The following is a 72,089-nucleotide window of genomic DNA, read 5'->3' on the forward strand; positions in this document are numbered from 1 at the left end:
TCCTAGAGAACTGTCCTGACTAATGACAGCATTTCAACTGAAATTTCTGCCATCCAAAACCCTCAAGACATTAAGATAAAGCTGACTGAACTCTAGCATAGGCCATTCCTACAACTTCTAGTCATGAAGTGCTCTGTTCTCATCAAGAACCCAAGAAGGTTCCCTTTATTTTCCTACTCTCTTTTTTCCCCACCTTATTTTTATCTATTCACTTTATGTACCATTCACTGCCTCTCCTCCCAGTCACCCCCTCCAACAATCCTTCCTCCTCTCCACTTCTCCTCTGAGAGGGCAGAGACTCCCTGGTATCCCCGGACCGAGGCACATCAAGCCTCTGCTGGGCTAGGCCCATCCTCTCCCACCGAAGTCAGATAAGACAGCCCAGCTACAAGAACATATCCCAAGGACAGGCAACAGTTTTGGGGATAGTCCCTGCTCCAGTTGTTTGGAACCCACATGATGACCAAGCTGCACATCTGTGTGGGGGAGGGGGAGGATGGGGTGTGGGGAGAAAACCGAAGTCCAGGTTATGTTTGCTCCTTGGTTGATGGTTCAGATGAGTGACTCTGCTGGTCTTCTTGTGAAGTTCCTATCTCTTCTGGGGCCTGCAATCCTTCCTCCAACTGTTCCATGAGAGTCCCCAAACTCCATCCACTGTTTGGCTCTAGGTATTTGTGTTCCTCTGAGTCTGGGTGTAGCTTCTCATAGGACAGCCATGCTCGTCTCTTGTCTGCAATCATAAGAGTATTATTAATAGTGTTAGGGATTGGTGCTTGCCATGGGATGGGGAGGAGAACTGGGGTAGTGGTCAGGATCAGGGGTGAGAAGGTACAGGAGAGATGGCCAGACAGCCATGAGAATAAATGTAAATCTGCAACTGACAGGGGTGAAGAGGTGGGGGGAGGGGAGCACCTAGAGGATGTGACAGAGACCTGGGATGGGGGAGGCACCCAAGGATAAATGGGAGTGACCTTACCAGTGGCTCATAGCAGTCACCAGAAAGAAGCCACCAGGAGTAGCCAGGCAGGAACGCCAGCGGGAGCGATAGGGACACCAACCCAAGTACAAAACTTTCAATCCCTTTCAAAACTTACCCTGTCTACAAGAAATTCAGGGACAGAGGGTGGAGCAGAGACTGAGGGAATGGCCAACCAGGAAGGCTCAACTCGAGACCCATTCCCACTCTCACTGAAGTCAGTCAGGCTGTGTGAGCCAGGGCCAAGGCAACTCTCCATTTAATGAGGAATTACTGCCATCTTGTGGCTGTCATGATGGAAGGCATCTATCCCTAAAGCACCATGGAAGAGAAAGAAAAAAAATAAAATAAAATAAAATAAAAACAATTGGTTTGTTTTAGGCTTCGTCTTTCATTCTATAATTCCACATTATTAAGAAGGACCATAACCACATTATTTTGGTGACAGGGTCGTGTCGATACCATAAGACTCAAGAAGATGATCACTGCTCTATGCCTCATTAAAATGAAGTCGATAAGGTAAAATATTAACATAAATGAATTAGTCTAAAATAGAACTTGTAGTCTACAAAAGACAGACGATTAATCAAATTAGTGAAGACACTAAAAAAAAATTTCAACTGTCCATTCCCACTTCAGCAATACGCTCTCCTCATCTTTACTGTTAAGAATTTGCAGCACATCATTAGCTCCTTGGGTTCAGAGATTTCTAGCTCTGAGGTGATACGTTTGCCACTCATCTCCACAGCCCATGTCAGCACCGGAAATTGGCCAAGACCCACTAATAACCAGAAACAGATTCTGAGTGAACACTTCTCAAAGATCTGTGTGGCACATGTTCTCTTCAATATTCTTTCCCTTGACATGGGACAAACTTGCAAATTCTGCATTTTTTTTACGATTCAGATGGCTGGCTCGGCAAGTGAACAGTGGTGAGTATAGACAATAAACACATGTAGGAGCAGTGTTCTCTGATCTCTAAAGCAAAAACATCACTCTGTTTCTCTGTCAAGATGTGCGAGATGCCATTTGAAGCATAAATTCGCCTTTTGACCAGGAGCTTCAGGGACGAATGAGCTGTCCGTTTTGGATTGAGAAAGGCAGCGTTCTAAAACACCAATGACTTAAATAACCAGAGATACCAAGAGGACGTTTTCTCCCCCACGTGACATATTTCCATTTTAAATGCTAAGTAGAGGACACTCCACCTGGTGGTAGAAGAAAGGGACAAAGGACCCTCAGGAGGAAAAGATGGAGGGAATTGCAGACCACTCAGGGCGGCTAGAGTTATAGACCAAGATACTCCCATGCTCCACTGCGGTTGGCAAGCATCTTTAAAGCAAAATCCAGACAGAATCTGCCTCTCCATAAATCTTTCCACCCCTTTCCATTACTAGTTAGGTATTGTTGGCTCTAAGCCATCTGATTTTACTCTGATTTATTAACTGCTATGCATTATATATGAGATTCAGGTTTGCTGGGGAGTTACCCTCATGGTCATTGTTGCATACAAATCAGCTACTGTTAGAGACGTTTCATGCTGCTGGCACTTCTGTGAGGTGGTGGTATAATGTGTAACTGGAAAAGAAAGCCTTCCTGTTCTATTTTCCCACAAATGCTACTAGCACACACAGTGCAGGCTAAGAACAATGGTCCTTTGTTCTAGTCTAAAATGGAGAAAAAAAAAGAAGTACTCGGAACAATGGGGAGAAAGCAAAACCTGTTGTCTCAATCAAGGCATTGGTATTCTCCAAATCATAGCTACCACTCTGAGCCTTTTTCTCTGGTGAGACCAACGGAAACGTGAGAAAGAGCGCTAATGTTTGAGACCACTTATTCCCAAATGCCGGCAACCTGGTTGCTGAGGGGTTCTAAGCTGCTCTGTCCCTGAGACAACAGAACAGCGTTTCACCCTCTGGCTTTTTGCATTGAGACATTTGATCAATTAAGCAATTCAACTCCAATCTCTCACCCAGCTCTCAGTATATTGATCTCCAGTCTCCCCCTTAGTACCTACCTTTCGGGAACTTTTGTGCGAACGCAGTGGTCCTCGACCTTCCTAATGCTGTGTCCCGTTAATACAGCTCTTCATGTTGTGCTGACCCCAACCATAAAATTGCCTCTGCTGCTACTTATGACTACTTTTATGAATTGTAATGTAAATCTTTTTGAGATAGAGGATTGCCAAAAGGGATTGCAACCCACAGGGTGGGAACTACTGCCCAAAGCTGACATAGATACACACATTCATACATGCATACATACATACATACATACATACATACATACATACATACATGCATGCATGCATACATACAAACTTTGAAGATGATAGTCACAAAGATCTGGGAGTGTGTGTGTGTGTGTGTGTGTGTGTGTGTGTGTGTGTGTGTGTGTGTATGTATGTATGTGTGTGTGAAATGAACTTGGCTTACTTGTGACCAACAGAGTTGACGCTGACTTACATGTTCCACAGAAAGGAAAATGTGTGTCTGTCTGATCACATTACCTTTTAAAGGGGGAAGCTATACTTCGCTTCCTTTGAGATAACATCTTATTCCATGCACTGAAGCCCATGTTGGTGTGGCAGATTACTGAGTGTTAGTTAACACCATTGTGTGCATGCAAAGTGAGTCCAATATTCTGTATTCCTAGATTCAGTAAGACTGCCCTAGGTGTACTGAAACCACGTTGACTGAGACTTTTGTAAAACAATTTTAGAATCTAACATATGAATATATGGTCTTATATTATGTATAGCATATATACATATATACACGTACACATATACATATATGCACATATACACATATACACACATATATATGTATACTTTTGTGTTTGAATCATCCATGAATGCATTTCCTAAATTTTTGAGGTATTAACAATTATTTGTATATTCAGTTGCTTTAGAAACTTTCATTTGTCATTGGTATAAAGGCCATTTACTAGACATCCTTCATGTACTACTCATAACCTCTAAGCATAACAGAGATGGAGGGATTGTTAGTTAAAAATAGAGATTGCTAATCTCTTTAAGCTTCTGGTTTCTACAGAGGTGTTCAGTATAGAATGAGTTCTTCCTCCAAGGCACCTTGAACTTTGAAGGTGACAGTCACAAAGATCTGGGAGAGTAAGCTGTCTTCCTGAATGGTAACTTTGAAAGTGATTAATAATGGGTCACGCTAAATAAGACATCTGTTTTCTGAGATGACATCAATGCACTGACAGTCTTATGACTTTCCCAGTTTCCAAAACAGTGGCTCAAGAAACACATAAATACAGGTGTGCAGTCTTGCTTCATAATCTAACCTTGGTCTCCCACAAAGAGGAAGTATTGTTTGCCTTCCCCCAAAGAATTCCACTGAGAAACGTAGAAGATTCATCTCTGGGAAACAACGTCCTGATCACCCATGGGACCATTGAGGTGTTGTCATCGCGCTTTGCCTTCCTCTGTGAGGATCAAAGGAAAATAAATGAACCTAAAAGAAATGTGCTGCCTGTTTCTAAAAGGCCTTCAACTGACTAATTGAAAGATCTCAGGAACCTACATAAGCAATTGCCTCCATGTGGGCCAAGTGTATTTTAATATCGTTTTTGTAGAGAGTCAATATGTGGTCCCTATTATCAAGGTGATAGGAAAAAACGTTTTCAAATGAACTGCATAATCGGAGAGGAAAGGCTCACACACACGATGTTTAATCCACCTTTCTTTCTCCCAGTGACCCTGTTTAGACTGATAACCATCACCGAGCCTTGACAACCTAGACCCTCAGGTCTGTGAGCAAACTCTAATCAAGGTAAGTGGTACCTCTTCTGAGGACAGCTGCTACCGACAGTCTCAAGTACCCATGGCAAAGTATAATATTTCAGTTTCCAGAAACATAATTAATACTGAGGGTTTTTCTTCCAAAAGTGCAATTAAGAATCGAGATATTGTTTTCAGAGCCTTTGAATAACAAAACTTCCGTCCAAGCTCCACCGTTCTCCTTTTAGTTCTCTGGTTCTTTAAATGCTTCAACTCTACAGGCTCGATAATAAAACTCCCTGCCCCCAACGGTCAGGGAGGAAAACATTATAGGACTGAGCTTCACAAGGAATCCAAGAGGTTTTCCCTCTTTGGTAAGGAGGTGGCTTCAACTTCCATCCATTTTTTTTTCAATGTTCCACACACTTCCTCTAAAATGGTGTCTCCACAAAGCGAAAGGAAGGGAAGGGTTTTCCAGCCAATTTGTTTGATGGGCACAACTCAAGTGTGCATATGTTCTATCGATGCAGAGATGGGAGGCGGGAGCAGGAGCCCTTCGCATTATTGACAAGTGGCCTACCCTCTAATCTTCAGAAAGCTCATCTGCAAACTGACATAAGGCTCCTGGGCTTGCACAGACCTCCTACTCTGACAAGGCAAGCTCAGTGCATGTGCTTAATGTGAGTCAAAGTAAGATGGACATACATGACCCATACATGACCGGTGGGACAACGTCATCACCATCAGAAACTGTTGCCATAGTCTTTGCACTGAGCTTGTTAGCATTCCAAATGGAATGGCCGGGCATGTTTATAAATATAAACAATACATAAGTGATTTTATAATTTATATTTATGAACACGATAAAGAGGTTGCTCTAATATGCTTTATTTTTACATTTGCACACTAGCATGTATTTACTAGTATCTAGCACAATCTGAGTGGTTTAATCCTGCTTTCTGATAATAAAGTTTGTAGAAAACCATGTTTAAAGTGCCTATTTGGGTAAGAGTAAATTAGGGTCTGTATTAAACAGCTCAAGCACACTTCACCCAGCCATGGTAAACTTAGGCAAAAGTTGTGCATTTATCTGATGCTGCCCACATCCAGTCAAAAGTTTCAACAGAATACAGGATCTAAATGGTACAGAGGAGGACAGGTATTTTTTTTTAAATCATTGTGGGGAGAGTAACTCAGCAAGTCTTTAAATTTTTATGGCCACATTTGACCTCTCGTGCTTTGCAGAAGTAGCCAGCTTTAACTTATGCAGATGTGGCTCTCGAGCTGTGCTTCAGCGGTTGGAATTGGGAGTCACCTGGCCCTGCTACAGAGCATAACTCAATTTAATGCGACTCATATATGACACGCTCCATTATGATGCCGCTTATCCATATTCAAAACAATTGCCGGGCTAAAGCCTTGTTGCATCCTGCATTACGTAGAGTCGCTTTAAATCCTGAAAAGCACACAGAGAGAAATCTAAGGCAGGCAGAAGGTAGAGACAGTTTTAATGTGATTATATTGGCATCTGATATCATGGCGCTTTGGACCACATTGACATGAGTGAGGCTTCGAGGTAGCAACTGTTCAATAGCGTCCGTTGGACTTCTCCAATAGACCACTTAACTATCTCAGCTTTTCCAGTGATCATCTCATTTATCTAGGATTATTGCACTGAATTTACTGTTTGGTTTTCTTCCAGAACTGAAATGTCAAGTCCAGTGTCATGTATGCAGTAGCTTTGTGCCGTGAGAGCTTCGCAGATCCCCCAAAAGCTGCTAGCAGTTGATCTTAGGATAGAGCTAGAAATAAATAAATCCTCTTTAGCAGATCAATATTCATCCCATTTAATGCTTGATGTGAAACTTGTGGATTTGGGGGTGGTAATGCTGATGTACAGCTAATCGTTGAAAATGGGCATCAGGGTTTTTATAGCATGGCGGCATATTGTCAGGCAGGAAGGAAAGACGTTGAGAGCACAGCCCGGAAGAGAATATGGTAAGTGTGTATAAATAAGCTTCACATTTGGAAATCACATGGGCTATTTCACTATGCATGCTGCGAAATAAAATGGGGGAAACTCACGGTCTGCTCCACCAGAGAAATACCCTCGGCTTTCTCTTGATTTACCATCCTGTGGGACTACAGACATAAACGAAGTATCTTACTCCATTGGGGAATGTAGTATCAAACACACTGTTGTCAAGATGCCGATTATACACACCAGAAATTCATTCTCAAGCTCAATAAATAAGAGTGTCCCAAAGAATGGAGTGCAAGTCTCTCTCCTGAACAATTAATTTGAACTCACACGAAGAAAGGAAAAGAAACAATGCTTGTAGCGAAGTGAGATTTTAAAATAGTTAGGGCCAGTAGTGAAGGGGTCTTTTCCAGTCAATGGTGAGAGCTATGAATCAGACTTAGCTTAGACAGCAAGGGTTAAGCTTATTCCTTTGGATTGAACAATTTTATTTTTTGCAGCAGATGTGTGGTAATTCACTGTCAGGATGTTGGGAAAACTAGTCGAGGCTGAACATTCTTTATATGCAATAGCTGTCAGCCCAACCACATAAGTTGGAAGGCAGACTTCTGTGGTCATCAACGCTCAACATATTTTCAGCCAGATCTCTTGATTATTAGTTTCATGCAGTGTGAGTAAAGTGTGCACATGATCTCTGTGTGAAAGCTCTGCTTTCACAATGTCCTTACAGAGTCGGGCTGCCCCAGACTGAATTTTAGTGAGCATTGAAACGTATTTGTTAAAGCATGAGAAATGCGCCTTTCTGTAGTGGATTGAAACTAGAGAACGGGTGTTATTTGTTTTCCCTGGACAAGCCATATTCTTTCTGAAATAATGGCTTTTCACTTAAGTTCTCTGAGAAATGAAACATTATAATCTTGGCACGGCGGGGGACATCATTAAGCTTAAACAGCAAGTGACAACATCTGCTGGCTCCAGAGATCCAGCGGACTGCTTTACAAGTGTCAGTTTCCCTTCTGCGAGGTCTCAACTTTGCCACTGATAAATGATATTTCGCCCTCAGCGAGGGATTTGTAAGTCACCAGCTCTCAGGCTGGCAAACGCAGGCAGGATGAAAGAAAGCGCAAGTCATGGTCACAGGGTAATGTTTGTCAGGTGAGGAGTAAATCAGTAAACAGGGGAGGAAAGGTATGTTTATGCTTGAGGCCCTGAATTGGGAAAGGATAATGTAGAAGACTGAGGATGACAACTGGGGAGATGTGTGGGTGTGAACGTGGAAAGCCAGAGCCTGGGAGTTCATACACACACAGGCAGAAATGCATTGGGCCAACCTGGAAATGAAAAGAGGTGTGTGTGGCATATGGATATAAACATTCAGACACACGGTATCTGCATTCTGCTATTTGTGTCCGCCATGAGGGCACATATATAAATTAGCTATCTTGGCATAATCTATACCTTGAAAAACAAACATTTATAGAGGCTATTTCTTAAAAATGAAAACCTTAGTTATGCAACTTTATTAATAGTCATTACATCCCAAAGACTGGTCGCACAAACAATTGAGTTCTCTTTCTTATGTCTTTAAGTGTTGAAGTTGGTATCCAGGAGAATAAACAGTGCTCTTTCTTCACTGGGGACCTGTGGCTAAAGAATGCATGCTGTTCGACTTATTGTGAGCATGCTTACTGACATCTACAGGGGCACAGAAGTAAGGAACTCTGAGTGGTTTTACAGTCCAGCATTTAAACATTTTTCAAAAGTCTAGACACTGATAGTGAATAACTTTGGAGTTTAGCCTAGTAATCGGCATTTGGGGTCCCTAGAAATGTAGCTTTTAAAATGCATGGGTTTTTTTATTCTCACTTTAATTACAATTTCTCACCTGAGTTCCAAAACCTCCCTAAGCAAGGGTAGAAGAAATGACCTCACAGTCCTTTGGGTAACATTCAGCACCTCTCTCAGCAGAGAAATAAACAAAAAGGTTGTGAGAGAAATCCAAAGCAAATTTCACTATGTTAACCACTCTGTGTGTGCTGCTAACCTGAAACTAAGAAACATGCAATGGGTATGGCAAGACATTCATAAACTTTCTTATTTATTCATTTCTTAAGCATTTATTTATTGAGCAATGTTTTTATGCTAGGCCAAGCCATGATGGTTTATCCACAGGGTATCATGACACAGAGTAGGTATTCTATGTATGCTATGCAGATGCTCAACAGGTGTATGGATATATAGAGATTCAGTGAGAGTATAAAGAGTCCTGTGATTCTAGTTAGGCTCACAAGGATACAAGCTACGCCAATTGCTACAGATCAAAACCTACCATCTGAGCATCAAACTTATGCTCTCCTATGACAAACAAAAACCAAACTTCTGTAGGTACCACTTCCTACCAGAGAAAAGTAATACTTCACTCTCTGTTAGGTACAGGTGATTGTCGACTAGCTACATGTGAGCGTAGTAGAAAAGTTAAAGGAAACTTTGTAACGTTTAAGGTCTTTTGAGAGGTGTTCTCTCAGAGAAACGAAATAGAGAATTAAGTATCACAGAGCTGGAGACGTGGCTCGGCAGTTACAAGCACTGGCTGCTATTGCAGAAGAAAGGAGTTTTGTTCCCAGAACACACACTAGGCAGCTTAAAACTACCCTATATATTTGACTCTAGGAGATCTCATGCTCTCTAGAGGCATGTGCATTTGTGAACTTGCACACACACACACACACACACACAGAGGTATTTGATATTTTTTTTAATTCAATCATTAAATACATGCATATAACATGCATTTCTTTTCTTCAAAATATGGTTATCTATTACAGTACCAAAAGTCATGTGCAGTAGGAACATATGCATTCTAGCTGCAGGAAGGCTAAGCTTCAAGCCTGGTGTGACATCATGAGGAAATATTAATGCTCTGTACAGTTTGGACTCACAAAATGTTGTAGCCTTGTCATCCTTGGGCAGTGTTTACTTCAATGTTCTGAAACTTCTAATCACCCATAGAGTGTAAACATGTTAGTCTAGGGGTCACTAAGAACTATAGCAGTTAGACCACAAACACCTGTCTCCTTTTTCTGCTAAGAAGTGTCTTCCATGGGATGAAAATGTCCACAAGAGAGACTGGGACACACACACGAGTCCTAGAAGATGACATTCTATCAGTTCATTCCCTCTGTGCAAATATTCTGTGATCGTTTAACTGAAATGGGCCAGAAAAAGAATTATTTAAATGTGGGGGGTTACTACTTTGCCTCATTCCCGCTAATCCCTGTTAAAATATTGTAAATAGCTCAGAGCTTAGAGTTGCGAAACAGAAACCTAACAAGACTTAACCGAAAATCTTTTGTAAAAGATTCAACTAAACCTTACAACAGATAGCTAAACCAATCCACTTTGATCCGTGAAAATTATCTATAGCCTTTATCCCTCATATCTTTAAAAACTGAACAATTGCTCCTACGTAAAGCAGATCATTTTATAAGAGTTTTGCTAAAACAAAATGCCTTTCGAGATTTTAAGATGTTTCTATCAGTTGTTCTGAAGGAGGACAATTTCAGTTTGCTTCCCCAGACCCGCAGAGCCTCCCATTGCTGCTGACATGTTCCCTGGGAGAAAGTCCTGTGCTCCCTTCTCATCCAGAGATGGATGGACAGGCTTTGCAGGCAAATGATAATGAAGTCCTGCAGAGATCAAAGCACTGATGGAAAATTTAGGCATTCACCCCCCGAAAAAAATAATGCAATAATATTTGTCGATTTTTGAATTCTGTTTTTGCTGTGTCTTCAGATAGTGGGTTCAGGCAAGAATCCCGGCCAGGAACACTCAGCTAGATCTGCAGACATTACCTACAGTAAGGAGGATGCTGGTGAAACTGAAATCAGTTTTTATTTAGTTTCAGTTACGGTTTCTCTAAAGGAACATTTCACATGTACATAAACATGATAAATCATTCTTTTCACAAAATCTCCTCCTGAACTATCATTCAGAACTAACTGGAATTGTGTCAGTATAAAAGCATTGGCATAAAAATGCCTTTAGGACAATGCTTTATTGAGATCTAGGTAAAGTCTTATTTTGAGTAAAATATGATGGGGGAGAAGGGAGATGGTCTATTAGGTAAAATGAATGCTGTGCGAGCATTAGACTCTATATTCAGATCCCCAGAAGGCATATAAGGGCTGAGAGTAACCCTAAGGGAGGAAATCGAGAGGGCTGTGTTGGGGGTGGGGGTGGGGGTTCCAGAAATGTTTGACCAGCCATTGAATTTGAACAGCAAGTCCAATGGGGGGGGACGTCTGGCCCCCATGTGTTCATGCACAGAGAGTACACTTCACACAGATAATACACACAAACTCACTGTGATTTGTAGCATAATATTAAATAAACTGTCTTGCTTTGTTTGAACCCCGTGTGCCTCTTCTGCGTGGCCTCTTTTTGCTTGTAGAGAAAAGCACTTGGTGGGATAGGAGTTTGAAATTCGCTGTTACCACCAATTGTAACTATGGTAAAGATATTAAACAGGAGATTGTGACCTACATGTTCCACAACGACAGATCACATGAAATTGTCATAATGGAGTCCATTATCTTGTGCTCATTTGAAAGAAACATAAGATACAGTCAAATGTGTTCCATGCTGGAGAAATAAAGTCCATTCCTTGCTATGTACACATGTGAAGATCCGCTCTAAGCCACCAGTGAGAACTTTTCCTTCTTTACTCCCCCCTTCAAAAGCTAACTAGAACTTAGCTGTTTTCTTTCGCACTTCTACCAGCCCCCACATGAGAGCGAACAGGAGGAAACAAACAGATCCCCTCTCCTAACATGTTACCTTCTGGAATAGTTTCTGCATTTCCCTCCAGACTGTGGAAGTGTTCTTTGTGAAGTAAGAAGCAGTAATACAGTATACACTATAGACACGAAACAGAGCATTTCCGTGATAAGAAAATCATCCTAACAGTTTTCTATTCTTCCCTAAATGTGAGTCCCAGAACCATTTTACAAGTACACCAGAGTTGGCGGCACAAAGAATACATATATTTAATATAAAAGCTGCACTCAACCAGAGAAATTGGTTGGTGTGTGTGCGCACACACTTATTCAAAGGTCGTGTGTGTTTTTCTGAAGATTGCAACTAGGATCTTGTGGTTGCTGGTGTGTGCTTCACAACAAGTCACATATCCAGCTGCCAGAGCACATCTGGACTCTAGAACTCTATTAACCTAAACTCTATCAGCTAAACGTGATTTTAAAAGAGGAAGAAGTTGGTCTTCTCGCTTAAGGACCACATGACTGGTGAGCTTGAAGTTGAGCATCAGATCTGAAGATCTATTTCCTATGCTGCAAATACGGCAGCTGAATTCCATCTCGGCATATGTAGCCAGCATAGGCTGTTACTGCTGCTCGGGTTGGGGTGGGGGGTGCCAACAATTATGAAGTTCGCTTCACAGATCTTTAGAACCAGCTTAAAAAGGCCAGTAGGTTTTACCGTTCTTACAATTTCCCCAATTTTGTTTGAATCCATGACTTGTCTTTGGCTTGAAGGTACAAAGGCAAAAGAAATTTCATTAACCTTTAAGGTAACCTTTAAGGCTTTAAGGTAAATCTAAGTAAGAGTGAAATGTAATACTGATTTGAAATTAAAACGAAGGTTAATTCATTAAAGGCTAATTGTTTTGTTACAGATATTGGACATTATTCAGTTTGTAGTAAGCACACAGCAAGCATAGGAATGTGTTTATGCCGAACACACACACACACACACACACACACACACACACACACACACACACACACCACGCATACGTATGCATATACACATACATCACGCACCTCACACATAAACACACAAACCCACACATATACATACACATGCACACACATACATATACACACCACACCGACATACACACCACACACACACACACGTATACTTTTAATATACGAGTGTGTGTGTTCATGTATCTTGATGTTTTAATTGATCACAGTTGTTTCCAGTTCCCATTTCCACGCTGTTTTTCCCTCTGATGTGTAGTGTGAAGGTATCATTTCTTGTTCTCTTTTAGCCAACTGAATTTTCTTAGAAGAAATACCATGTCAGGATATATTTACAGAACCATGGGCCAAAGCTTCAGTCAGTTTGCATGTTAATTTTTCAGACTTGAGTGCTGAAGTCGGTTGATCTGGAACTGCTTTATGCTGGAGTCTTAAGACTGAGTCTGGTTGCAGTTTTGAGAATCAGGGGTGCACGCCCGATGTATTTGTCTTGTGGTCTAAAAGGACAGCAGAGGGAGCCCCTGCATGAGTTAAGATGAAACGCAGGCAGAACAAAGACTCTTCAGGGTACAGAGACCTGCACAGTGCCCTCTACTGGTCCATTCAGATTTCAACATGAAATTGTGAGCACTGACCCAAACCTGTTTTCAGCAGCCTTGACTAGTTTAATAGTTATGGCAAGTTAGCGGTACTTGCAAAATAAAGTTAGCCTTACATCCAGTTAAAAGTAAATATCTATGTTTTAAAAAACATCAATTTTGTGGTTAATAAGTCAAACGAATTTTCTGTGGAAACCTCACTCATTGTAAAAACTGGTTTTTTTCATCACTATATAAATAATTTATTACAAAATCCAAAAATATGATACATAATATACGTCCTCCATATCCTCATTACCTAAGTACATGAATTCCAAGTAAAATAGTCTTGCTCTTGTAATATAGGAACAGAGTCTACTTTAAGGTTTGAGTCTGGATTTATACTGACTGAATGTCATATTTAATGTATATAATTTCCTTGCAATGGGCCAAACTTAAAGCCAGTTTAATCAACCCATTTCACCTTCTGCTAGCTTCTTAATTCTTTTTGAAGGCTAATGTATAGGAAGAGACTTCCTTTTACTTCCTAGTGTCTGGTAAAGCTGGTAATTTTATTTTAAATATGCAAATATTCATTGTAAGAAATTTGTAATTGTATTTCACTGTAAATCAGCAAATTTATAGCCACTATAAGTGGCTTTTGGCCAATGTATAATCATTTTAAAATGATTTCATTGGTGCCCATCATTTTTTCAGTAAATCCTAACCTTATAACATATAAGAAAGCATTATAGCATTTAATTATCCCTATAATATTATAAATGCAAAGATTTTTACTTCCCTAATATTTTATTATGACTTTACCACTACTGCAAACATGTGAATGTGTTGTGACAAAGAATATACTTGATATTTTATTTACATGTTTGACTAATTGAAATTTTCTTTTCAGTGTTTTTTGGGAGAAGGTTTACTTTTATGACACTGCTTTCAAATTTATACCTTTAATACTAAATATGGTAGATTTTTATATATGTTGGCTGTGTGTATATATCATTAATTTACAAACTACATTTTACTGTTTTGTTTTCCAACAAGACTATTGAAAATATAGTCTAGGCTGACCTTGAACCCACGGCCTTCTTACTTCAGCTGTAATTACAGATATGAACCACCATGCTTGGCTAGAAAAATAATATTCTTTTACTTCAAAAATCTCAAAAGAGAGAAACTACCCTCAACCTAATCTATGAGAATAAGCAATCTCTGTCTTTCTCAGTGGCCTACCAACAAGAACATTTTCAATGTCTATGCCAGGTAAACTAAATGAACTTCCTTAACTCTGCCTCGTTTGACCTGAAAAACCATAAGGGAATTATAACCACTACCTCTGACAATACACAGTGACAATCTACCATGTTTGTTTAAGCATGCTCCAAAACTCCAGCCCGATCATCCAAACAAGTGAGAAGCACATTAGATCATCTGTTTTAATTGATGCGTTTTATGGAATAAATCTTTAATGAGAAAAGGCACAAAGAATTTAAATATTGAAAAATGTGAGTTTGGTAAATTTAGTTATGGGTTATGTGCTTGCTTTTAAATGTATTTTGCACCACAAGCCAATGAGATAAATACTATTTTAATATTGTCTTACAGGTGAAAAGAAAATTTAGGTTTACAGAAACAAACACTGATTGAGTAACGGAGCTTATGTGAGAAGCATGGCTCCTGGCCACAACTAGTCTTAGTTTGGCTACGCTGCCTGCTCTTTAGAACTACAACATTCCATCAAAAGAAATGGTAGAAGCTTAGTATTGAGGGGAAATGTGCAGAGGCTGTCAAAATGCTCATTTTCCTTTTGTAGAAACTCTGGGCATCTTGAAAACTTAAGACATGAGGTTATAGATGTGGCCTACTATGTTCATCCATTTAATAGAAACTACTTACAGATTTTCCCCCCCTCAGGGACAAAAGAATTTAGAGAGCTATGTATGTATCTGCCTGGTGCATGTGACTGTCTTTATGAAGACGTGATTTTAAAAGCCTGTGTCTTCTAAATTCTCAATTGTCAGGGTTCTTATTATGGTAAAAATTAAAGGACAGAAATTTCACTACTCCAGCTATTGCCATCACTCTAATGGTTAAACTACCCTCTGACCACAGAGATAGATAAAGATAAGATATACATATACATATCCATCATATACAACAGCAACTAGAAAGTAAGCAAAGGTACATATAAGGAACTTGAGTTTGATAATTAGAGCTAAGTATCTTGGCTACAGAGAAGTCAATTTTGAGCATGCAAGGACAACGCTGGATTCTTCCCAGCAAGGGTTATCTTTCTAAGCCTTTCTATTGAAACACTTGTTGAATGGAGTGAAGATTTTTAGAGAAATCGCCATTAAGGATAACTGCTAAGAAACTCTACATTTGATCCCATAGGCATTCCCACTCTTCAAATGCAAAGTGTCTCCTAAATGCCTAATCTGAATACTGTATCTACAGTAAGCAGGACTATGTTTAAAGTTGTGAAGCCCTTAAGGAGACAAGGTCTGGTGGGCAGAAGCAGATCACTTTTCCATGGTCTCGGAAGGTTATCGCAGACCCTGGTTCTCACCTGCCCTTTCTGTTTCCCGCGCTGGGACACAGGAGCCCCTGCCAAGCTCAGTCCAGACACCCCTGATGTAGTCAATTCAAGCACCAAGCTTCTCCATCACGATGGACTGAAATTCCCTAAAAGCAATGAACCAAAACCAAACTCCTTTTCGCTTTCATTTTTTTTTCTGTCATGTATTTTGCCTCGGAGATGCAAAATAAATTATTAATACACTGCTTTTGAGAAAAGTTCCACCCACGATCATTCGTGGATGAAATTGGTATTTAGTATAAAGTTTATGCTCCCATAACAATGTAGAGCAGAATTTACAAGATAATGGAAAGAAAAACAGCAACAACTTCATCTTCATGATTTCTGAAGGCTGTATAGAAAACCAAAGACTTTCATTAAAAAGTTCGATTTATGATCTAACACGATCACTATTTCCGGCATAACTCAGCAGTTTCGAATATTTCACTTGTATTAATTTATTCATCTTCCCTTCACACTTTTAAATGCTATCAGCCTGTTCTTTCCAGACACGGAAACTGAAGGACAACTTCTTCAAACCTGTCCCAGGTATAACCGGCCCCTCTAGCCAGACTCCAAAGCCGCTGAGCCACGCATATGGATTCACATCACGCTTACAATTGAGAAGCACCTATCATTACGTTTCATCTCAAAGGTTCTTCCTGGCTGTAAACCATGGTAAAGAAGATTTAGGAAGAGCCCCAGCGGTGCTCCGGTGTCCCGCATACATCACACGTATGCAAAAGGGCTGTGGCTGTAAGTCAAACAGTTTTCTACCTGACAACATCACAGACTCCGTCTGGAATCTGAACACGACGCTGCATCTCCTTCTCTTGCGCTGTCATCGTTTGTCATAGAGAGCTTTCTTTTTTGTTTTCTTAGCCCCCAGGACAGTGTGGGGAATTCCACAGGGTAGTAGGAAGACGCCATCTCATTAAGTGAAAGACCTGGATGTCCGCACTGATGTCAACTTCTCCCAAACCTTCTGGTTTGGTGTGGCAGGGGACAGAGGGGATGCTAGTTTGCTTTGGGGTCTTTTCTCGTGCTGTTGCAAGTGGGAATGTGTCTCTCTAGTACTAGGTGGATGGTTTCCTCTATTGCTTTCACACCCAGCTTCTGCCCACCTCCTTTACCTCAGAGCTTGGATTCTGTCTATCCTCTTACCTATCACTGTGTGCCTTAAGAAAGGAATTAATTTCTCCTTACAACAGGTTTCTTATCTAAGGAGTATAGGTTTTAAAAAAAAAAAAGAAAGGAACATACCTGACAAGATTGTCATAATAACCATCGAAAGCAAAATAGATTCCTAGAGTAGAAGCAGCATTTAGCAAGTGGTTCCTCAATATAATTAATTAATTAATTAATTAAAGATTATATATGTATTTAAGTTGGAAAAATCAAGTTTAGAAGATTAAACACACCCTGTTTAATCAATTTCTGGATCTAAGGCAGAGGTAGAATCATGTTTTCATTCCATTATTCTGTTGAAGACACTGAGGTTTGAAGTAGTCACCGGGGAATAAAATGTGGCTTATATTTAAGATTTATTTATTTACTTTGTGTACACGAACGAGCATTGGTTTACATGTATGTGCGTGTTTCTGGTACCCTCAGATGGTCAGAAGAGGACGTCAGATCTCTTGATCTGGAATTATGACGGTTGCGAGCCACCATGTGGGTGCCAGGAGTCAAACCTGGGTCCTCTGGAGAAGCGACATGTAAATCACTAAACCCTCTCTCCAGCCCTGGGTCGTTCGTGTTAAATATCTTGTCAGTGCATTAATGTCTTATAGGGCAGGACAGGTTTATAAAGCGGGATAGCTCTGGGCCAGAACATTAAAGGCTCCACCATGGCCTCTTCTTTTAAAAGTCTTTTTTCTCGTCAGTCCACTGTGATATAAGGAACCCCCTCCATGCTTCTGCCTCTGTGGGCTCCGCTGTGGTTTCCCATTACAATGGCCTGGGAGCTTCAGAATCCATGATTCGGAGTAGACGTTTCCTCCTATCATTGGTTTTTGTCAGTTATTTTGTCAAAAAACAAGTAGCTAATATTGCGGAATATACTGCTTTGGACTCTGAGACCTGTCAATTTCTACTGTGGCTGACCAGTCTGTGCTGTTCTGCTTCCTCTAATGATAAATGAGTGTCATTTGATCTTGGGGGGGGTCTATATTTTGAAGACCTTGATGTTTATGATCATTTCATAGACATTGTTCCCCTTCTTCAAAAGAGAAGTTTTGGGACAACAAATGTAAACCCTAACTTTATGAATATCATCTGCCTATAAAAGAGAACGTTCATAGAGTCATAGGATGTATTAAAGGGCTATTATTTCAGTTCGCCTGATAAAAAAGCATAGTCTTTTTCTTTCAGGTGTTTCTGTAAGTTCTCTGACCGTCTGAGATAGCCATGCCCTGTAGACAGCTCCAGTCATAAAACTGTTTGAGTTGGGGTTCAAACCTTGAACTCCTCAGCTCCTGGCTAGTCATGTATCTTTGGGGAAATTATTTAATGCTCTTGAACTACAAATTCCTTGTTAACCGTCTATACCCCATATGGACATTAAATCTGAACAAGGCTCCAAGACACTTCCCTAGAACCAGCGGGAGGTAGCTGTTGGAATTGAGGTTGGTTTAAGCAGGTGGAAATAGGAGTGCCATAAACATCCTAAACTCTAGATAGTCTGACGCCAAAAAGTCACTGAACACAGACACAGAATGCTCTCTTTCAGTTCACAATGTAGTCCTAGTCGATATAATCCAAGTTCTCTGCCCTGTGTATATAGGCTCCAGCTGTGGTCAGTCAGTCCTGAGAACTAACCTAATACTTTCCGCTGAGCAAGCTGATGACGTTATCCCAAATAGTGTATTTCCCAAATACTGTGTCCATTGGCCCTTTGAATTTGTCTCTGCTGTTAACGTCATGTAAAACATTCATACCTGCTTCACCACTTAGCTGACTCTTGACAGGTGGACCAAAAGGAACAAGTATATTTTTATGCTAAAATCACATCTTTCACGTAATAGACTTTGCCTAAGCACTTTTAGATGACATGCGAAATGTCAATAATGGTTTAGCATACTCTTTCTGATGAATGTATGTTGTACCCAGCGTAGGAGGAAGAAAGGAGCACTTCAGGGGTAGGTGTGACCCTTGAGAGACTTCTTGTAATTTTAAAAACACACAATAGCCAATATATTCAAATCCCTCTGCTCAGTGCAATCAGACTGGGACACAGAACATGCTGGTCTGTCGGGACAAAATTCAGTTATTTCTGCCTACTTGTTTTCTCTAGGACTTAATTATTTTAAATTTGAACTTCAAAGGAAAAGGTGTAAGAAACGAATTTGCTATGCAAGAGAACAGTTGGACGTCAGTTGTCAATTTCTTACAGAATTGCTTTCTGATCATGTCGACCGCTTGATCGTGTATGGCTTTCATTGCGGAATGTCACTCAGGAGAGGAAAGGGGGTCGCCCTTAGTTCTAGTGCTGAAAGATTAGCATTAAGGTAATTGCCTATCCACCCCTCCCCGGCTTGGTTTTAAAGAGTATTAATTCTCAGCTGTGTCAATTTTAAACTTCCCATCTCCACAACTCTCCTAAATACAGTGGGAAACTTAGGGAGGGAAAGAAAGGAGAAAGGAAGGAGGGGGCTGGAAGGAGAGTCAATGGTCCTGGGTCAGACGTCTTAAAATTCACTGAATTGTTTCAGGTTTCCTAATCTTAAAACATTTCTTTATATTTACATATTCCCATTGCGAAGCCTAATTTATTCACGCCAAGGATCAGAGGTAAGGCTATCATTCTCTCCTACTCAGAACTTATTCTTTTGTTTGCTCTTCATTCTTTCCTCTTGTCTTCCAAGCTGGCCATGTGCATAGAGGTCTGAATACAGAAGCTAGCCTTCAGAAAATGAATCCAGGCCGAGATTCTCCAGAATCTTCCATGGAAATGGCGGGCTGTTGCTGTGCCATACTCATAAACTATATTTACTTCTTTGAAAATACGGCTTAATAGAATTAATGCTGTCTTTGCACAAGGACAGACTCTTGTGAGATGATCAACCTCGAACTTCTTTTATAACTTTGAACAATCTTATACACTCGGGGCAGTATTTAGGAAAAGATCTCCCCCACACAGTGCACCAATTAGACCGGCAAAGGTCTTCACTTTCCTGATTTTCATTTAAATTCTTAACATTTGCATCAACTGAGGCTCCAGTTAAAACCCAGCTCTTCTGGAAAATATCACAGGACTTTTTTTTTTAAATATATATATATATATATATATATATATATATATATATATATATATGTGGCTACAAAGAACAAGAGAAGATTTGTGTCTCAAGAGAAAGATCTGCAGACTGAACATTGCAGAGAAAACCACTTACTCACTTTGTAAAGATGAAAAGGTAGAAAGGCCCTAATGGGTAATAAAACATCTGTTGACAGGGGACTCTGGGGGCTGTCATGTCAGACCGCGTAGTTGGGAAAGTACCTACAATCTAAAAGAGAATGCTAAGTATTTTTCAAGGAACGTGTTTAAATATATCTTAGAAAGACATTGGCTTTTTATAATTACTATTTTTTATGTTCAGAGAAAGTACCCATCTACACCATTTTACTAAAGAGAAACCCATTCAAAATTAAATAAATACATTTATATATATGTATATATGTGCATATATATGATATATATCAGACTTTGTTACTATAACCTTATAACTTACCTTAAAAGCTGATTACAATGTAACTATAATGTACTGAAATAATGAAGTAAGATGGCACTTATACCCTGAGGAAATGAGTGTATCTGGTTAGCCTAAGCACTACAGTTTCGCTTCCGGAAGCCTCTCCCACTGAGCGATGCTAAGTATTAAAGGGTCTGGTCATTGCACCCATTTTACATCATGAGATGGAACTAGTCTATGAACATTTAAATGCTAAAGAAAATCACATGCCAGCCATTAGGAGAAGAAGAAGAAAGCAAGAAGGAGAAAATATGGGTGTTTAAGAAACATCAGGGGTAAAACCATGAGCAACAGAAACAGATTTTTTTAACTGAAAAATGTGAAAAATCCATCTCTAATATCATAAAATTCAAGCTACCTTACACTGGATAAAATTGTTCTTATCATGCTTGTTCAAATCCCCGAGAACAAAGTGGGGAGACGAGTCCAAGGGAAGGGACTGATGGCCCAGACAGCCATTTGCTTACTTCAAGGTCCACATCAATTGTGAGGGTATGTCGCAGACTGAATGGAAACCCGAATATAAACGGTATTCTGACGAGAAGTCTTTCGGCACTCCAAAACGTTGGCTATGGTAGGAATACTCACCTGTTCATTTATTAGTCGTCATGAAATGATGTGACTTTGGGGAACTTAGCATTAAATACTTGAGGTCTTTATGGCTTAATATCATATCCATTTAGGTATTATGAAAAGCATATATTCACACAGAGCACTGATATGGCAATGCTTTGTTTGTAGGCAGAGTTATAATCAGAATGTTACAACAATCATCAGTTGATATCAGCAATTAGGGGACGTGAGTGATTACAGTGCATGAGGGCACTGGAGGCAGAGGGTAAATGGCTGAACACAAGGTACAAAGGCTATTCTGTAGGACACACAACTACTTAGACACTTTCCGTCTGTGGAGAATATGTATTTATGTAAGCAAGTGTAGGCACCAGTGGGAATGATAATGACATGATAGCATATAACACACAAAAGAAGGGAATTCCCCACAAACCCGTTTGCCAAGTCTCCCTTCCTGTCCCCTGACTTCATTAACATTATGGAAACATTGTTACTGAAGAATGCGATCTGTGGGAGCCAAGGGAGCCAAACAGAGATATGTTCACACACACACACACACACACACACACACACACACATCTGCACGTGCACCCACACACACACATCTGCACATGCAATCACACGCACGTACACACATGCACACATACATGTGCATATGCATATGCAAAATGAAGCATTACATCAAGAATCTACCTTAACAGAACGCATCACACTACACACCTCAGCCCCAGAGTTGCCAGTGTGAAATCTAAGGATTTCGGCAGCACGGCCAGTGTTTCCACGGTAAGTGGCCCTCTACTGCCGCTGTGCATAAACATAGCAGCATCAAAAGAACCACAGTTTATTCGCTGGAGCTTGGAACTAAGCATTGACATTTACAGAACTCCAGCACCATCAAGTTGAGAATCACAAATGCGAAAATGTTTGTGGGAATGCATTCTGTGACAATGACAATCAGTCCCACAGGCTGCACTTTGGCCTTTTGTAAAAGGTGTTTGTAATTGATGGCAGCCTCGAAATCCATTCATTCAATGCTAGCTCACCATCGGCCTCGCTTTCTTCCCCCTAATCTGTTCTGCTTTGCTTTAATATGTTAGCCCTCCTGTTATGCGCTCTCCTCTGGGTTCCTGCCCCGCCCCACATGCACGCCTGCCGTACAGCAAGGAGTACCAGCACTGCCTCCCTCTCCTTGCTGTCAGGAATCACTCACAGATGAGAGCAGCTTCAGTGGTCATGCAGCTGAGGATAATTGGATTTGATGCCACCAACCATCTAAATGCATAGAGGCCAGTAAGAGCTGCTTCCTTCTTGGATACATCACAGGATAGAAATAGCAATTATCACAGCGTGAATTTCATTCTGCTGCACGTAGAGCAAGCAGCCGTCCCCGCTCCACCGTGACCCCCAACTCCCAAAGCATGCAACTCTCCTGCATGGGTGATTTGCTTCCATTCTGACTAAAAATTAGATAGGTATGTAGATATTCGATAGATGTTAGAAAATAAATAAAAGATGTTAGGTAAGTAGGTAGGCAGGTAGGTAGGGAGGTAGGTAGGTAAATAGATAGCTATGATAGATGACAGAGATAGGGATGACAGATAATAGATAATGGATAGATAGATAGATAGATAGTGATAGAGAGATAGAGAGGTAGAGAGATAGATACAGGTGATAGATAGTAGACAGATAAATAGAGATACATTGATAGATAATATTGATAGATGATAGACAGATACATAATAGATAGATAGATAGATAGATAGATAGATAGATAGATAGATAGATGCATTCATACATACATGCAAAATACATACATGCAAAATACATACATACATACATGGATGGATGGATGCATGGATGGATGGATGCATGGATGGATGGATGCATGGATGCATGGATGGGTGGATGGGTGGGTGGGCGGGCAGACAGACAGACAGACAGACAGACAGAAGGTGTGCCACTAAGTCTACGTGTACAAAACACATAAACTATGAAGAAAAGCTAATCTCTTTCATTGCTCAGTGAAAGGGAGCACTGAGAGACAAGGGCAAAATGAGGGCAGGGGGAAGGACAGAACATGGGGAGGGAGTGTTACAGATAAAGCCCACTTGCATTTACCTGGAATCCTGTTAGTAAATAACTTTACAAGTGCTCTCTTTTTACCTTGTAAGTGCTTCTTTATGTATGAAGCTTAGAGCCAGATAATTTTGCTTAAATCCAAATAAAGTGATTTATTTAAAAATGCTTCTTTCCTGCAAATCCACAAAATGGAGACAAGTGGTCCTCTCTGCACTCCCTCCATCAATTTCCGTTATCTGTATCAACAAGTGGGTGATGTTTATGCTGCTCCCCTTCTATTTCTGCTATGGAAGGAAGGAGTCTGGTTTTTGTCAAGTTCACCGATTTAATACAATAGGAAAAATATCTAAATAAACTGATACAGCATCTTTACATAAAACCATCTCTCTATATGACAATTACCTTGGCATAATTGAACAAGCCCCCAGATCTTAGGAGTTCCAAGAATACAATTACCTGTTCTAGAACCTCTGGAAGAATACTTAGATTAGCTGATGTATTTTAGAACTGACTCTGTGTCTCTTATGTAACTTGGAACCAGCCTCTGAGCCAACAGATAGAGCTCATAATGGCTTTTGCTATGATTTGAGTGTGATATGTCATATCCAAAGGTTGTATGTGGTAAACACTGCCTCTCTAGTTGGTGGAGCAAAAAAAAAAAAAAAAAAAAAAAAAAAAAAGATGAAAGGCTCATTCCTGAGGGTGCTAACCTTGTCAAAGGATTCTTTTGGATGGTAGTGTAACCTAATGGGCTATGAAGATGTCTTGAATAGAAGAAAGACATTAATTACTGAGGTTGTGCATTTGAGGTGCTCTCTCTCTCTCTCTCTCCCTCCCTCCCTCCCTCCATCTATCCTTCTTCCTTCCATTTTTCGATGGCTGCTATGGGATGTGTAGGTTTATCCCATGTTGTGATTCCCACTCTGATACTCAACCTCACAACAGGCCCAAAGCCATGAGACCAAATAAACATGGACTTAAAGGCCCTGAAACCACAAGATCAAATAAACGCTTCCCCACATGCACTGAATTTCCTCAGATATTTTCTCAGTGTCAGGAAGGTGATACAATTGTATACACTTCTTTCACTACCAAATGTCCCCTTTCATATATTCATAACATGGCATAACTGTGCTCTAGATCGTTCCCCTACCCTTACCTCTAATTTCAATTATCAAGTAAACCCATTCCATCTGTCTGAGTAAGAAAGTAAAGCTCCCAAGAGCATGGTATTATTACCAACAAAATAAGAAGTTGTTCTGAAATGAGTCTGGATTTCTAAGAAACGTAGAAAAGAAGCCGTTCTAGTGAAAGAGATCGAAATTAGTGCTCAGCAGCCCTGGAAAGAACGACTGTCTTAAATACACGATTAGATCCTTTTCTCTCTCTCAGCCATCGATAATGGAAAGGAATGCCTTAGAGCAATAGTGACCTTTGAGAGTCAGGGACAGGTTATATCCAACAGACTTAGAAAAACCTGATCCAGCCAGATGCAGGAGAGCAAAGGCGTCTGGCACCTGAAGACTGAAGAAAGAGGCACCCAGATGCAGGGATACACAGGAGCTATTTATTGAAGGCTGGTGGAACAAAACTGTACCTTGGGAGGTAACATAGAGAATAGACTGAAGGAGTTGAAGGAGTTTGCAACCTCATAAGAACAACAATACCAACCAACCAGAGCTCCCAGGGACTAAACCACCATCCAAACAGTACACAGGGACAGACCCATGGCTCCAGCTATGTATGTAGCAGAGGATGGCCTTGTTGGGCATCAAAAGGAAGAGAAGCCCTTGGTCCTGCCAAGAGTAGATGCCCCCAGTGTAGGGGAATGTCAGGGCAGGGAGGCAGGAAGGGGTAGGTGGTTGGGTTAGGGTTAGGGTTAGGGTTAGGGTTAGGGTTAGAGTTAGGGTTAGGGTGGGGGAAAGGGGATAACATCTGAAATGGAAATAAAAAATCCAATTAAAAGAGAAGAAATATGAGCATGCAGGAAACAGTACTTATATGCTGACTTAGACAAAAGAAGATGGAGCACAAACTTCTGAAACTTAAGGCGTTTCCAACATCAGTAAAAATAGTTTGAGATAGATTTCTGTGTAAAATGGAGTTGAATGTCTCCTTCCCAGCCCCTGCCTGTCGGAGACTCACTGAAGCAGACGACGAGTACAAACTTATACTTTACAAGCTGGAAGCCACAGAAGTAGCTACTAGTGCTCTGGGTGAAGAGTGGAAGGGCTATGTTGTTGAAATCAGTGGTGGGAGGAAGAAACGTAAGATGGCCCAGGGCAGAGGGCACCTGCTGTTGAAGAAGGGGGCACTTTTGTTGTAAAGCAGGAAGAACTGAAGAGAGAGTGCAAGTTCTCTCAGGGATGCCACATGAATGCCCAGGGACGCCATGTGAACGCCAAGCTGAATGTTCTCAACGTGGTTATTAGAAAAACAGGGAGGAGAGTTTATTTATTCATGGACTGACAGATTCTATTTTTTACCTTAGGTGGTCAGGCCCCAAAGAACTAGCAAGATCTGAAATCTTTTAAATTTCTCTATGAAACGTGTTGTCCACCCAAATGTTGATAGAAAGCCTTTAATCAAAGGTTAAGAAGCTCAGGACCAAATCACCTAAGAGCCAACATCTATTGTTTTGGGGGGAGTTTTTTTTTTTATTGGATTTTTTAAATTTATATTTCACATTTTATTTCCTTTCCCGGTTTTCCGGACGTAAGCCCCCTATCCCATTGCCCTGCCCTTCTTGTATGAGGGTGTTCCCCCTCCCCAAATGCCTCCCTTCTTGCCTCCCCTCTCTGACAATCCCCTACACTTGGGGGCCAACCTTGGCAGGACCAAGAGCTTCTCCTCCCATTGGTGCCCAACAAGGCCGTCCTCTGCTACATATGCAACTGGACCCATGGGTTTGTTCATGTGTAGTCTTTGGGTAGTGGTTTAGTCCCTGGGAGCTCTGGTTACCTGGTATTGTTATTCTTATGGGGCTGCAAACCCCTTCAGCTCCTTTGATCCTTTCTCTAATTTCTCCAATGGGGACCCCATTCTCAGTTTAATGGTTTGCTGCTAACATTTGTCTCTGTGTTTGTCATGTTCTAACTGGGCCTCTCAGGAGACAGCTATATCAGACTCCTGTTAGCATGCTCTTCTTGGTTTCACAAATATTGTCTAGTTGTTGTTGTTGTTGTTGTTGTTGTTGTTGGTGGTGGTGGTGGTGGTGGTGGTGGTGGTGGTGGTGTGTGTGTGTGTGTGTGTGTGTGTGTGTGTGCTTTTAAGGAGGACTGGAACATCTGCTCTTTGGTCATCCTTCTTCTTGAGCTTCATATGGTCTATGGATTGTATCTTGGGTAAATTCGAAGTTTTGGGCTAATATCCACTTATCAATGAGTGCATACCATGTGTGGTTTTTTTGTGATTGGGTGACCTCACTCAGGACGATATTTTCTAGTTCCATCCATTTGCCTATGAATTTCATGAAGTCATTGTTTTTGATAGCTAGTAGTACTCTATTCTGTAGATGTACCACACATTTTCTGTATCCACTCCTCTCTCAAAGGGCTCTTTCCAGCTTCTATTATAAATAAGAGCCAATATCTTGTTACCCCATGTATCCTGCAATATGAACACCAATGGATCATTCTGCTGAAACCATGCACTATGGAAAACAACGAGGAGGCTGCAGAATATGCTAAACTTTGACCAAGGAAATGAAGGAAGCCAAAGAAACAGATAGGTACAAGACACAAGGCTGTCCTTGTTGAGAGCTTCTATTTCTTAGTCTAAGTCCAGTCAAAATTGTCATCAAGAGCTTGAAATAAATTGTCACATGTTAAAGAAAAGAAGATAGGAAAGCAATGGCCTGTGAAGCACGCTCTCTAAATAGTCTGATGGCTATTGGCCAAATACTAGCATCATCTGGCAGGCAAAATGGTAGCTGTGGCCAAGATGGTTGTGGTTCCATTAAGCTGGTTAATCAGAGAAACCTCGGCACGATTTTTATTCTGGTCATACCTTGACTTAGACCTCCCCTGTCTTTTATTGAATATATTTACCTTGTGATTTCTCATAACAAATCCAGAACACAGTAGAAGTCCCCATTCTTTCCCCCTCCCATCTCACATCCCTTCACTGTGTGGTAAAGAATTCTGTAACTGTGCGTTTCATCCACCACTGCTGTTACACTGGGAGAGCTAGCTGTGAAAGGAATAGCATAACCATTTGTCTGCTAAATTCCAGTTTTTCATAGCTTAGAGCCTGTGGTTGTATATGTCAAATGAAGTCCTACCATGTCTTATTTTTCTGGCCTCTGCTCTAGGTCTCCATGTTCAGATATTGTGGTCTAGCCTTCACTATACCTACCTTGTTTAGATTTCATGCGCTACAACCAAAGAGGGTAACTGCTGCTCTCAGTAAGGCAAGTCTTGAAGTGTGGAGCATATGATCATCTTACTGTCTAGAGGGTGTGTGGCTGGGATATAAACACACAGACAGAAAAATACAAAAAAAAATGCTCTTAAACAAAAAATTTTAAAAGGTGGTGTTTTGGGGTAAATAACTTAGGAATCAGGTTTAAATTATAATGAAATGTGAAGAGAATGATACAAGAGTCAGAAAAGATAGAATTTTGCTATTATATGTATAGATGAAATTTCAAAATGGAGATGAGAAGACAGAAGTGACTAGACAAATTGGGATGATCTTTAAGGGAGAAATTACTGTGAAAAATTAAGCTGACTATATTTGAATATTAAAAGACATAGGCATTCCAAAAATTCACAGCAAGAAAAATGTCTCTGAGATGAATTTTGTTACTAGAATTAAAGATGTTTGAAAGGACAGTCAGTTTTCTGGGAACATTATTTTGATTGCAGACACACTGCATTTTAGGAAAAGGCAAGATGTTAAAATAGAGGAATTTTATTGGGAGTCCAGTGATTCCGAGTGCCCTGACATGGGTAAGAAGTTAGGACTAGAGCAGGAGAGGACAGAGGCAACATGTAAAGGTGGTTTATGAAGCCACGGGCTGGTGAACATTCCCAGAGGTGATTGCTGAGGGACTCATAAAGTAGAAATGACAGTGAAGAAACGAATCTATGACGCAGCAGAAGATGAGGATAGAGATTTAACTAAGTCAGAGACCCACAGGCAGAAGCAGCATGAGCATGGGGAAACATCAGGAAGATGGAGGCAGAATCTGTATTTTGATTCTGGGTCTAATAATTCTAGTAAATCTTCTTGAATGCAATGTTTTATATGTTAAATAGTGTTTAGAAGGAGATCTGCGTTTACCACAAGTTGTTCCATATAAGACTAAAATTGTACTCAATGCAAACAAAATGGTCTGTGTTCAAATATACTTAGGAAATGTTTGCTTAGACACAGTTAAACAGATTTCTGTTTATTTCAGAACTTACCATTTTTATAACATTGCTGTGTATCATGAATCTCCAACTAGGGAGAAACAGTTCCCAGTGTTTTCTAAGTTATTTGCCAAAGGGATACTGTGTATTTGTTCCTCTGAGTTTGTTTATTTGTGTATCTGCATGTGTTCCTGTGATGTGTGTTTCTGTGTATGTGTGTCTATTTGTGTCTGTATGTTTATATAAATGTATACATATATTCGTGTTTTCTGTTTGTGTGTATTGGTGTATCTGCATGTGTTCCTGTGATATGTGTTTCTGTGTATGTGTGTCTATTTGTGTCTGTATGTTTATATAAATGTATACATATATTCGTGTTTTCTGTTTGTGTGTTTTGGTATATGTATGTCACATATATGCATTTACGTAGTTATGCCTGATGTATGTGCTTGTGTGTCTCTGTGTGTTCTTATATATGTGTGTGTGAACATGTATTTTCATGTGTCTATGAGTGTATACCATAGGCCAGTGGGCCATACCCATGTTTATTACTGATATATATTATCAAAATGGCATGTTAATATAGTCCCTAAATGAGTTGTGTTTTTATGCAACTTTGTTACATTATTTCCACCAAATGTAAGATTGTTGCACATTTTTGCAAATATTATAAATGTTTTTACTTTTTGAAATTTACAAAGGTCCAGAACTATATGTTATTATTACTTACAACAAAGGGGAAATGTGCCTTTAGTTCTAGCTCTAAATATGAACGTGGTCACTCTTGCTTGGCCCACATTTGGGTCTAGTTTGTTTTCTCTGTCTGCTCCAGTAGATGCCCAGTGTCTCTTCTTTTTCCAAAGCATCCCTATTTCTAAGTGAGATTAAAGGGTTCCCTTATTAGGGGCCCTGCTCAGATTACATACCAGTTCCAAATCTCTGACAACTTCCCCAGCAATGAAGTAGCAGACTTCCAGAAACAATTCTTTCAAACTTCAAATATTTTTCAATCAGGTTAGTTAATTAGCTATTAGTGATTTAGTCGGTTAAATTTTTTAGATAGGATTACACTTTGTAGCCCAGGAATGTAGAATCCTTTTGTTCCCCCAGTATGGAGGTAAGAGGCTTGTGCTATCACCCATGTATACTTGGGCTATTTTTTAAAACAAATTATATATGTTCTGCCAGAAAAAAAAGATCATTAAAGACTGGAGGTGTAGCTTAGTGGAAGAATGCCTAACTATTATATATGTGATCCTACTTTCGATTCCACATTTATGGGAAGCAGAAACGTTCAATGTTTTCTATATCTCTATCATTTCTATTGTGAAAATTAATTATTCTATAATTGTAAAAAATTAATGCTTTGGGAGAGGGCTTATCACCATTTAAACTGTGATATAAGCTACACTACATACCTGGACGGAGGAATGGACATTTAGAAGCAGTTAGTCACCAGCAAGGCAGTGCCGTAGGCAAGTTGGCATCTTCCTTGATGAGAAGGGAGTGCGTTAAGTGCTAACTTTCTTCTTGATGTGCATGTGTGCACATGCATGGGTTTATGTGAACCAGGTGGGTAAATGTGCCTGTTGAAGCCAGAGAATGAGACACCCTGGAACTGGAATTATGGCAGTTGTGAGCCACCCACTGTGGTTTCTAGGTACTGGGTCATCATGAAGACCATAAGAACTCCTGAGGGTTGAGCCCTCTCTCCAGACTGGAAAGGCACATATAGACCCTAAAAGGACACACTGAGACCTCTGAATACCTTTACTCCAAGCAAGGAATATGAGTCCTCAAGAAAAAGACCAACTAAAGAGATGTAGCCAGAACATTGGATGACACGGACATGCATGGCATATTTTAGGAAAGTTTGATCCACGATGATAAAAATAAACACATGAAGTGGTTTGGCACAGAAGAAGGTGAGCTGCGGGTATTTGGAAATTGTCAGTGAGCAGAGCCCACTACTAGAGTTCTGTTAACATGTACTAAGCTGTATAACATATGACCAAGTACTTTCTATTGTTTGGTTTTCACAACACACACACACACACACACACACACACACACACACACACACACGTTGTCAAAAATTGATCAATTTTGGCTGCCTAAGAAGAAAATGGTAAGAACGTATTTTTCTAAATGTTTGACTGGTGTTTTCTAATCAGCGAAAATGATGACCTTTTCCACCTTGGTCCAGAACCTATGACCACAGGGTAAGCCACCTGGCTGTCTTCTGAGAGGCCTCATCTCTAGTGGCATGTCCTTGCTGTAGGGTTCCTTCCATCTTTCCTACAAAGAAGTAGAGGATAATTCAAATAGGAAACCTGTAATCGAGGTTTTTTTTTTTAATTCAAAACAATCTTTTAAGCAGAGGCATTAAATTGGAGAGACACCTGAATTTTCCTTGTGGTCAGAACACACAGTGTTTTGAAGTCTAGGTGTGACAGCTTCAGTGAGCACACAAACACAGATCCCCAGGAATCCTTACCTTGTGTACTGCACAGGTCTCAGCTTACCAACCAAAATCCTAGCCACATTCTCTCAAGCTTAGAAAAGAATGAAAACAAAGACCCTTTCAGTTGTCTCATAAATATATGCTTTATGCTTTTTGATGGAGACAAAGATGTGTACCAAGTGCCACTTAGAGGCAATTCGTGGACAGCGGTCATTCTTCACCTTAATCTACCCCATGCTACCTGGTGACCATCCTTAAACTGTGAGATGATTGGATGATGCTACTCTGGTTTGGATAGTAGCTGTCACTCTAAGCAAGGAACACCTTCCTGTCTATACTGGGCTGCCCCCTGAAAGGAAAGCCCTCTTGTTATGCCTTTTAGAACACAGAACAACCAGCCAGGCATCTTTAATAGTAGAGAAAAGATGTATTTATGGTGAGAAGTTACCCCTGTCATCTCAAAGAGCAGCTTGGAAATGGTATTTAAGAAAAGTGCACTACGGTTTCCGAGGCTCCGCTAATGCTTAAATCCAAATAAAACTTTTGCATCTAATCCAAGAGACGGAAATACCCTGTGTTTAAAAGCTTTTAATGTAGTGGTGCCTTCCCAGTTGGTTTTCTGAAATTTTGAGCTGAGCTTTGTCCTCTATTTTCTTCCTACAAACATGTTAAAGCCTCCCTAATCTCTCCCAAGGCCCACCATTCTCCATGAGGTGCACTTTTTGTGCTTAAACAAGCATTCCTCTTTGCTATCTGGAGATGGGCTTTGAGCGCGAGTGACCTACTCTATTGGCAGACTAAGCTCTCCACTTCATTCAGGGGAAAATTACACAGCAATCAAGAACTAACTGAGTGGAAACTGCTTGTACACTCTGTTCTTCACAATAAACACATAAAATCTTCATTGTGAATAGAGAAGAAAAACAATCTTATTTCTGAAACCTCATTTTCCTAGAAGGTGACAAAGAAATATTATGCTCAACTGACTTCTTATAAGGAATTTGGATATTTGGAAAATTGTAAGCATGTACGTTTTGTGACAGCCAAAAAAATATTCTAACATTTAAGTGAAGAATTACGCTGTATTAATTTAACCATGCCTTACACACATAAAATAAAGGAAACCATTCTAGCAAATATTATGCAGAGAATAGACTTGTAAATTATGCCCCTTAAGTATGGCTCTCTTTGCAACAGAATCTAATCCTACTGGTATACCAAGGTGGTGGGTCATACCAATAACCCTTAACTTTCTAATAAGATGGAGGAGAAAACTGCCCATTGGATTGATTGAGTGGGGCTTCTAGGTGTTGTTAAAACAGCTTTCCTTTGTGCCACACTGTTCCATTTTTTCCCATTACAGTGGTCTGTCCCATTATCCCTTCAAGTCCTACCACCAGCCATATAGTCTGATATGTGAATTGCTTTTTCCTGTATCTGTATTTCTATTGCTACTCAATTGCACATGCCCGATATCCCTAAATACTTTTTACAATTAATTTGTCAATATAAGTTAATTGAGTGAACTGAGGCCAGAATAGTAAAATAGATAAAGGAATTAATAGTGATTAAGGACTTAAACCAAGTCACATGCCTGGTTTTGTATTCCAGTTTCAGAGTTCATTTTACAGGGTCAAGAACGTGATACCTAGCCCTTGTCCATAGGGGTAATTTGGAGATGAGGTACATGAAATTTACATGGAGTACTTGACACTTTGCTTGGCAGTGGTCAATACATACTATGAATACAGCGAACATACAAGGTTGTAGTGAAGAGTGAAGCCAGTGTGAGCTGCTCTCAGGCAAGTGTTGCAACTCCTTACATCTTGCAACTCTGCCTAACATTACGAGTCAGCATTTCTATAGAGTTTCTTTTCAATTGAACAACACAAAAGTGCTGAGCATTTACTATTCACTCTGTGCTGGATACTAGAAAATAAGCAATGCAAAGAAGAAGAAAAGAAGAAAAATCTTCACTGAATATCACTAAGGGGTCAAGCTCAGTGGTTTAAACCTTGTGAAGACAAGGCACTAAGAAGACTTGAACTTGAGTCCTTCTAACTCGGACTTCTGTTCTTTGAGAGGAAAAACTAGACATGAGGCCATAGAGAGACAATTAAATATGGTGGGAGAGAAGAAAGATGAATTCTAATTTGATAAAATTAGATCGTGCAGAATAGAAAGGTAATAAGAAGCTCTGAGTTGCTCAACTCTAAATGGGACATCTAATCACACACATCCTCGTGCTCAGGGCTCTCTTCAGAAGAGAGAGCAGAAAGTGTTTAAGACTCAGAGGTAGTAGATGACATAAAAGAAACTGTATTTTCCAGTCACAGCAAGCCAGATGAGCAGATGAGCTGACAGTGATTATGGTACCATGGACAAGACCTGTACATGATCAGGCCAGGCAAAATTATGAGCATAGAGGAAGGAAGATCAGCAAGAAGTCCAACCCATAACTGAGGCCCTACTACAGTGTGGTTGATGTCAAGAGAGAGAGAATCAGCTTTTTTTAAAAAAAAAAAAAACAGACTATTTATCGACCACACTTCAGGCAAGTTCAATGTACAAGATTAGTCAGTCAACAAACCAACACAATTGCGCTGGGGGTGAGGAACATGAAATTGGATAAGGAGGAAGGTAGAATAGGATCTGGGAGGAGTTTGGAGAGTGAGGTAAAAATAATGAAAATACATTCTTAAATTCTTAAAGAGTTAAAAGTCCATTATTCAAAAGCTGACATTGGATTTGAATACTTAGTTATAATAAGGATAGTAGTTAACAACAAATTAATAATGCAGCATATGCAAAAAGGGAATAAAAATGCATTGTGGCAGCAAAGTCAGGCTAAATCGAGAACTAGGATATCGGAAGGAGGGAGCTCTTCCCTGTCCTGCATCCCCAGTATGTTCGTAAGTACCCAAAAGATAGCGTCAAGGCTGTGAGTACAGGCCAAGGCCATCCCTTGAGAACTTTCGAGACAGTAAGAAATGTGGATGTTATCATTGAGATAGAAAGATTCCCTTGTGATCATTCAGCAACGTGATGTGATCATGTTAGAGCCTCTGGGAGAAGCTGAACACAGGATGAAGTCTGTGTTTCTGAAGCAAGTTTCAAAACTCGTGAATGACTCAAACTCTTCAATTTAGAAACAAAAGGAAACCCCAAAGGGCATTTCTCATGCCTGGCACTTGGGAGGGGGAGAATGATCACCCCAAGTGGCACAATTTCATTTGAACAATGTACATACATACTTACATTATTAAATAAAATTTTAGGTAAATAAAATTAATGATTCTTTGCAGATTTTTCAAGCATCCTTAGTGCTTTCATCCCTCCTTCCTTTCTCTCAGTTTGACATCTCCTTTCCCAAGCTACTCACCAATGTTTTCCATTTCCTCCTTCTTATCACCTCACTAGCACTCCTTTTCCTATCCCCTACGCTGCTGCCTTTTTACTTTCCTGGCTCTACGGTTACTCCAGGGCACCTACTCAACGCTAAAGATTTGGAGCTAGGAACCACGAATGACAGTGAGCATGTAGTTTTCCTTTCTGGGTCTGGGTTACCTCGGTCAATACACTATTCTCTAGTCCCACCCCTTTATCTGCAAATTTCATGATTTGATTTGTCTTTAAAGTTAAATAATATTTCATTACGTCCATACACACTTGCATTATCCAGTCATGAGTTTAAGAACATTTAGGTGTTTGGTTTGTTTGTTTGTTTAACTATTGGGAACAGAATGCCAATTAACATTGTTAAACAGGTGTCTGTCAGGCAAGTGCAGAAGACTTCGTTGTCTCTCAAGGGCTGATGGTAAGTCTGTATTGCTGAAGAAAACAGGTAGATAAGAATTTACCTGGATCCTTACTAATGACTAGCTTTCATAACACCAGAAGGTGCTATGCCAGCTGCCAAGAGAGGAAAGTATTCAGCAGCACTGCCCAGTTGTGACACTTAGAACTATAACAATAAGCACAGCAAGGCATCCCTAAGGTGCAGTAGTGACACGTTCTGGTAATAACCAACAGCTCCGGGATTGGTCATAAGGTCTGCTACACAAGAGGGAAATCATGCCCGATACTGAAGACCTAGACAACAACCTGGAACGTGGGAGGTCATAAATCTCAGATGAAGACCTACCACCCTAGACCAGCAAATGCCCAACTGTGTTCTAAATACTTATCCTTAAACACCTATATAAGTGTAGCTCTCGACCATCATCACATAAGCTTTTTAACCCAGAAGATGGAGACCACTACAGAAATATTCAACTAGGCTACATGCAGAGAATAGCCGACTGTGGAGTTAGGGGCAAGCACCCCCAACTAACCCCCATACCTCAGGCCTAGAAAAAATACCTCAGAAGAGAGGGGGAAAGATTGTAAGAACCACAGAAGCAGTCTGCTGCAAGATTGGATCTTCTAAACCTGATAGGGGATCTACACTCGTAAATCCTCAACAGCATGACCATTTTTTAAGTCTGAAATAACAGCAGTACCAGTTGACAGGCCAATGTGGACAGGGACAACTGCACAGGGTTCCACCCCTAGAGGAAGAGCTACAGGCAATTGGAAAGTGCTGAAAGAGGGAGAATTCTTCTTCTCCAGGAATGAGCAACTTAAATTGTTCCCCAGTCCTAAGTGGTTAGCCTTAACAACATGCGTACAAACTCTAAGACACATATACAAGGCTTAAGGCATATATACAAGCAACACAAAGGGGATTCAGCAGGTTGCAGTTACTCATTTATTTGCATACATATGTTGCAACCATTAAATAATAAGAAGCCATGAATTTGAAAGGAAGAATGGGAAGGGGAAAGGGAGAGGTTTGAGGGAAGTAGGGAAATCATGCAATTATATTTTAATTAAATATTTTAGAAGAAATGAGAAAAATGGAAGAAACTGAAATAGTTGAAAATGGGAGTATGAAAAACAAAGGGAATATGAATGTACCTATTCAAACAGATGTAGAAGTCCATGCGCATAACATTTTGGAAGGAGTTGGCAGGCAAGTGGGTAGTGATTGTAAGGTCAGGAGACAGGCATTCAAGATACTCCAGTCTTGCTGCCTTTCCATTTTTAGAAATGTATGCTGTCACTCCAAAGAGGAGAAAGAACCAGGGTCAGCAATAGACAATGAGTAGCAGGCAGTCCACCAACAGGTGGAGTTCAAAGTATTACTACCTTCATTGTGTGTTCACAATTTGTCTTCTACAAATGCATAGTCTATAAAGTAATATAGGGTGAATATATTTCTTCTATATGAAAATATATAAAAGGCCAAACCAAATGAATAAAGAAAGGGACGAGATGCTTGATGGGAATAAAAGACAGAGCAATCGAAAGGCAAACCTTTGGAAATTCATCTTCTCATAAGGGGCAGACGAGGATAGGAACCACTGGAGGATACTAGAGCCTGCAGATAGAGAAATCAAGAGGCAAGACCCAGCAAAGAAACATCTCCCAGACACCTAGAGAGAGGACTACAAAGACACACATTCAGTCCCCAGTGTGGATCACAAAGAGTTAATCAAGAGGATGACAACCAGGAAGAGACCCCTGAACAGACTGAGAAAGCAGAGGTTGAAGAACAACCTCAGTAGCAGGTAAATGGCACGTGCCACAGTAGCAGTCCTTCCTGCTAAACTGAGCAGTGAAGAGAATCATTGCTTTGCATGAAGAATGGGGTTCTAAGTCTTTCAGGTAAGGGTAGACATTTTTATATGTAGGAGGAAGACAGCCAAAGGAAGAAGGATCTATTTTTATATGTCCTAATATGAAACTATAAAGCAATATCTGAAGGAAATGAAATGGATCTTAATACCGCAGGACCGAGAGGCAGGGGAGTGTGAGAAGCCTTCATCTGACATCAGCAAGGGGGAGCTGAGTGAAGAGGGCAGTTACTGTGAGCTATGCAGAAGAGAGACTTTTAACTGTGTTGAGACTGGGGTAAGAGAGAAGCCAATTGAATAACTTAGATAATTTTAAAGCAAAGAATGAGATAAGGTCATATTAAAAGCAGGAAGGTAAGTTAGGGTCCGGGTTAAAAGGGGCAATAAAATTGACAAAGAGTTATCACTTGGGAGGCAGAGAACTCAGTTGCCTAGAGATAAGCCAGCCATCTGGACAATCCTGAAGGTCCATTTCAAATACGGGCAGTTCAAATCACAGAGATTAACTTCTGGAACAAACTGGGATTCAAGGCTTGGCATTGTTTTAGACGAAAAAAACAAACAGACAAAAGAACCCAAAATGTTGTTAGCACAGTTCTTACAGTAGCTGAGCTAAGAATCTGTGTTACTGTACAGGTGAGGGAGTCCTGAAGAAGGAAAAGCTTACACATGTTAACCCTTCAGATTCTTGGAAGGTAGAGTCATTACCTACATCTGAACTATGGCGTACCTCACATTTATGCCCCCCCCAACCCTTTTCAATGTATTTCCTCGGTAAACGCATTTGTATTTAACACATGGGCTTCAGCACACAGGGGCAATTTGTTCTCACTTTGGTAATTCATATTCTGACTGGTTCTGGTTCAGCCCCAGAACATTCCGCTCATCATTTCATTCATGATTTACGAAGTCAGCAGGAGTTGAAAATCAAAATCCTGGTGGATGTCCTGTTGTTTTAAAAACCCAATCCGAAGGGCTCAGTAATCCTTTAAATCTGCAATCACTAAAAGAAAGCCATTGTCACTAAGACACAGGGAGTTTCAAAACCACAGAAGGCAGAACTCCCCAGGCATGACTATCATTAAATGTAACAATGAAACAGTACGGGTGTATAACGGCAAGGCGACTTACAGACGAGCGCCATTTGATTTGACATTACTGAAGCTTTTATTCTCCTGTTTGCAACTGATGTGCTGGGCAAAACTAATCATGTGCATGAAGTTATGAGACGTCGAGAAGCAACCTTCTAGTGCGACAAAATGTGAATGTTCATCAACGCTCATAAGCAAGGAGGAGGTGTGGGAGCAAAAGCTTGCCTACTTACCCCCAAGTCAGCTCGTTTAGATACTTGTTTTGCTGCAAACACAAAATACACAATTGGTCTCCATGTTTGATATTAGCATTAGAGTTGTATTATGTTGCTTTTATAATTCTTATAATTTACTTTGGCCCCCAGAGAAATTTTACTTAGAACAACTACTGATGATAGTTTAAGCTAAGCACTGTTGGGATGTGTGATGGTTCTAATTATGCCTGTTCATATTTTTCAATGGTTCCTCTTCCCACACTCTAATAACCTTTCTTGTTCTGCTTTTCCGTTATGAGACTGTTTTATAATGTGGATTCTATCAGTAGAGTTTCTGGAATTTTTTTGGTTGGCTGATTGATTTAATTTTTTTATTTGATTGTTATTTTTTTTCTTTCCCAGTTTCCATGCCAACATCCCCCTAACCCCTCCACCTCCCCTTCTATATGGGTGTTCCTCTCCCCATCCTCCCCCCATTGCCTCCCTCCCCCCAAGAATCCCGTTCACTGGGGGTCCAGCCTTGGCAGGACCAAGGGCTTCCCTTTCCATTGGTGATGGAAAAAAAACTAAGCTCTCCAGGGAACTATTCCATTCAGATATCTTATAACACAGTTTGGCCCTTAGTAACAAGTCATGGTTCTGGAGGATTTTATATTCTTTCTACCAACAAGAATCATGGGATCAGGAGAAAAGTAAGGAAGAAGAGAAGGCATAAACAAGTCAAGTAAGTTTCCCAGCGCTGCAGAGCCCTGCCTCGGAATCAACCCTGCCTCGGAATCAACCCTGCCTCGGAATCAACCCTGCCTCGGAATCAACCCTTAGATTTCCATCCCCATCTCCATACACTATCCGTTCCCTTAAAGGCGTTTCTTTCTTTCTTTCTGGAAACAAACTTGTGACAGTGGGGAATTTGAATGATCTTGCCCTACCAAAGTCTTTGGGTACAGACATTGATGGGACAGACACGGTCTGTAGCACATGGGCATGGTTCATCTTCAGGCTTCTGCTATGTGCTTACATAAATTTCTAGGGGTGACCCCCTGCTGTGCAGCTGAGGACAGCAGCAGACAAGAATGTGAGACAGGAAGATTCCTCCAGACAGGCGGTCCCAAGCAGACTGATAGCACTTAAGGGTTTAAGTGACATCTCTTCTCTAAAATCCCCAGAACAAAAACCGGAGAAAAGCCTTCGGATCTCCACTGCATCAGGTGTGAACTGCCAGGCATTCATCCTCGGAATTACATCACATCTTTCTGTAAGCCCCTGTTAACAAATCATACAGAACAGGACTCCAATTCTCTTCTTCTGGAAAGTGATTAGGGAAAACAATATAGCCTGCTGCCAAAACCTTCTCATGAGATATCCAGCAGAAAAATGTGCCTTTCTTTTTATTTCAATTACAATATAATATTTCACATTAACTTTTGTCCTATATATTTAATGGAAATACTAAGAAGACATGCGCTACTAGAAAAATTAATATTTACATATGCTCTGAATAACACCAGAATATCTTTGAAATTTGTCACTACACTGATTCTGTGTGTGTGTGTGTGTGTGTGTGTGTGTGAGAGAGAGAGAGAGAGAGAGAGAGAGAGAGAGAGAGAGAGAGAGAAGACAGATGGGCTTACAGACGGACAAAGAGACAAGAGACAGAGAGGAGGGATGGCATATGAATGTACATGTGTGGAGGTCAGAGCACCTAGTGCCCTACTCTATGTATTGTCTTGAAACAATGTCAGTCATTGAACCTGGCTTGAGGCTGGCAGTCAGCTAGCTCCAAGGATCCCCAGATCTCCACTTCTTACAGTCTTAGGGTTACAGGCATACTCATGGTCACTCCTGACTTTGTAAGTCAATGCTGGAGATTTGAACTCAACACTTCATGATTTAGCAGCAAGTTCTCTTTTTTACCTACAGAGTGATCTTCGCAGCTCTGTACTGACTTCCAAAGAATGAAGATGAAACAATAGAGCTGGTTGGAAAGTGTTTGTGGCCAATGACTGGGGGGCCTGAGCTCAAAGTCCAGCTCTCCTCTTGAAGACTCTCCAGACTTTAGCATTACTTTTAGTTCTTGTGTGCTTAATAATGACCATGAAGAGCTAGATGACTTTAGTCCCTGTGCTGTATATGCAGAGATAACATTCCTGAATATTAATACATACCCAGCTGTGCACTCAACTGAATTGTTAAGTGGCCAGAATTTTGGCTAAATCATTACTGGCCATATGGGGATTTTGTGAAGAACTGATCTTTCCTTTTCCCTTACTCAAGTGACTCATGGGATTTCTGGACTTCCAAGCAGCCATCTCTGAACACACTACAAAGAGGTACACACACGGAATAGAAACGCGTGAGTTTAATTTTTCTAGGATATAAAAAACAAATAAAGAGTGCCTTATAAAATAATTTTTTAATTGTGCCAAAGCAAAACTTTTAATTATGCAAGTGTCTCTGTGGACTAAAGAAGCCATTGGGCTTTTGTCATTTTAATGGTGTGTGTGTGTGTGTGTGTGTGTGTGTGTGTCCTATATTTTCTCTCTTTTTCTCACACTGAAAATAGTGATTGAACATTCTCTTTGATGGTTAGCTGTATGTATTTTTCTTCATTGGCTGACATTTATACAAATTTCCATATCTAGAAAAGCCAGTTACTAATACTCCTTCAGGCCAGTTGACCTGCCTGACACTTGCCTTGAAAATGTGTACCTTCACTGAAGGACAATGTTAAAGCAAATAGAAGACCAAACTCTGCTCGCACTGGAAGATGCAGAGTATGTCTCAGTGGTAGATCCCAGCCCCGCAAATAAAGACAAATAAGTCAGGACATAGAGAACAGTAGACGATGGTCTTATACTGCTCTATTCAATATGGTAGATGCTCAATTACCATGTACGGATACTTCCATTAGAAAACATCAAATATGTAGTCCATTGGTTGCAATAACCCCATTTCAAGTATTCAATGGTGACATGCAGTGAGTTACTGCCACACTGTAGAATGTAGATGCCTTTTGCTTTCTCTGCCTCTGTTCTGTACTTTTCTCAGAGAAAACTTCTTTATCCAGTGCTGAGCAAGTCATAATACATGCTGGGTAGTGGGATCTAGTGGAAACTGAAGAGAAGAAAAAAAATAGTCTAATAAAGACATTTGGATTAGTTTAGAGACAACAAAGTTTGTTTTCAAAGGAAGCAAATATGCCTTTCTGATTTCCACATATGCAACTTTGGGGGATGTTTCTTAATATACACATGTGCTAGAAAGATTATTCAGCTGATGCGCTGCTGGATTAAAGTAGTTTCTATAACTATAAGAGTATGGGCTCAAAGAGCTGACAAGATCGCTTAGCGAATAAGGCAGCATTTAGTGCAAGCCTGGAGACCTGAGCTTGACCTCTGGGATCCATGTAAAGGTGAAAGGAGAGAACTAACTTCACAAAGTTCTCCTCTGAATTCCACACTTTGACACAGTGCATACTCATGTGTGCATGCACGTGCGGGCACACACACACACACACACACACACACACACACACACACACACACAGACACCTTTTTAGTAAAACAATTTTAAAAACACTGGACTCAGTTATACTCTTCTTAATTACAATGGTACCGTATTAAGAGTATTAGTTAAATTATATGAGACCATCTTTGTTTACAAAATTTTGCATATTCATTTCAAATCTCAGAGCTCTGACAGCCAAAATCCATTGACCCTGCTTTAAAGATGGGACACACAGGGGCAGCACGAGGAGGCTTGTGCGCATTAAACGGCCACCCTCACACTTAGAGGACTTAAGGGATAGTTTAGAGTAGCTGAACCAACAACACAACCAGGGCTTGAGCCCTACTTTTCCTACTCGCAACCCAGAAGTTTTGGCCCTAAGTCTTCTCTGTATAGGAAACAGAACATCGGAGTCCCTTTCAGACACACTCCATCCTGACTTTGGTATTGGACTCTTTCCACAATTGAACACTTCCTCAGGGACAGAACAGAGGCGGAGAAAGCAGAAACCTCATCCAGAAGGTAACCTGGGCCAACCTGGTGAAACGACACTGGCAATCCTCTCTGGGCAAGCCTGCAACCCTCATGTGCCTCGACTCTAAGAGTGAGGACTGGAAACAGGGTTTACTTTAGCTTTTGGCAAATGGAGAGGAATCCCATTTTATCACTGTGCACACCTCAGAGGGCAGTGGGTGGCTGCCATTTTGAGAGGTAGTTGTTTAAAACCGAGAAACCCTGGAGATTCAAAGACAGGCACCAATTACAAGCCAGGAGTCCAAATGTCACCTGCCATAGCTCCGGGGTCAGAGACAGCCCAGGGAAGCAGTAGTGGAGAATTGGAGGGACAGAGACTGACAAGTCAAAAGACTTAGGCTGGAGCAGCAAGGCAACAGAAGCAGCAGTCCCACCTGCCATCGCCTCCTGAGAGTCATGATGTACCTCCGGATCAAAGGTCAGAGGGTCTATTGATCTTGGAAGCCACAGGTTCACCCCTCACAGTATGAGTCTAAAAATCTATGAAGTTCCCATGGTGTGGCTAACAACCAACTCCTGCCTTCCAACAGGATGAAGTACTTAGATGGGATGAAGAAGTATAAAGACTTCATCTCTAGCCGTGCGGATCTCAATGCTGTGGTTGTGTTCTATGGTCCCGGTGCACGGGGAGACGCTCTTATCCTAGACCATTAGCCTCTCAGGAGGTACAACTCAAAGAGTAGCAGGAAGGTGAGAGAGCCTGCCTAGCTCGGGTAGTTCAAAGGTAAGTGCAATCAGTAGACTCAGCACTGATCAAAAGGAAGCTACCAAAGTAAGTGTAACTCTGGCAGGCACCAGACCACTGTACCATATAGACCCAACAGGAGCTAATCAATGAAAAGACATAGTCCACTCCCCACCCCCAACTACACATACAATTGGTTATCTCCAAAATCAATAAAAGATAACAAAGAAATAATGATGTTTTAAGAAAAGCATAAAGTAAGGCAGTTCACATGTTGCTCACATGCATAAACAAGGCATCAGTGGAGGAGATAGGGAAGGGAATACTGTACAGACCAGAGGGAAAGGCAGTCTCGATCAAGAGAACAGAGCAAAGAGGAAATTTAATGAGGGGAACAGATGGACAACGGAAATACAAGAAGGACTCTGCCATGTGCAGCACGGGGAACTAGAAAGTTCCTATTGCTGTTCTGAAAGAAAGAATGAGAAATCATCCAGAGAACTAAAGCAATGACCAACAGAGTTGCAGGAATTAGTAAACATCTCTTAATAATAGCACCAAGTGCAACGTGAGTGCCAGTGAACTCAGTTCACTGATAAAGAGACCAGCATGCTGACCAGTTGGACAAGACCCACTAAACCGAAGAAACACACCTCTCTGAGACATGCACCCAGAGACCGAGAGTCAAACACAGAAGACAGCTTAGAATGGAAACGAGCAATGAGACTGAAGTTGTAATTAAGGCTCTGAACAAAGGAAAGTTCAAGATTGGATGGATTCCCTGCTAAAACCAAATAGAAGTGGGCAGAGCAAGACCAAACTCATTCTACTACCTGATACCAAAACCAGATAAGAATGGTAAAAAGAATTACTAAAAGAACACATCGAGAAAACCATATACTGCCTTTCCTCCCTCCAAACCTTCCCATAGATCCCTCTGTACTCTTTCAAATTCAAAACCTCTTATTATTAATTTTTGTTGTACACACACACACACACACACACACACACACACACACACACATTCCTATATGTAACCTGCTTTGTCCATACAATATAACTTGAATGCATGTTTTTGGGGCTGGCTGTTTAATTTGAATAACTAATTGGTGTGCTCTTCCCTAAGGAACGCTATCTCTCCTGCTCCTGGCTTTTCTCCATTGCCTGTGGCTTCTTAAGAAATAAAAGAAATAAACATAACCAAAGAAGTAAAAAAAAAAAAAAAAAACCTTTCACACTGGATGCTATGATGTCCTTATGAGTTAACCAGAAGAATCAAAACAGCTAAGTGTTACATCACTGAAATTCGGGGTCTACCATCTTAAAAAGGCTGGCCACTTGTCTTGCACTTCTGGGAACTCATTAGCCATCATATCACAAGTGAAACTTGCCAAGAAAGGAAGAACAGGGAGCACCTATGTGGAAAGCCCACCAAGAGAAAAAGTACAGCCTTGGAGTCTAAACAAAGAGATCATGAGACCAAGCCTGCATAGCTTTTCAGCTCTACCCAGCTATCAATTCTTTCCCCAACCCGAGAAGCTGTCAGGATTTCTAGTGTTGCAGCCATTTACAAAATGACCCCAAGTGAGACTAGCAGAGGACGGCCACCTGCGTCCTGGTCAACCCACAGACACACAAGAAACAATTAGAAACGTTCTTTGGAATTGTTGAAAAGTGAGGGGATTTTTTTTTGTGCAACAATTAGTAAACAGAATTCCTCCTACTAAATTCAAGCCCATGTCCTATAGCTTTCAAGGACGTGTAGTCAAAGATAAATTTAATACCTAGCCAACATCACGTACAGCGCATCCTTCTATTTTCCCATTGTAGGTTCTTTTCTGTATTTCAGCAAGCCAATTTGACTTGCCATTCTTGTAACCTTTGATAATCTTGCTTGGCAGAGCTGTTATCTTTGTTTTTATCAAGGAAGCTTTCTTCAGCTCTACTTCTGCTCTTTCTCAGCTCTGATGATATGCAGAGCATTCAGGATTTAGTATCATTTTTGCCTCCATCCACTCCCCCCCTCTCTTTTTTTCTTTCTTCCTCTCTTCCCTCAACCCTCTACAGGGTTTCTCTGTGTAGCCCTGACTTTCCTGGAACTCCCTGGGCAGACCAGGGTGGCCTTGACCTCAGATATCGTCTTCTGGCTCCCAAGTGGTGGGATTAAAGGTACGTGCAGCCACCACTGCCCAGTTCCTCTTCCACGAGTGGAAATGAATTTGCCTTCTACTCCCACACAGCACTTAGTACACGGCATTAGTCCATTTGGCTGCTTCCCACGAGCACATGGATATTGCCGAGCTCCGGAAGCAGCTTGCTAAAACATGCGTCTCAGCTCACTCATCTGCACTGCCACTTGCAAGGATATCAAAACCTACACAATTGTCATTTTAATCTCTAGGCAGTTGACATAAAAAGGCAAATTATATTCAAAGTTTGAGAAGGTAGAGACAGGAGGATCTACTTAAGGGTAGATTGGATTATGTAGAGACCCTAAGTCAACACTGGGCTACTTCAGACTCTGTCTCCACAACAGAAACAAAAGCTTGATCTGAAAAGGATGTCACATACATGATTTGAATGCCTACAGGGATCTAAGAGACTCTCCTGATCCCACACACATAACAAAGAATGTCCTAGGTCGTCAGACACACTCTTTCTCAGACTGTGCTAGATAAACCACGCCTCCATCAAAATATCATTCACTCAGAAACACTCACCAAGTATGTACCATGTGAGAGCTATTAGGAAGAGAGCCTAGAGGAAGTTGCGTTCTAGGAAAAGTTAATAGCTTGCAGTTAAACTCCCTATAATAATTTTTTAAAAAAGCAAAATATATATTTATAAAGATGTGGATATGAAAAAAAGTCATAAATATTTCAAATTGTGAACCTGCCATTCCATTAGTAATCAACAAATCAGCTGAGATTAAGACCTGTAAACGGCCAGACATATAAAATGTCCAACATGCATGACAGTGTGTGAGTTCTAGAATATTACATCCTTTTCAGGGGTACAGAGTCATTAAATTTTTATTGTAAAAGTGTCTCAATTTTCAAGCAAGTCTAATGTATATTGTGTTCTTTGGTTCATTTTATATGAACATTTATTTCTCTACAAGTTCCGCAAATATATAAGAAATGAAGGAGAGTTTTATTTGGTATAATGCGATGGACTGTCCCTATTCCCCCATCCCTCAAACTTCTCAAAAATCCCTCATGCTTCTCAAAAAGCATGAACTTCATCACCACCCCTACAGGAAGCATGTACATAATAGCCAGAGGAGTGCTCGCTATGTATTTCTAAAATATATAAATTTCCCTGTTTGGAGATGCATTACCCTCCCCCACTCCAACTCTCCTGAAGTATTTAACCTTCAGACATACAGTTCCAGTGACCTGAAAATGTCCATAAACACTTTTTCTTCTGCTTATCTAGGGCTCCACTCAGTTCATTGGGATCAATGTTTAGATTATTTCCAGAGAGGGGACGAAACCTCATCAAGGCCTGCAGAATGTCAAGGGGTCATCTGAGCTTCTATCCAGCCCTGGAGCCTGGGAGGAATGCATTTACTTTTAACAGGCTGCAGCTTCAGCCTGGGAAAAATTAGTTATGTCAAGAGATAGCCACTTAAGGGGGGGAGGGCAGAGTCGTTGTAAAGTTCCTCTACCATTTGGCCCACTGGGAAGGATGAGCCACGACTTTAAAGAAGCTGGGGAGTATTAATGGAAAGGACATTATGGCATCATCGAGGAAAACAGTAAACAAGCCATCAGTGACAGTAGAGGTGCTAACTGGACACAGGAGCCAGGGACTGCAAGGCCGTGAGGCCAGTTACTACTGTGTGAGCTTCCTGGAGCTTCCGCGCTGTAATGCCTGCTCTCCTTAGTTAGCTCCTCCAGAATACATCAAGGCTATGTTAGCATGGTTTTATTAGCACCCAAAATTTTCTATTTTAAGATTGCAGTGTATTTTGGTTGTCTTTATTTGTGTCTCAATTAGATCCCCTCTCTGGCTTTTCAGCACAGTTGTAGAACACAGGGTTCTTTGCTGAAAGTTTTAGCAGGTGTTTTATTTAAAAGAAAGAAAGAAAGAAAGAAAGAAAGAAAGAAAGAAAGAAAGAAAGAAAGAAAGAAAGAAGGGAGGAAGGAAGAAATCACCTCACCTAAAGTCATTGTTTGCTGACCCTGTTGAAGAGAAATTAATGTGGGACTCAATAAGGCAGTAGTGAGGTCGAAAAATCAGGCCTTTGTTAGCTATTTCTCATTAGATAGATACTTCTATTTCCTCGTCTATTAAGAAATTGATAGCAGGCTAGTGTGGAGTTAGTGTGGAAGTTAACAAATCCACAAAGGTATGCCCACGTTTATTAAAAACTGTATCAAAAGACAAAATATTCTAGCACCCAAAATATTTCCCCATAATGATCACTGACAGCACATAGGCTATTCAAATAAGTTTTCTCCCTAGACTAAAAGTACCACCAGTCTCTGCCATGTGTTTTGTGTGTGTGTGTGTGTGTGTGTGTGTGTGTGTGTGTGTGTATGAAGTACATTAGGTCCAGAAGCTAAATACCACTTTGATTAAACAATTCAAAGAAAATGAGACCAGAATATTCACAGAACAGGATGTTAATAAAGACTTTTATACCCAAAGCTCTCCAGTTCTCTCACGCAGCTCCTGCAGCCTCAGATGGGCCATGCCCCACCTTACAGGAATGTTTGTCCCTGAATTACGGCATTACATTATAGAATGTGCTTTCTGTGAACATCCCTGGATTTGTGCAGCCAAACAGGGCTCAAAAAGGAACTTGAAAGCCAGGAGAAATCTACAGACAAGAGCCAACACCATTTCTGGCTTGGTTTGAGAGCAGGTTTTTGCAAAATTATGATTGTAGTTTAGCAGGCTTTTGAAGGGTGAAATGTAATGTGAATTCCTACTGTTAAAGTCCGTTCTCTGCTACTTCTATGAACAGAGAGCAACTCCGCCTGAACAGGTGAATTATTCCTAGGAAAGACTGAGCAAAGCAAGATATAGCAAGAGGATTAGCGGCGACTCCTGCTCAGTCCTGTTCTCCTTTATTCAGGGCTCATGAAGATCATCTGCATCTCTCTACTCTAATCCCAGGATATTTCTCCTACAGCATCCTTCCTCCAAAATGCTCAGTCCCTTTCAAGGTCATTCAGTTTACCAAAGGCCTGTTGTTGTTTTTTGAAGCAGGTTCTCTCTGTGGAACTGGCTGTCCAAGAGCTTGCTATGTAGACCAGGCTACCATCAAACTCACAAAAGGCATGCACCACCACACCATACCTGGCTCATCTAAGGCCTTTTAAAGTACAACCTTTCTCTCTAGAATCACTTCTGGAGTGTAGTTGAAACCCCTCCTAAGATCTCCTTAACTGGAAATTAAAATTGTCATCAAACTCCACTAAAAGATAATTATATCTTATATAAAAACAGTTATGCTGTTATACATATCACAGCAGACAGTAAAAGGAAGCCAGACACATAGAGACAACCACAATTATAAAGTAGGGTATCCAGAAGAGAGATTGAGAACGGAGTTCTAAGGACAGCTTTGAAGGGAGATTCAGCAGGATGTCCCTGAAGTTGAAAGGAGAGAGTTTGAATGAACAGAACAAATCTAGGAATAGCATAACCTTCCATATACCTTAGGGTTCACATAAGAGAGCCAGATGCCCCCCAAACCAAGTCTCATCCAGGACCTAGTGAGACATCATAGAGGGAAATGGGCTTGAATCAATCCATGAAGCACATTTCATACAAGGTCAGGTAGGAAAAGAAAAAAAAGCCCTCCAACGTTTTGCCAAGGTGCCTAATGTATAGTCTGAAGAGCCAGGTTCGAGTTCAGAGGACGCTATTAATGTTTCCTGGGAAGGCTTCTCACACTCACCTCTTTGGCTGCGAAGCAAGAATTTCAGCATGCTTCCCCGGAACGCATGTTCAAATGTGTTCGAACAGCGGTGGGAGGTCCTTGCTAACTCTGACAGGGCCAGGCACTTTGGTGGCATGGACGACTTTACTGAATAAAACACATTAGGTCCCTGCCATCCAGGCCTGAGGGGAAGGAGTTCCGGGTTTATTTGGTGGCAGGAAAGTCATCTTTAAAGCAGGGAAATACTGGATGGAAACGACTGGAGGGTGGGTGGTGTTCGATAATGTACTAATCATGTACAACCTATCCATAGGAGGGAACTAACAGAAAGAGCAGCTAAGGGTTTGCCTGAAACAGTTAAATGGCACTTAGCTAAAGGCAATAAAAGATACAATATGTAAATCAGATGCATATCGTTCATTTTCTTAAACTGAGTGCTAAAGGACTCGAGTGAATTCTGATCACACCCACGGCTTTGAATATTTCCAATCTTGTCCTAAGTCCAGGAGCACCAGACTTATAAGAACATGTACTCCTTTCTAAAGATGTATTTACGTGTAGAAGTTTATATGTGCACATGTATGTGGGACCCTGCTGAGGACTGAAGAGGGTATCAGGTCTCCTGGAGCTGGAGTTTCAGGTGGTCGGAAGTCTCCGAATGTGGCTATGAAGAGCGGATCTTCTGAAAGAGTCACAAGAGCTCTTTCCCACTGAGCCATCGCTCTAGTCCCACAGGAGTATATGTTCCTTCTGTGGAATTTATATTTTACTTTTGTTTTGTCTTTAGATTTCAAAGGCATTATCTTGATTCCCTAAGTAAATGAAAAATCGCTTCTTCATTCATGCCTTAATTCTCCTGGGCTTTGACGATTGATTCTAGCAGCTGTAGGGTGGCAAACGTCTTCTGTCAAATAATCTATGATTCAATGAAGGATCCAAAAGAAGTCGACAGAAAGGACACTGGGCAGGGATTTTGGCAATTTCGTGTAAGTTTTATTGTTGCCATTGCAATTTTGAAAACAATATCCCTTTGTTCTGCATCTCAGTTTCTTTAAGGTGAAGGTTTTAAGCCAGACATTCTTCCAACCTCTCCATTCTGAATCCAATGACATAACGTAGAGCCATTGTGTTCAGACAGTCTGCTCCTGTAGCCAACACAGTCATTCTAAAGCCTGACATCAGCTTTGTTTTTCAATTAGTAGAAGATTTGGCTTGATATTTTAAAATGTCTACTTAACACCACAATAAAAATAACATCAAATATTATTGGTTGGCATGGCAGTAAACACCTTAAACCCGGCATTTGAGAGACAGAGGCAGGCAGATCTCTGTAAGTTCAAGGCCACCCTTATCCACATAATGATTCCCAGGACAGTCAGAGTTACATAGTAAGAACTGTCTCAGAAACAAACAAAACCACAAAATAAAATACACCAGAGTCAGTCGGTGGTAGCTAGAGTCTATTATTAATAGGAATATTAAAAAAAACTGCTGACAACAAGCCGTTAGGTGAAACTAATCATAATGAGATCATTGACACACAGTAAACTTGCAAATGGAGTAAGTTTTTGTTTTAAGAGCCAGTTGTTAGAACTTAATGTCACACCACTGGTCTTTAAGCTGGATAATCAACTGCAGGGTATTAAGCAACAAGGGACTGGGATACTGGCCCAGTCAGTAATGTGCTGGCCACACAAGTATGCGGACCTGGGTTCAGATGTCCAGCACCCACTGAAAAGCCAAACACAGCACATCTGCAGCCCTAGCACTGAAGAGAGAGGGAAGGGTGATCCTGGGTCATGCTAGACAGCCAATTCATAAAAATCAGTGAACTGTTAGATCAATGAAAGAGTCTGACTCAGAACGAAGATGGAGAGAGACTGGGGAAGATGCCCAATATCAACCTATGGACTTCATACACCCATAAAAACAACACACACAAACACACACACACACACACACACACACACACACACACACACACACACACACACAAAAGAGAGAGAGAACATTAAGCAACACAAAATTCTTTTATAATGTTTGAATTGTGATTGGCTATATGATATACATGTCATTATACTGTGTATGTATGTCACTATACATGTATGTCATTATATATGTATGTCATTATATATGTATGTATATATGTAGGACTGTCAGTGTGTATGTGTTTGTATATGTATGTAGTGAGACTGGTTTTGAGAGCAATTCACAACCAATTAAAGCAATGCACAGGAAGATATCACAGATAACGAAACTTCTAATCTTCCATTTCATATTTTCCCTATGGTTGCAAGATACTTTCAATTTGTGTAAAAGAAAGTGAACAGAGATATAGGTCTTCATTCTGCAGCCTAGCTGGATTCAAAGTCCAGCCTCCCAGACCTTGAAAGAAGGACTTGTCCTCCATGCAATGTCCCAGGAAGTACATTAGCTTTGCATTAAATATCACAAGAATAAGCAGAAAAATCCACCCAAGGAGCGCCGCCAGGGGCCTACCATCAACCCACAGAAAGAGCTCCAGGCAAGCTTAACTCCTAATAAATGTCCTGATATTGAATCTGAGGGACTCTAAATTTAGTTTGCAAGATTGCCAACACATGTTACAATGCTTCCTGGGGCCCAGCATCACTCCAGAGCCATTCTGAAGAGAGCCAACGGTAGTGGGTGAAACAAGAATTTTAAATCTGGATTTAATTTCTCATAAATGAAAGAAACGTGTCTTTTTAAGGCTTTCCGTGTGCTATTGACCAAAAAAGAAACGCCACGGAGTTACAAAGCAAGAAATCTAAAAGTCTTTGTCACCAAGGAGTGAAGAAATGTTTGAAGCTAATTCATTGCAAAGTCTTGCCAGAGCATTCCAGATGATAATTGGAATTTACACTGAAAAGCATAGTTACCAAATCCAGTAATTGATTTCTCTCAGCGCTTTTCTTTTTTATCAAAACGTGTTCTACTTAAAAATAAAACTTATAGCAAAGGTAATTAACATTTTGTCTTTTCACAACCTGTCTGATGAAAACTGTGAAAGCAGTTTTAATTAATTAATTTTGTTCATCTCTTTAGGCTTTCTTTCTTTGCCTTTTGTTTTGTTGTTCTTGTGGCGTGGAAACAATGTTTTTACCTCTAGCTCAGGCTGGCCTGGCTCTTGTGTGTACTCAAGGCACCCTTACACTTTTTGCAATCTTCCTGTCTCATCCTCCGGAGGACTGAGATGATAGCCATGCCTGGCTTTGGAAATGTAACTGTTGGGGACAGGCATGTGCTGCAGACAGATGTACACAGCTTCATGTGTGTGCTGGGGCAGGCAGTGGACAGGGGTTGACCAGAAGGCTCTTCCAATCTCCACCTTGCTTTTCTGACAAGGCCTCTCCTTGAACCTGGAGCTCACACAATTCAGCTAGACTGGCTCGCCAGCGAACTGCCAGAATCTGCCACCGCTTCCTCCCATGCTGCACCGCAGTTACAGTGCCTGCTCTTGCCCCCCACTCTTCCGTGTATCCTGTGAATCTGAACTCAAGTCTCCATGTTTACAGCACAAACACTTTACCAACTGAGCCCTCTCTGTAGCCACTAGGAGTAAAATTTTTAAGAATTTTTTTTTTTAAAGAAAAGAAAGGGACCAAAATGGAAATCATAACTAATGTCGCAAAACTCAAAGTTTATGTCTACTCACGAGCGTGGAGTAGACATAAACTGATTTGTCCACTCGTGTTTAAAGTAAGACAAAAACTTCATTTCCACCCAAACAGCAAACATAAAATGAGCCAGTCATGTCTGTAGGGACCTGTCTATCTAATAACGAGTAGAAATATGAAAACTCCCCACACTGCACATTGTGACCACTTAGACAGCAGGACATTTGTGGACTCGTCCAGTGAGCATCCTCAGGAAATGGAAGAGTAGAATATTTTCCCAGTGGAAACAAATTAGCAAAAGCTTCATCTCAGCAATTAAATTCTATGTTCCAGTATGTTCTTCCAACAACCATTTCAGTTCACTCCAGAACTAAACACTTCCTGAGATAAAATGAAGACATCAGCAGAAGATTCACACAAGTCCTGAGAAGACAGCCTTCCCGGTATGACTGCACTGTCCTGTGGTGTTCGAGCTCTCAAAACCAACATTTGTTATTACAGTTATTAGAATGATGTAGTGATATACTGCCGAGAAATAAATAAATGAGGGTTTTCATTTGCTGGTATTAAATCTGTATAGAGTAAAAGGTTTCTCGAGTCTCTCATGAGACAGAATTACTGTGTGCAATTATTCTCGTATCTTTCCAAGGAGTTGTGCCAATCAACGAGTTGGATCATGCATGTGTATATGCGTGTGTGAAAAAAAGTTTTTTGAAATGTTCATGAAAATTTGGCAACCAAAGGGGTTGCCCTATAAACAGTTTACGTCTAATGTGGCGGTGCCCAGCTGCTGCTACAAAACAAAAGTGCCACACCAAATGCATCATGGGTATCACACTAACCAAGCCTGACAGGGCAAGGATCACAAATCAGACATAATCTTATTATTTGGCTGTAGTTTGGACAGTTTCTCGGCATGACTTTAAAAACAGAATTTAAAAGATTACTTTCTCAAAAAAGCATTCTCCCCTTCGCGCTTCTGTTTCTCATTTTCAGTCCCTCTGACGGGTTTTTCTCTCCTGCACCCCTTTTCTGCTCACCTCTCCTCTGCCTGCCTGGCTTCTTGGCCAGCTGTTTGCAGAGCTGAGCAGGAGGTAACACACTTCCCTGAGATTTCCTGTTTGCTTATTCCTGAACTAAATGCAAATCGTCTCAACATTATGCTAACTCTGTAAAGCTGGGCTGGAAATCGGCTCTCACATATGTAAAGTCATTGTTGGGTGGGCGAACGTGGGTGTGGAGCCAAATGTTGCTCAAATGAATTTACCAAAGGCCATTATCAAGGAGCTAGATCTTTGGAAACATTTATACAAAACATGGTGATAGTAAGAACCAGATGCCTCATTTCTCGGCCGCAGCACGTTGGGGAGGGGGGTCCCGTGTCTGCCCGTGGTAGAGAGAGCAAGTTTTCAGGCTTTATCACAGATATATTGCAGTCGACAGTATCGTGCTTGCCTCCGATAATCTGTGCCTTTTATTACTATCAATGGAGAAGAGCTATAAATTCCACCCCGACACGGTTTCAGTGGTGTGAACCCCAGATCTTCTCTAATCCCCTGATTAGATACTGAAGTGCGCCTTCAATCGAGCGAGCTCTGTTATCCCATCCTATGGCGTGGACCAGCTCTCACTGCACCATTTGCTGGCCATGCCTGCCACACTGTTGCTAAGTTGTGAGCGCTCAACCTTATCTACTGCTCCTTGCTTCTGACTAGCCCTGTTGTCAGAAGCCCCTCTGTTGCTAACTACGCCCCCAGAGGCAACTGACTTATTTTGACCCCTGCCTTTAGGATCAAGCCTTCTCTTCCAGCAATAACCGTCTTCCTATTTACTCTCTTTAAAGCCAATAGCCCTTGATTTTGGTGCGGGGTTGGGGGTGGGGGTGGGGTGGGGTGAGATTCTTTGTCAATTTCAAATTCTCTTCTCTGTGTTAACAGACTTTCTCAAAGTCACAAGGAGAGGTACGGGAAAAAAAATACTTGTGTTGCTATTCATGCTCTGCCCCCTTGAAAGGTTGCTTATGCCCAACCTTCTCTATAAAAGATAAACTAAGCAGTTTAGCTAATCATCTAGACACCAGACCTCAAGTTACAGGAACGGAGGAAAGTTAACAGAATTATGTAGAGATGCCCTAATAGACAAGCACATCTTGAGAGATGAAAACAGACCTCCCCAGGTTTTCATTGCCACTTCACCATATACAGTTTCATGCACACAGAGTACGGTGAGAGGTTGGCCCTAATCCACATTGCCACTCAGGTATACACGATTCTATCGCTGCTGCTCTCTCTTCCAAGCCACTAGGTTTTCTCAGGACAAGTTTTACATTTTACATTCAAGCTTCCTTTATTTCAGACTTCCTTTCTTTTTTTCTTAACAGGCAGTCATTCTCTCTGCAGCTGTAAGTATAATTTTTAAAGAATTTTTTAAAAGAATAGAAAAAGCCCACTTTTTTAAAAGCACACACACACATATGCACAAAAAAAGTCATAATTTTTTTTCATGATCTACATTGTGTTTTACCTTATACCCACCCATCAGCCATCCCTGCCAAGTGCCACATAGATCATGGTGGTAGAGCCTGGCCCCTGTTGTTGTACAAAAGGTAACAACTGCCCAGGACCATTTCAGTAGAGCACAGGAGAAGATAATTTTTCAGGAAGGTAGTCTTTTGCATTTTCTTAGTTTTCCTTTCTTTCTCCGCCAATTCTCTCCTCTCCTTCCTCTTCTCCTTCCTCCTGGTCCTAGAAGTAAGACAGTTCTTCTCTGTGATCCAAACTGATGGAGATTCTTCATGGTTTTAAGTTTACACATGAACAAAAGGAAAAATGTGATAAAGACAATGAGAGAGAAGCCAGAAATAAGATCAGTGTATATAATACCTAATAGGAGATAGCTAACGAAGTTGGTTCTTAACCATTTCAGAGTGGAGATTTAATCACTTCCAGTTTTCTTTTTTGTCATTAGGTCAATAAAAACATGCTTCTCAGAAACTAAACTGTCCATGGTACTAAGATCAGAAAAACTCCTTTTACCCCATTAAAAGTGATCTGAATTTTTTAAAAAAAGACCTCTAAACTAGATAAAACAATCAGTATATATATATATATATATATATATATATATATATATATCCGTGAGTGTAAGAACTACAGGCAATTAAATAAAACCAACCGTCTGAGAAAGAGTCAACTCCTTGATTTTGCAGCCACATCAGTAACATTCAGAGGAGTAAAATTCAACTTTAATTGAAGATGTTTCCAAAAATCGAAGGAGTCACTACTGTTTCTTTGGTTTTGTGGTTAGTGCAATCACAGCGTGGTCTTCCCTAAATATGCCAACACAGTACCAACATGTCTTTAAAAACAAGAGCGAGTTAGCTTCATCAATTTCGAAACTAACATACCCAATTCATTAAAACTGTGACATATAAAGAATAATAATATACAATCAAAGATAGTTATTATCTTGATCACTGTTCTACTGCTGCGAAGATACACCATGACCATGGTAACTCATAAAATAAAGCATTGAGTTAGGGGCCTGCTTACAGTCTCAGAGGCGTAGTCCACTATCATTATCACCGTACACCTGAAGTTAGAGCAATAGCTGAGAGCTACATTCTGATCTGCAAACAGCAGGCAGAAAGAATCTGGTATTGACATTGACTTTTGAAACCCCAAACCCATCCCTAGTGGCTGATTTCCTTTAGCAAGGAAGGACTCACTTCCTAATCCTTCTAATCCTTTCAAATAGTGCTACTCCTTGGCAACTACCCGTTCAAATATATGAGTGCATGGGAGTCATTCTCATACAAACCATCACTCCCTGGCCTCCATAGTCTGGTACCCATATTATATTGCAAAAATGTACATTCCATCCAACGTCAAAAGTCCACATAATCTATCACAGTCTCACACTTTTTAAAAGTTCAATTGTCTTTTCTGAGACTCCTGGCAATCTTTTCACCATTAACTCCCCACCTCTAACAAAATCAGAAAGTAGATCACATACTTCTAACATACAGTGGCACAGAATATGCATTGCCTATCCAAAAGAGACAAAAGGGAACATAGCAAGGAAATATGGACAGAAGCATCACCTAAAACCAGCATCACTAAACTCAGTATCTCCTTGTCTTGTGTCAAAGCACTCTTCAGATCTCCAACTCCTTTCACCTTTGTTGACCTCAACATAAATTTTCTTTCTTTTGTTTTATTTTTTCATTTGTTTTTGTTAAAGATGTATTTATTTTATTATATGTACATGAGTACACTGTCTTCAGACACACCAGAAGAGGGCATCAGATCCCATTACAGATGGTTGCAAGCCCCCTTGTGGTTGCTGGGAATTGAACTCAGGACCTCTGGAAGAGCAGTCAGTGCTCTTAACCGCTGAGCCATCTCTCCAGCCCAACATATTTTTGGGGGACTGGTTCAACGTCTGATCTGCAGCTCTTCTTGGCAGGTATCTCACATCTCTGGTACCTCCAATACATAAGGATCACCAACAAAATCTATGCAGTGACATCTCTGGACCTACATGTATGGACACCTCTGATACATGTGTGGACAGCAGCTATCCTTAGCCACACAGAGAGATTCCATAATCCCTTTCTTGCATTCTTCACTCTAAAGTCAGAACCACATGGCTGAAACTGACAAGTTATACTGCTTGATGGAGCTGAAACTTGGCCCCTTGCATCAGTTTTCTATTGTTGATGGTTTCTGTCAGCCTTTAAGATTTTCTTTAATTCGTTTTCACAAGTTGGAAGCTTTGCTGGCTGGGATCACGCCCCGAGGTCACCATTTCTTTATTCCACTTAGCATTAGATTTTTCTTTAAACTTTTCATTTCCTTGAAGACAGGTTTTGGCTCCTACATTTTATTTCCTGGTGTTCTTTTTCTGCTCAAACTACATTTTGGATTTCTTTTTGTCTAGCTTGCTCCTTTTCACTATAGACCTACATAAACCTAGTTCTTGGTACTTCTGTCTTTAGTTATTGTTCTATTGCTCTGAAGAGATTCTGTAACCATGACAACTCTTTAAAGAAAAAAGAAAACATTCAATTGGGTGCTTGCTTACAGTTTCAGAGGTTAGACCATTATCATCATGGTGGGGAACTTGGCAGCGTAGAAGCAGACATGGTGCTGGAGAAGCAGCTAAGAGCTCTACATCCTCATCCACAGGCATGAGAGATGAGAGAGAGAGAGAGAGAGAGAGAGAGAGAGAGAGAGAGAGAGAGAGAGAGAGAGAGAGAGGAGAGAGAGAGAGAGAGAGAGAGAGAGAGAGACTGGGAGACTGGGAGACTGGGCTTGGCAAAGTCTTTTGAAACCTCAAAGTCCACCACCAGTGACACACTTCCTCTAAAAAGGCCACACCTCCTAATCCTTCTAATCCTTTCAAAGTCGTCCATGTCCTAGTGAGTTAAGCATTCAAATATATGAGCCAATGTGGGTCGTTCTTATTCAAACAGCCATAGTTACAATGATTAAAAAAAATGGAAAGTTTGGTTTTATTTTTATAAGATTATAACACAGACATTAAAATATGTTATATTATTTGGACTTGCACTTCAATTACATGTGCATGTTAAGATTTGTTCTCTTGATGTCAATCATTTATATGGAGATAGTTATAGGGAGATGAAAGCTGGATTAAAATTAGAAGTATAAATATGCGTTAAAACCACTGACTCTGGATAGGGTGCCATGATGAACAAAAGATATTATTCTACCCAAGTCTGTTTTTGTGAACCAACAACTTGTCTTACTTATAGAAAAGAAAATGGATTCAAAGTTTTTTTGTTTTTTGTTTTTCTTTAACTGGATAGTTGGTGTATTTACATTTCAAATGTTATCCCCTTTCCCAGTTCCTTCCATCCCCTCTTCCCCCTGCTTCTATGACAATGCTCACCCTCCCACACACACCATTCCCACCTCAACACCCTGGTATTCCCCTACACTGGGAAAACGAGCCTTCACAGGACCAAAGGCTTCTCCTCCTATTGATGCCAGACAATGCTATCAGCTGCTACATATGAGGCTGGAGCCATGGTCCCTCCATGTGTACTCTTTGATTGGTGGTTTAATCCCTGGGAGATCGGAGTGGGGGGTCTAGTTGGTTGATGTTGTTTTTCCTATGAGGTTGCAAACCCCTTCAGTCCTTTCTCTAACTCCTCCATTGGGGTCCCCATGCTCAGTCTGATGGTTAGCTGCAAGCATCCTCATCTGTATCAGTAAGGCTCTGGCAAAGCCTCTCAGGAGACATCCATATCAGGCTCCTGTCATCAAGCACTTTTTGGCATCAGCAATAGTGTCTGGGTTTGGTGGCTGCATATGGGATGGATCCCTAGGTGTAGCAGTCTCTGGATGGCCTTTCCTTCATTCCATGCTCCACTCTTTGTCCCTGTATTTCCTCTCAGGAGTATCTTGTTCCCCCTTCTAAGAAGGACTGAAGCATCCACTCTTTGGTCTTCCTTCTTCTTGAGCTTCATATGGTCTGTAAATATTATCTTGGGTAATCTGAACTTTTGGGCTAATATCCACTTATCAGTGAATGCATACCATGTGTGTTCTTTTGTGACTGGGTTACTTTATTCAGGATATTTTTCTAGTTCCACCCATTTGCCTAAGAATTTGATTGTCATTGTTTTTGATAGCTGACTAGTACTCCACTGTGTAAAGGTACCACGTGTTCTGTATTCATTCCTATGTTGAGGGACCTCTGGGTTCTTTCCAGTTTCTGGCTATTAAAAATATGGCTACTATGAACACAGTGGAGCATGTGTCCTTATTTTATGTTGGAGCATCTGTTGAGTATATGCCTAGCAGTGGTATAGCTGTGTCCTCAGGTAGGATTATGTCAAACTTTATGTGGGACAAGAAAACTGATTCCCAGAGTGGTTTTGCCTGCTTGCAATCCCACCAGCAATAGAGAAGTGTTCTTTCTCCACATCCTTGCCAGCATCTGCTGTCACTTGAGTTTTTGATCTTAGCCATTCTGACTGGTGTGAGGTAGAAACTCATGGTAGTTTTGATTTGCATTACTCTGATGAATAAGGATGTTGAACATTTTTTTAGGTACTTCTCACCCATTCGATATTCCTCAGTTGAGAATTATTTGTTTAGAATTTTTAATAGGGTTATTTGGTTCTCTGGAGTCTAACTTCTTGAGTTCTTTGTACATATTAGATATTATCCCTCTATTGGATCTAGGGTTGGTAAAGATCTTTTCCTAACCTGTTGGTTGCCATTTTGTCCTATTGACAATGTTCCTTGCCTTACAGAAGCTTTGCAAATTTATGAAGTCTCATTTGTTGATTCTTGATCTTAGTGTATAAGCCATTAGTGTTCTGTTCAGGAAATTTTCCCCTGTGCCTGTGTATTCGAGGCTCTTCCCCACTTTCTCTTCTATTAGTTTCAGTGTATCTGGTTTGATGTGAAGGTCCTTGATCCACTTGAACTTGAGCTTTGTACAAGGAGATGAGAATGGATTAATCTGCATTCTTCTACATTCTAATCTCCAGTTAAACCAGCACTGTTTGTTGAAAATGGTGTCTTTTTCCATTGGATGGTTTTAGCTTCCTTGTCAAAGACCAAGTGACCAAAAGTATGTGGGTTTATTTCTGAGTCTTCAATTCTATTCCATTGATCTACTTACCCGTCTCTGTACCAATATCATGCCATTTTTATCACCATTGCTCTACAATATAGCCTGAGGTCAGGTCAGGTGATTCCCCCAGAAGTTCTTTTATCGTTGACCAGCACATGGACAACATCACTGAAAAAATACTATTGGTTGCTTTTCTATCCTCAGGGCTTGGTGGAGCCTCATGAACCCCTCCATGGACCACAGAAGACTGTTAATAAGCTAAATCTTATGCAGGTATTCTGAGAATTTAAGAAGGCAAAACCATCTTATGCCCAAAAGAGAACATTCCATAACATTCTATCATTTCTTTAAGCTTGTCCATTCATTTTGCCCCCTCTTTCTGAAGTGCTCATTGAGTCTTATACAATGAGATATGGGTGCCCCATTTATTTATGAACATTAAACAGTCATTTACTTTCAGCACATTGACCAGAGTTAAGACTGCAATAGATGTTGCCCACAGCAAAAATCAATTCCCCTGACTAAAGCTAAGCACTGACACACTGAATGTGTTGGAATCGAGTGTTTAGATGGTAATTTGTCAGGGACATTATATCAATTGAACAAAGAATCATCAATCCCTTCTCTGCTAGGGCTTAGGTCTTCGCAGACTTTGACTAGGTTTATGGTAGCAGATATACATTTCTTCCTGTGGAATGGGCCTCAAATCTGAGCAGAATGTAATTGGTTGCACCCGTACATTTGATCCACTATTACACCTTGGCATTTTGATAGTGCAGTATTAATGTCTTTATCTGAGCAGGAGTTTTGTTTATGATTTTCTTCTCCTCTTGATTTCTTTAGTATTTAATGAATCTAATTTGCATGTCTGTATATGTTATTAATATTTAGCAGAGCAGTTCCTAATTCATAAAGATAATGCCCTTTAGTGGCATTCAGCAAAACCACTGAAGTCCCATATAAGTTCTGAGACCCCTGCTGAATTAAATGTTTTGCTTAATTCTCAAGACTTTTGTCTGGTCTGGTAAACTTGAGCATTGAAAAACTCTCTCTCGAAACTGCTCTTCATCTAGACTACTGGTCCCTGGCATTTATGGGGACCTCAGGTGGTGATAACCAAATGTCTCCGATTGTTCCTAGGAACCATTCAAGGATTGCTTTTCTTAATACTGCCTTAGATTATGCAATCTTTTTTTTCAAGGAGGAATTGATAGTTAAATTACTGATTTTCTCTGCTTCTGTGGTACTCAAACTGATCCCATCACTTCTCGTGCGTCACAAGCCAAGCTGTGACATTCACTTATGTATCTTATTTCAAATGCTTGCCCAATTTAAGTGTTGCAAAGGCAGATAGATCCATGGCTGTCATAGTTTGTTTTCCTTGGCTATAATTAAGAATCCAATTTATATAATGTGTCTTTGATTTGTCTTCTGTATTAATGTACCTGGAAAGCATCTTCTATCACTTCTGCCTCACTGTATCCCACTTCTCTCTCTGACTTTTCTCAATGGTTCAATTTTTAAGATCCAAGAGAAGGCTATTTAACTAAAACTAAATCTGCATTCCTCTTCTCTCAGTATATCCTCAGCCATAGGAATTACAAGCCAACAACTCCATCTCCATGGTTCCTTATTTTCACATTTCTTGCCAATCAGAAGCTACTGTACAGACAACATCCACAAGTCCATTTCTCTTTGCATTTCTCCTCTCCCCTAAGCAAGTTCTTTTTTTTTTCTTTATTAACTATTCGATTGCTATTCCCCTTCCCGGTTTCCAGGCCAACATCCCCCTAACTCCTCCCCCTCCCCTTCTATATGGCTTCCCCTCCCCATCCTCCCCCGATTACCACCCTCCCCCCAACAATCATGTTCACTGGGGGTTCAGTCTTGGCAGGACCAAGGGCTTCACCTTCCACTGGTGCTCTTAATAGGCTATTCATTGCTACCTATGAGGTTGGAGCCCAGGGTCAGTCCATGTATAGTCTTTGGGTAGTGGCTTAGTCCCTGGAAGCTATGGTTGGTTGGCATTGTTGCTCATATGGGGTCTTGAGCCCCTTCAAGCTCTTCCAGTCCTTTCTCTGATTTCTTCAACGGGGGTCCCGTTCTCAGTTCAGTGGTTTGCTGCTGGCATTCACCTATGTATTTGCTGTATTCTGGCTGTGTCTCTCAGGAGAGATCTACATCCGGTTCCTGTCGGCCTGCACTTCTTTGCTTCATCCATCTTATCTAGTTTGGTGGTTGTATATGTATGGGCCACATGTGGGGCAGGCTCTAAATGGGTGTTCCTTCTGCCTCTGTTCTAAACTTTGCCTCCCTATTCCCTGCCAAGGGTAGTCTTGTTTCCCCTTTAAAGAAGAAGTGAAGCATTCGCAGTTTGGTCATCCTTCTTGAGTTTCATGTGTTCTGTGCAACTAGGGTAATTTGAGCATTTGGGCTAATAGCCACTTATCAATGAGTGCATATCATGTGTGTTTTTCTGTGATTTGGTTATCTCACTCAGGATGATATTTTCCAGTTCCATCCATTTGCCTATGAATTTCATAATGTCATTGTTTTGATAGCTGAGTAATATTCCATTGTGTAGATGTACCACATTTTCTGTATCCATTCCTCTGTTGAAGGGCATGGGTTCTTTCCAGCTTCTGGCTATTATAAATAAGGCTGCGATGAACATAGTGGAGCACGTGTCTTTGTTATATGTTCAGGCATCTTTTGGGTATATACCCAAGAGAGGCATAGCTGGGTCCTCAGGTAGTTCAATGTCCAATTTTCTGAGGAACCTCCAGACTGATTTCCAGAATGGTTGTACCAGTCTGCAATCCCACCAACAATGGAGGAGTGTTCCTCTTTCTCCACATCCTCGCCAGCATTTGCAGTCACCTGAGTTTTTGATCTTAGCCATTCTCACTGGTGTGAGGTAAAATCTCAGGGTTGTTTTGATTTGCATTTCCCTTATGACTAAAGATGCTGAACATTTCTTTAGGTGTTTCTCAGCCATTCAGCATTCCTCAGCTGTGAATTCTTTGTTTAGCTCTGAACCCCATTTTTAATAGGGTTATTTGTCTCCCTTGAGTTTAACTTCTTGAGTTCTTTGTATATTTTGGATATAAGGCCTCTATCAGTTGTAGGATTGGTAAAGATCTTTTCCCAACCTCTTTTTTGTCTCTTTGTCCTAACAACAGTGTCTTTTGCCTTACAGAAGCTTTGCAGTTTTATGAGATCCCATTTGTCCATTCTTGATCTTAGAGCATGAGCCATTGGTGTTTTGTTCAGGAAATTTTTTCCAGTGCCCATGTGTTCAAGATGCTTCCCCACTTTTTCTTCTATTAGTTTGAGTGTATCTGGTTTGATGTGGAGGTCCTTGATCCACTTGAACTTAAGCTTTGTACAGGGTGATAAGCATGGATCGATCTGCATTCTTCTACATGTTGACCTCCAGTTGAACCAGCACCATTTGCTAAAAATGCTATCTTTTTTCCATCGGATGGCTTTGGTTCCTTTGTCAAAAATCAAGTGACCATAGGTGTGTGGGTTCATTTCTGGGCCTTCGATTCTATTCCACTGGTCTTTCTGTCTGTCTCTGTACCAATACCATGCAGTTTTTATCACTATTGCTCTGTAATACTGCTTGAGGTCAGGGATAGTGATTCCCCCAGACCTCCTTTTATTGTTGAGGATAGTTTTAGCTATCCTGGGTCTTTTGCTATTCCAGATGAATTTGCAAATTGTTCTCTCTAACTCTCTGAAGAATTGGATTGGTGTTTTGATGGGGATTGCATTGAATCTGTAGATCGCTTCTGGTAAAATGGCCATTTTACTATGTTAATCCTGCCAATCCATGAGCACAGGAGATCTTCCATCTTCTGAGGTCTTCTTCAATTTCTTTCTTCAGAGGCTTGACCTAAGTAAGCTCTTGTACCAACAGCTTAGCCTCAGTTGAATCATGCAGGTGATTCTGGATCATGCTTGTGACACTGAACCGTGCATGCTACTTTCAGGGATTATAACTTATCTTCTAGCTCAGCATCCACTGAGAGTGCATCCCCGTACTTACGAGACAGATCCTGTTTATCAGTGAACCAAGACAATCCATATTACATAAAAGAAGACCACTCTGAGGTTCTCTTTGTGAACACTGTGCTCCCAGACATTTCAGATTTGGTTAGATGCCTTCTCATCCATCACAGGGAAAGACAAGAAGACATACCTGTTTATGCCACAAGAGGAATGATGCCCACATTGAAATTGCGCTTAAGGATCTTCTATCCTCAGATAGCTTAGCTTTGATTGCCTATCTCTAGAGCCCATCAAAGACAATGTAAGTACCTCCCCTAGAATCACCTTTGGCTCTGCATTGGCTGTTTTGGGTGCCAAGTATTGCATTAAATTTTCCTTTGGAGATACGAACAATTATCTAGGTACTTCAGGTCAAGGACCAATCACAGTCCAAAGAAATTATTCTACCAAATTCTAGCTTGGTGAAGCAATGCATTTAATTGGCATTGAATGACAAGAGTGTAGACAACTTGTGGGTGATTACACCACTGAAGAAAAGTCATCTCCTTGTAGCACAACAATTGTTAACTGCTTGACTATTCTAGGGGAGTGGAGGGGCCTAGTGAGCTCTTCCACCCCACATGAAAGGATGTTAATGGGCCAACGTGGGCACATCTGATGTGGATAATCACAGCTGCTGAGAGTTCAAGAGAGCAATGGTCATTTGATGCCTAGAGAATGCCATTCCACAATAGTTTATTTGCCCTGCTTGAGAGAAACATGAAACAGGTAACTGAGAAAAGCATACACCTGATTCTCAAGCTACATCAGCATCTGCACCCCTTTCTAAGATGTTTTGACATTGCTACAGAGCAGCATAGAAATGTCATTACATTCACTGGCACGGTTTGAGAGCAATAGAAGTTTTGGGGCTCAGTTTCCCTGTAACATAAAGTTTTAAGCATTTTAAATATTAACCAAACATCAAATGGATAGTTTGCAGATATGCTAAGATGTTAGCACGTGTCTAACATGGGGAAGCAGATGTAATTATAGTGAAGGATATTAGAAACTAGAGGAGACATCAACCTAAACACTCAGCTGAGAAGCTGGCGATTAAGGAAATTATTATTATTTCAAAATGTATCAGTGACTCCATCATAGCAGTTTTAGCATGGGGAACACAATGAAGAAAAAACATTTGTAATAACTAGGTACTGGGCTACAGGGCTTTAATGGAGTTCTGTGAGTGAAACAAGTGTTGTGTCCAAGCTCTTTTGTGACTATTCCCACTTATGTAGCTTTAATGACCATCAAAAACTCAAAATATTTTAATTAAAAATTTGGCTATTCTGCCTGGGGAGATCCAATTGTTGGAACCAAAAACCTTTAGCTAGTCTATCTTTTTCAGGAGCCCCTCAGTCTTTTACCCATCATTCCACAGAACAATATAAGGTTCATCAGCCAATTGTGTCTGTCGGTTGAACCAAACCTTTCAACAGTAGAAGTGGTTACCTCTTCAGACATATCTACCTACGGGCACACCCCTCAGGAGTTGTGTGGGATGCTCACCTTACCCATCTTTTTCAAAACTAGATGGAGAACCGAAGACCTCAAGGCATCAAAACAAACCAAACTGGAAAGCCTATCTTTGGTAGAATAAACAGATAAGATATGCTACTCTCTCCCTTGGGGATCAGCTGCCGCTCCAGGTGCAGATCTAGGCTCTTTCTAGCTCTTCCATTCCCTTGACTTGGCCATCCCTCCAAACCCATTTACATTCCTTTGTGACTCCTCATTGCCTGCAGGTCCTCTAAGTGAAATGCCTTAGCCACTACCCTTGGCTGGGACCCATGTAGGATACCTGTGTCCTTCCTTCTACTCTTTCTTTATTCTTAGATATGTTGATGTCGCACAGCTCAGCACTTCCTCACATCATGTCTCCGTCCTTTTGGTACCCGGCCACCATTCCTAGTGAGAACAGGGTCCCATATTTCTTCTTTGATGTGTTCTTCAGACATTCCTCTGAGCCCATCTCCGTTCTCTTAGGACTTGATGCCATTCGTAGCTAGAACCAGGGTGTTCCTAGTTCCGTCTCTCTGCCTTTCTTCTTGGAGCCAGGTCCTGAATCTTGCTTAAGAGACTTCTGGAGTCAGCCCATTTTATTTTTTAATCTGTTAGCCTGTCATCCGTAGCACCCACCACCAAGAGGGAAAATTCAAATGACTTAAAGAGAAGAAAATATTGAACTACAAATAGATGGTTGCTCCTCCCACTTTATTACTCACAACATATACAACCATGTTATTCACAATATAATACACAGCAAGAACATGAATGCGAATGAGAGTTCAAAGCTTAAATGTCAAACTAACTCCATAATTAAGACTGAGCATTCAATGGTCACGGAGTTTTAAGACCTCGTGTAGTTATAAAGAGTCAGCCAGAAGCCAGCCAGAAGGTCAACAGAATGACACTTCTAGTCAATACACAGCCATTAAAATCGCAAACTCTCCATAATCAATGATAACTGAGCTAGGTCTGCACAGCAGGGGCCCTCAGCAGCCAGGCATGGATGGATGGAGGGGGCCAAGGAGTCCCACATATCAGTGCTAAACCATTTGTTACTGAGAGATTCAGAGGCAGCAGAAATGATTTCCTTCAGTGTGTGTCCACTGCTGATCTGATTATCCTCGGTGGTCTGTGCAGATCATCTCTCCCTTGGAAAGCTTGGTTGTATTTCTAAGAGATGCCTTTGTCTGCATGTAGATGTGGAATGAGCTTAAATGTGTTACAGAATATCGAGACAAGGCACTGACCTGGGCCATTTTCCAATGCCCTTGGCTTCCATACGGAAGTCAGAGATGCACTTTGTGTGCAACTATGAAAACACATGATTTGGATCTCCCGTGATGTATGACTGTCATGCAACTGTCACCACTACATCTGCCTGTGGAACCAGAACGATATTTCCAGGGGCACGCTTTTTTGGGCTCTTCCTAAGCAGCAAAGCACCTCTGTGTCCCTGACACACTGGATTTTTTAGTGTGCATTTTTGTCTCAGCATCCCGGGATGGTGCAGCCAGTCTGAGATGCAACTCAATCAAATACCATCTATGTGTTCTCTTCCATCCCAGACGTCAGACCAACAGTCCCACCGTGGCCAGACAGGAGGAAAGATGAGGATCAAAGTATGGGGTCTGCTTACTTATCCACAGAAGACCAGGAACAAAGTTCCCACAGAGTATTTTCAACTGAAAGGTAGTCTTACAATCCTAAGATACTATAGTGAGCCAAGATTAATTGTTTCCCTACTATTTTAATCTGTATCTTCTTTGGATACTTTCAAAACTACAGACAAAATACAGAAATACTCTGCCTTTGATTAAATATGAAATAAGTCTATTTTACTACATATATTTAATAAGTTGCAATTTATACATTTTGTGCATATTATCACAATTTTATAAAATCTTTGAGATATTAGAACATGATCTCATTTTATATATGAAGTGAATGAGGCACAGAAAGGTGGAGTAACTTTTTGAAGGCCACACAGCCAGGAAGCAATAGGCTGAGGCCATAAATTCTGGCTCTCTGATCCCTAGAACCTAGAGCTTTGTCATTAGGTCCTGCTGTCATTTCCTGCATCTTATGGACTGAAGAGGTCTAGCTAGCCCTCTGCTGATGTTCAAATGAAGTGAAAGCTACCCCATGCTGTATTTAAACCCCAACAAGGTGCCTTTACATATTCCTCCGGCTTTGTATCTTATCCCTGGTCACTGTAGACAAAAGAAGTTGGAGCATTCATTTTCCACTCTTAAACCTCTCATCCATATTGCAGTGGGATACTCTGTCCTCTGGCTTCCTTCAAGAAATACGAAAATTACCTCACCAAGTACACACATATTCTGTCAAACTGCAGGAACATGACATACTGTTATTAAAATAAAGACAAGTAAAAATGTTTATAACCAATGCAGTTGATTGTGTAGTGTCACAAACCACATAAGTTGAGTAATATTTAAATTTTAAGTAGTGCCATAAATAAAAAATATAATAGGGTGTTATGGTTTGAAGATGAAACACACCCCTTAGGCTGATATACTGGAGTCTGATAATGGACTTCTGGGAGCGATTAGATCATGAATGCTGATTTCATGAATGGAATAGCCTCTGGGTTAAGTGACGAGTTCATAATTTCATGCCATTGGTAGGTAATGCAAGTGTTGAGATTGGTCTGCTTGGGAGAAGCAGGACACTGGCATGCTTTTGAAGGAGATGTCACCTCCCCTGCCCTATTATCTCCTCTATCAGACTCTCTGATTTCTGGTAGCCATTAATAAGATGATACATTCCACCATGGGCTCCACGCCTACAGCTGAACATGATACCTTGGAAACTGTGAGCCAAAATAAAAGCTTTTGTCTTTGAATGGTTCCTGCCAGGTATTTGTTACAATGTCACTTAAAGTCTGACTCAAACAAGGAGGAGACAGCAGAATGATGGAGGCAGAGTGTGTTGACACCTCCCAGTAATCAGGACGTGAGTCAAGTGGATCAAGAGTTTCTGGTTACCCTGAGCTACATAGTGATACCTTGTCTCAAAAGAAACAAATTAGAGCCCAGCAGACTGCAGAAGAAACTTTTTCTAGTTAGATAGCTTATTTGGGGTGGCCTGAAATTCACTATGTAGCCCAAGCTAGCCTCAAACTTACAGAATTCTACCTGCCACTACCTCCTGAGTGCTTTGATTACAGTCTTACTCTACCATGATCAGCTTGGTTAGATGGCTTTGGTGGTGAGAAATGAGGAGGAGGTGAGGAGGGTGGCTGGAGGTGGGGATGAGGGTGGCTGGAGGTGGGGATGAGGGTGGCTGGAGGTGGGGATGAGGGTGGCTGGAAGTGGGGAGGAGGGTGGCTGGAGGTGGGGAGGAGGGTGGCTGGAGGTGGGGAGATGCTACCCCAGACAGATGAGGACAGTTTCAGCTTTGCTGAGGCTTACTTGGATGACACTAGCACACAGGACAGAGGGAAGATGAGAACCTGCCTCTTATTTCAGTGACTTGGAAAATAGGAAAAGTTGGTACTCTTTATGAAGATAAGAAAGCTGAGAACAATCCAAGACATCCACTTTAGATATAAGGAATTTCTAATGAGCATCTCGTTGATGGCACAGAGAAAAAAACACAAGGCTGCAGCTTGGAGTTCAAACCAGGAAAGTGTTGGCCTTTCTCTCCCTGGAAATGTTCTGTATTCTCCCAGCTCTAACAAATGCTTACATTTTGTTACATATTACATACTGAAAGCTTTTGAAAAGTAAAGTAGTGATTTCTCCTTCAGATACTATGACGAATGCAAAAAAAGAAGAAGAAGAAGAAGAAGAAGAAGAAGAAGAAGAAGAAGAAGAAGAAGAAGAAGAAGAAGAAGAAGAAGCAGCAGAAGAAGAAGAAGAAGAAGAAGAAGAAGAGGAGGAGGAGGAGGAGGAGGAGGAGGAGGAGGAGGAGGAGGAAGAGGGAGAAGAGGAAGAAGAAGAAGAAGAAGAAGAAGAAGAAGAAGAAGAAGAAGAAGAAGAAGAAGAAGAAGAAGAAGAAGAAGAATAAAGAAGAAGAAGAAGAAGAAATACAAATGAAAGTTTTCAGGTCTAAATCTTTAAAATTATCCCCATCTATAAAAAGGTTTTGTTATATGCATTTGGCAATTAAAATTTAACTCTACGGAAATGTTGTTTAGTAATTCAGTAATTTAGTAATTTTAAGGGGGTTGCAACAGTTTTGCTGAAGATTCAGATAACCACCAACCATTAACGATATTCACTAGAAAAGACAGGATGGACTGTAAAGTCCTAATGATTGCACACTGCACTGTGGAAGGAAAACACAGGAGCATCCCTGCTACAGGAGCAAAGCACAAAGCCCCTCATGAAGTAAAGTCCTCCTGATGAGCTTCTGGGACCAGTATAAGAGGCAGATGCTCAAGAAGCTGTAAAAGTCACAGTGGTCTAAGTCACTCTGACACAAACTAACAGGACACTTTAAATCCATGTGGTAAGGGATGAGGAAATGGCTCCCTGCGTTAAGTACTTGCTGTATAAGAATGGGGATCTGGATAGGAACCGGAGAGCACACATGAAGCTGGATGTGGTAACACAGGTCTATAATTCCAGCATTCCTGTGGCAAGGTGGGAAGCAGAAATATGAGAAATATCAGAAGGTCTCAGGCCAGCTGGCCTAGGTAGCATACCCCTCAGGGAACAGGAAAGCCAGCATTAAACAATGTGAATGTTGATTCCCACCACCTAGAGCTGTCCTTGGACCTCTACATGCATGACATAGCATGAGTGTATGCAAACATGCATAGATACACACACATCTGTCATTTTATCATTTTCAAAGATATACTTTAATAACATTTTCAAACAGTAAGTCTATGTATTTCCCTCCTGATGAACAGCTCTATTCCCTGAAACAGGTCATCAACATCTGCAAAATTATGCAACCAAGTACAGAGTACAGTCTTTCTCTTTCTCTGTGTGTGTGTGTGTGTGTGTGTGTGTGTGTGTGTGTTGTACTGTGAAATGTATTTCAAAGGTAGTCAAGAAGCTATACTCTTTTGCAGACTATGTATTGGTTCTGAAATTGCAAGTTGATTTTAAAGACTGCCAGACTGTCTTTCTGTGTTTTGAGTCTTGCACAAGTGCAGCCCAAAGCCGAGATGGGAACATTGATAAAGGTGCGCTCCTTGCCCTGTCGGGTTAGCACATCTCAGTGTTGTTTCCAGTTGATTTCCCATGCCATTACGTAACAGGCTGCCCCGGGGAGATTTACCGCTTTGGTATACGAAGGCACACTGCCTAACCTCAGCTCCTGCCTGCTGTTTTCTCTCAGTGCCTATCAAACATATTTATTATCAATACAGAAAGTGTGTCAGACAGCTGTAGAGTCTCCTTAAGACATTTTGAACAATTTTACAGATATATTGGTGCAAATAATAATTACTAACATGAACTAATAAAATAGATTTAGATCTTTTTACTATCATCAAGAATGCAATTCCCGACAGGAATGGACTCCTGCCCCTCCCCCTCCACACGCACCTTCAAAACTCCAACTCTAGCTTTTGCTTCCCCACCAGTGGTAAGTGCTAATCCAGAGGTCTCCTTTGACTGGAGTGGTTACACTTCCTCACTGTGCTCCGGGCCATCGTCTTCTTGAATCAAGCTGGGTGGCTTCGTACATAATGACATAGATCTATTCCTTTCGAACAGGGCAGAGAAGCTAAATGTGGACTCAACCTAATTGTCAATACCAAGCATAGTGTTTAAAAAGTGCTACTGTATAACAAGTCATAGGTAATACATATATGAATAATATACCTATAGTATATGTATTAGTCATTTGTCTGCTGCTGTAACAAAATTCCCAACAAAAGCAAAGGCTCATTTTGCCTCACACTTGGTGAGCCTCATCCATCATGGCCGGGAGTTTACATTGGTGGGAGCTTGAGGCAGTTGGTCACATTGTGTCCATAGTCGGGAAGCAGGGGAGACACATGTTTCCTCAGACACTTTCTGCTTTGTATTCAGTCCAAGATCTTGATGTAGAAATCTCTATGACCATATTCAGGGTGTATCTTCCCCACTTTCCCGCCAGGATTAACTGTAACCAGACAAACCATCACCGGTGTGTACAGAGACTTGTCTCCTGGATGATCCTACATCTTGGGAAGTTTAAATGACATGGTACATACATAAGATGCATGTGTGTTAGTTTATTCTCTCAGCCATCATACAAACCAAATACTATGGCACGTATCTTCAACGTGTGACAGCCAAGGTTACTCATTCCCCATGACGGAAGCTAAGTAGCAATGGAGCTAGACTGCACTCCAGGCTTTTAGAGTACAAATAGTTTCACTGTGTAGTATTTTAATGTTCTGCTCAAGCTCAAAACTATAGAGTAAGACCTTGAGGATGCATAAGGAAAAGTCACGTTTAAAAGACAGTAGAAGAGGTTCATGCTATAAATGATATGGCTATAGGCATGGCACAGTAGGAAGCAATAGTCCTTCAAGTTGCAAAACGATCAGTTAAAATAGAACTTAAGAGAACTAGGTTTAAAAATTACACTTACAAGTATTTGTAAAATTATAGCTCGATTGTTTTAAATGCAATATGATTTTGTTGCCTGAACCAAAAAGAAGCAGCAATTATCTTGATATAGAATGCAAAATACAAATGTGGCTCATACATGTATGTCTGAATATATGTGCATCACATGTGTAGACTCAGAAGTTGACTTCAGATGTCTTCCTCAATGACTAAGCACCTTAATGTTTTAGTAAGTCTCCCATAG

This window comes from Rattus rattus, chromosome 3 (assembly GCF_011064425.1).
Source record: "Rattus rattus isolate New Zealand chromosome 3, Rrattus_CSIRO_v1, whole genome shotgun sequence".
Taxonomy (NCBI): Eukaryota; Metazoa; Chordata; class Mammalia; order Rodentia; family Muridae; genus Rattus; species Rattus rattus.